We start from the raw sequence: 72,089 nt of genomic DNA, 5'->3' as shown, positions 1-72,089 counted from the left end.
CCAGAGCTCCGATCAGGTAGTTGCAGAAAATAAAATTATAAGCGGAGGACACAGTAAGGGCAAAACCCTGGGGCAGGAACACACTGCTGGAGCGCAATCCATGAGGGCGAGAGTGTACGAAAATGCTGTCAGGACCACGAGGTAAGGCTTTGGATTCTGCGTCAATCAGCTCTTGCTGCGTGGCAACGACAGATGTTCAGTGGCACACAGCAGCAAGCGTCTCGCTGCACATCACCGGCTCAGCCCGGACAGGCCTCCTCCACGTGTTTCATTCTGGGACCCAAGCTGCAAAAGGCAGGGGCAACTGCTCTTGTTCTTGTCCTGGCAGTGGTAGATATGAGGAGCATAAATCCAGCCACACAGGCTCATGACAAGCACCTGCTGGAGTCAGGACCACCACCGTCCCAGTGACAAAGCGCATGACATGACTAAGTCAAATCAAGGGACCAGAAATACACGAGGGCCATGGTGAGGCTGCGGTAGAGTATGAGTTATCGAGTATCATGAAAATGGGGACAGGAATTCATTCTATCACAGGGTAATGTGACGGGGGAGCCATTATGTGGGAGAGGAAGGCATTGGGCAGAGCAGTGGCATGACTGGATGTACATTTTTTGGCAGCCTCTCTGGCTGTTGCATGAACAATAAACCCATTCCAGGGGGCCACAGTGGAGGCAGAGAGACCCTGCTGAAATATATCCAATGATGAGCACCGAACATAGGCTCACTGAGGTCTTGCTGTGTGCCAAGAGGATGTTGACCTTGCCTTAGACACCCTGCATGAAACTAGGGGGGCGCCAGGAACCTCAGCCTTGAGGAAAGGGATGGCATGTTCGGTTTTTATTCCCATGATACTTCCAGCCCTAGCACAGACCAACTAGATGGGAGACCAAATAAGAAAGCAGGAGGGCCCTGCTCCAGTGCCGAGGTGGCTGATAAAGGCCGCTGTGGACATCATGGGAGTGGAAATAGCCACGCGGTCTGGATGGTAACAGAAAGACCCCTGGCAGTACTCATGGGTGTGCAGTGCTCAAAACGAAGGCTGAAAGTAAGAAGGATGGCGTTTGCCTCCTTTTCGCTGTAAAAATAAGACGACAGGATCGTGAGTGAAAAGAAGCCGGCTGGCTTCACACCCTCCAGAAAGATATGTAAGGGCTTCCCATCTCATCCCATCCCACTTCAACCCTGCATATGTCACGGCTCAGATCTCCCGATAGAGATGGCAAAGTGAAATGCTCTGAGAAAGCAGCCTTTTGGAAAGCAGACCGTTTTTATAAAAGGAACACACTGTAACCAGGAATTTTTATCTGTGGAGAAATAAACAAGTTCTCTGTGAGAGGGTGGCGACAAGCAGAAGCTGTAGCAAATGTCAAGGCAGAGAGATTCCTGAACCGGGCAGGATTGAGCAGAGGGGGTTGCTACCTTAGGCTCCTCTGGATCCTGGATAGCAGAATCAAGCTGATCAGCAGCCAGGTGGACAGGCAACAGAGCTGATGAGATAGCCTCTTTGTAGCACCACAGAGACTTGCAAAAGAAGGACAGCATTTTAAGGTCCAAAAGGAAAGCCATGTTATTCAAAATTTCAAATTAACAGAAATATCAAAAAAATAAGCACGCACAACCAAAATGGAAACAGAAGCCATTCAATGTGTCAGATCGAGTCACAGAACTTCTTTCAACTTCAGCTTTTTTCATCTTTAGAATGGGATGTTTGGACCAAACTACCTTTTAACATTTCTTTTACTTCTGAAATTCTATGATCTATTAAAGGGCACCTTGTAAGAAACTCCAAAGAATGTCAAAAACAAAAACAAGAAACTGAGGGCATTCATGGAATGCACAAAGGAGTGAAAGAAAAGATAGAAGCGACAATGCATTAATGCTTTGCCTTGCCCTTTACCAAGGAAGATGCATGCCCTTGAAATGGACAGGTTGGAGCATTCAATAAAATTATAGTAAATGCACAGAATGTTCTAGTCTTCTCTGACAAAACAGATATCAATAAATCACCCAGACAGGATGTGATCCACCTAGGAATTTCAAATGAATTCATGAGCAGAACTGTGGAGCTGTCGACTGTGATGTGAGACCAGTTGTTGCAACAGCTGCGGTGCTGCAGGACAGTCGGGTTGCCAATGTTAGCCTCAGCCTGCATTTCCAGAGGGGACCCTGGGAAACCACCAACTGTTAGTTTCTCCCTTCCATACCAGCCAGGCTGCTGGAATAAAGTACAAATTTATCTTCAAATAAAGTACAAAATTGCAGAAAGCTTGAATCAACACACCCATGGAGGCAAACGCAGGATGGGTTCTACATGGAGGAATCAGGTCTGATTTTCAAAGTTCCTTGGGGGAACACAGGGTGAGGGGAGTGAGTCATTTTGCAGGCTTTGAAAATGTCTTTGACAAGTGTCTACACTAAAACCTGATCATGGGTGAGTAAAGAATGAATGGATCACCATAGGAGTAACAGACTATTCGAAGTGGACAAATAATTAAATTTCAGCAAGGAAAACTGGGTAATAAAAAAGATTCATTTCTTTGTAAAAGGTAAGAGCTCTCAGAGGTCAAGAGGTGCCAATCTTTGGTGAATAATTTTATTAAGAGATTTGAAGAACTAGGTGTGCAGTGAAACTCTCAGAGTGGTAGATGACCCCAAGATATTCTAAGTGAAATGGTAAGTCAATAGGAGAGAGACTTTTCGAGGCTCAACAGAAAGTGGTACAGAAATTTCAACTTCAGGGCAAGTTCAAGTTAAAACACTTTAAGAATAAGCAGTTGTAGAACAATAGCCTAGAAATGACCTATAATGCCAAGAGAAGACCCTGGGAATTATTTGCTCTCCTGAGAACATTAAGCCTAACACAGGACAGTAGCATCCAAAACAAAAAAATGCCAGGCACTCCATAAATATTTGTTAAATGAATGAAATGCTGAGCCATCAGAATGGCACACAGTAGAAAATATGTCCCAAACTTGAACAAAACTATTTGTAACAGGATGTTAAAATGGAAACCTTCTTGCCTCCCCTTCGACTGACGCACGAAAACAATAGATGTTACCTTCCAAAGTGAGACCATTATTTTTTATGGGACTTGGAAAAAGGAGATGGCTGACAATCTCAAAAAGATACGTACTGAATGACTCCATAAAATAACAATTATAGAGATGGAGAACAGATCAGTGATCACCAGGTTAGGGATGAGAGGAGAAGGGAGTACACTATAAAGCGGTAGCGTGAGGTCCTTGTGGTGATGGTACAGTTATGTATCTTGAATGTGGTGGTGTTTACATGAAACTACACGTGTGAAATAATTGCACAGATTTGCAAACCACACACAATTGACTGCATGCATAACGTGGAATCTGAATAAGCTCTGTGGATTGTAACAATGTCAGTTTCCTGGTTCTGATATTGCTCTACAGTTATGCAAGATGTTAACATTGGAGGTGAAAATTGCATGGGATGTCCCTGGATATTTCTTTGCAATGCAGCTTCCTATAAGCCCATAATTATGTTAAAATACAACATTTCTTAAAAAGAGGTGGGGGATGAAAAACCAGTTTCAACCCTGAGCTGACCACCCACCTCTAGCCCATATAAGAGACTACAGAAGTGAAGAAAGGAGAAAGCAGAGGTTGAGAGAACATTTTTAGAGAATGCTCTATGTATATTATGATTCCGATCCTGTCCTTGGAGTAAGGACTAGAGTGCTGGTCCCTCGTGTTAAAATTAGTGAAGAGCCTTCAACAGGAACACTCTGAAAGCATGGTCTGTGTCCCCTGCAGTTGAGGGACACATTAAACTGCGCCTAACCCCTAGCTGAGAAATTTCAAGAGCAAGAGTTGGTCTGGTCCTCTGCTGACATACAATCCAAGGAGAAGGGGTTGTGTTGGGGGCCTGCTCTCACAGTGTAAAAAAAATACACTGTTGCTTTCCTTGAGCCAGATGTGGACCATAGTCTTATCCAAGAGGGCTGCCTGAGAGATGAAGAGAGAGTAGCAGAGATAAGACAGAGATAATGCCAAATGCCAGGAAGCAAGGATAGAGTGTGCAATGAGCTGGAGAAGAGTAGAGTGTCTTGCCCATGTCAATGGACTGCAGGTAAGAGAAAGGTCTCTGGTGATGGGAATGTCCTAAAACCCCACAGGATACAGATGAGAACGAGTCAGCTTAAAACACTTCCTAAGCCCAGAGAGGGCAACACCAAGCTCACAATAGTACCAGGCAAGATAAAACTTTTCTGGCCAATGTTATCTTTTCTCCCTTCCCATGATCCGCTGAATAGGGGCCAGAAATCACAGTTAATGAGATGGAGGAGGAAGATGGGAAGCACGAGGTGAAGAAAAGTGAAAGTGAGGGTATATTCCCACTCCCAGCTGCCAGACTCCACTCGCAACGGGTCATGATCAGGAAAGGAAGGGAAAACAACATTGAACCAAGTCCAAAGTATTATCTGTTACATGAGACTGGATTTTTAAATTATTGATTGGAGAATGCTGTGACTAGAAAAAACCTGCCTGAGTTTTTCTCCAGACACAACAGAAGAACTAGGCCCACATAGCAGATTTAAAGGGACAATGGGAGGCAAAACGTTAGTTCATGGTTATATTCCATAGTCTTGCCTGTTCAATGTGATTGTTGCACAGAGTGCGTACCGAGGACTGTGTGCATTCCTATTTCATCAAGAAAGATGTCACAGAACTGGAGGGGGCAATGAAAAACACCATAGCGTGAGGGGAGGGAGGAGGGCATACACGAAGAGATTTAAAAAGATGATGACTTCAACATAAAGGCAAAGGTTGAAATGGAAAGTTTATTGAAATCAATACAATCATAAATGATATGAATAAGATCAATAAAAATCTTTGCCAGACCCCAGAATACAGTAACAGGAGGGCATCACTCAAGATAAGAAAAAGACCCAGCAAGGACAAATATTCTTAGGGAAAACATCGCTTCTCAAGAAATGATATAGGTTAAACACACAAATGGATACCTTTAAACTTAAATTCAATTGAACAGTACTTTTAGAGAGAAGGAATAATCCAAAATTATATAAAGAAGATGAAAAGTACTGAAATGCAACTAGAAGTACCCATACTATACTGATATTTAGTGTACTTTAATAATAAGCATTAATTTTAAAAATATATCCTGTTCAACTCTTTCATGGAACAAGAGATATCTATGAATTATAACCACACCAACAAGGTTCATAGTAATAACCTAAAGTATCAATAACTACCATATTGATAAGAACATTTATTTCATGAATACATAAAACCACCAATGGAATGTCACTAACATTGTTCCTTTCATTGATGTGACCCAGATCATATTTCACCCCATCTGAACAGGCTACGGGAGACTTTTAAAGGTTTGGGATCAGTGGTTCTCCACCAGAGTGCACATTGCATCAATCTGCCCCAAGGTCCTAGTGGGTACATCCTCTTTTCCTAGAATGCTTGTTCCCAACCTCGTGCATCATCATGTTTCTGCTCAAATGTCCCCTGCTCAGAGGGATCCTCCCCTTTTTCAACCTATTTACAATTACTACCATTACCCATCACCACCTGAAATTCTATTATTTATTTTTTGCTTATTTATTGTCTGTCTCCTTGCTGGAACATAAGTGCCAGGAGGGCAGCAGCCTCGCCTTTTCATCACTGTATCCCCAGGGCAGTGACTGACACCTAGCAGGCTGTGGCAAAGGCTGCCAGTTTCCCACCTAACGTCCATGCTCCCTTTCTTCCTTAGTAATGGAGTCCCTATATTGTCAGGTTCAGCAGTTGTGCCCAGCTGTGCAATTACATCTACAGCCTCTCTTGTCAATAGAAGTGGTCAAAACAGAAGACATGGAGTGGAGCTTCTTGGAAAACACATTGAAGGAGGCTTACTGTTTAAAGAAAGCACACCCCTTTCACCTTACTCCTTTCTCCTTCCTACTGCCTAAAACATGAATGTAATGGCTGGAGCTGCAGCAGCCATAGTTGTAACCATGAGGTAAGCTTACTTAACAAGAACCATTCTAAGAGGGGTACAAGTCTTCGATGACCATACCAGGCCTAGGCTGCATACTTCTTGACTTCTTTCCCATGGTAAAATAAATCTCTACCTGTTTAAACCACATGATTAGTGTTAATTGTTATATGTAGCCAAACCTAATTCTGATATAAGAATGCTTAGTAAATATTTGTAGGATAAATGAATGTGCTTTTTCTTTCTTTTTTTTTTTTTCCCTGATGGAGTTTTGTTCCTGTCACCCAGGCTGGAGTGCAGTGGCGCAATCTCAGCCTACTGCAACTTCCACCTCCCGGGTTCAAGCAATTCTCCTGCCTCAGCCTCTGGAGTAGCTGGGATTACAGGTGCCTGCCACCATGCCCAGGTAATTTTTTGTATTTTTTGTAGAGACAGAGTTTCACCATGTTGGCCAGTCTGATCTCGAACTCCTGACCTCAGGTGTTCCACCTGCCTCAGCCTCCCAAAGTGCTGGGATTACAGGCATGAGTCACAGCACATGGCAGTACTTTTTCTTTTAAGCTCTTAAAAACTTTTTTTAAAAATATACATTGCTACATTCCCCACTCCAGATCTCTGATTAAGCAGTTCTGGAGGTGGGAACTGGGTGATTGTGGTTACCAAATTAGTTTGCAAACCACTAGCTGGATGACCCTTCCATTAGGCTAGATCTACACAGAGGAGAATCAGAAAGAGTTCTGGGATCCTGGTGCAGTCACTTACCTGCTAGCTGTGTGACCTGAGGCCATCGCCTCTCACTAAACCTGTTTTGCCGTCAATAAATCAGGTCAATGTTGTAAGTAGATGCTTCATAAATATTTACTGTTGTTGTTATACGAGCTCTAAGGCAAATGAGGATGTTATAAGAAAATGTCATGGCTTTCCCCAGATGGCTCTCTTTGAGACAATGCTGGGAAAACCACATAGGGAATCTAATCTATCATGACAATTCCCCTGCTCTAATGCTTGAAGGAAAAGAAGGTGAGTCATATATACAGAACTGTTTTACATGCAAGCTACAGAGACCCATTGGGACTAGCTAAGTGGGGAAATTTTGCTGAGCCTTAGGAGCAAATGAACTAGGGATTGAACATCCTCAGCCTCTCTCCAACTCTGTTTTGTATCCATAGGTCCTCTCTTTGTTTCTGCTTCATTCTTCTCTTCCTCTCTGTAATCTTTCATCCTCTGCTTTTCTGGTTCATATAAAAATATAGCTACGGAGAACCAAATTCACACCATCCACGAGGAGACTCAGTCATCTACATTTCAGGTGTCCAGGGAAGAGACCCTGCTTGGCTCAGCTCAGTGATATGACCCCCCACCACCATGCCTCATATCCTATTGTGTGGGTGGGGGATGCACTGAGGGAAGTGGCTGGTCCTAATAACATAGATGGAGACAGGCGCAAGGCTGTGAGCTGGAAGGTGAACGTGACAGAAATACAGGAAGTTAATTATGAGAAGTGAAGTCAAGTTTAGTTTGGGTAAGCAGAGAACCTGAGCCAGAATCAGTGAAGAAGTAAGGATAGGGAGATGCTAACTCTTCAAAATGCTGGCCCACCTCAACTGGTTCCATCAAACTAGGGGCTCAAAACAGGGGGTAATTCAGAGATTGACCTGAATTAAGGCATCCTGGACACTGCATAGACAATTGAAGGAAAGGTGACTGGTGAATAGAGGGCTTGCAGTGCTCAAATGTTTGGTTTGATAAATATTCAACCATGGTTTCCCTCAAACACCAAAGGCCTGTAATGGACTGAACATAACAAAAAAAAGGATGTTTCAGATCAGCCACTTTTAGCCTATCTTATCTTTGGAAATAAAAAGACTATTTATAGATTGTTCATCCTTTTCTGCAAGGGCTGCTTTGAAGATGATGTGCAGGCAGTCTCTGTGCCCCTCCTCTAATGCAGCTCCCACTGGGCAGATGTCCTTCCCCACTGAGCTCCAGAACCCCGGCCCCTCCCCCTGGCCCCATCAGGTCCAGGATTAGTAAGAGCACACCTGTCACTAGTCTCTGAGTCCTCAGTGTTTTTTGCTGGTTCCTCTAACTCTGCCCACACCTCCGTAAGTCTCTTCCTTTGAGAACGAAAAAGATGATGTGTAAATTGTCCCTAGGCTATCAATGGACAAATGGCTTTCTTGTTTTCCATTTCACTGATGGTTTACTTTATGTGTCTATCAGTGATATCTGGCTTGCATCCACAATTCTGCCTCTCAAGGAAGGTTCCTTGGCAACAGTGCTCTGATGCCTGTACCAGGGTCTGGAGCTTTTTCAGTGGCCAGGAGCATCATCACCCATGAGTTCTCTGGGCCACATGGAAATAGCTGTTCCAGAAAAGACATTCTGTAAAGGTGCCTTAATCTCTTTCTAGATAGACCCCTCCAGGACTTTTTATTTAAACATTGATAGAAGCTTATAAGATCTAAATAGCCTAATTAAAATCAGGAGTAAGTCTCCCTGTGACATCCGCTTCCGAGGGAGTAGAATAGGAAACACTTTTGAAGTTAATGCCATTGACTCTGAGAGATGTTAGAGGCCTGAAATGCAGGTAAAAGGAAGAAGAAGTCCTGTCTGGCTTTGCTTTTGTTGAAACATCTGTTGATTCTCTTGCAGCTCATGAATATGCTTGGTTTTGAGGTTGCAGGCACCGGGACTTGCACTCTGGCTCTAACTCTTAGCACTTGCAAGTCCTGAGGAAAATTTCATAATTTCTCTGGGTTTCTGCTTCCTCTTCTGTGAAATAGGATTAGTGTGAGGATTAAACGAGATATCACGTGAAGACTTGATACTGGGCCCAGCACAAAGTAGCATATCAAATAAATCACATCTATAGTTGAGAATACAGTTGAAATAGCAAAAATACATCAGACTTTCAGAAGACCTTAAAGATCTTCTCCATCTCTGTGTTTCTTAAAATTTTCTCTTGCATATTAATAATGCCCATGATTCCTTGTCTCAGAGGGACGTTGCACTCACATCTGCGGCTGAGTTTGTCTGATCATGGTGCTCATAGCTCTGACATCTGTTAGGCTTGTAAGACTGCAGAATCTGGGGTCCCACCCCAAGTCTGAAGAATGTGGGGTCCAAGACTCTGCAATTTAACAAACACTGTAGGTGAGTATAACATGAAAGCTTGAGGACTTCTGCGCTATATGCAATGGGTTTTTTAATTAGTGATTTTTTTCTAAAGGCAGAATCAAAGAAGTGGCGGGCGGGGGCATGGTGCTTTTAGCTGGTGAGGATTATCTTATGACGGCTGGAGGAGGTCCCCCAGGCCCTAGTCCCTGGCTGCTGGTTGGAGTGCTAACCATCCTCGCATTCCCCAGAAAAGATGCTCTCCTCCCTAGAAAATGTGTCCAAACCGCCAGGAGCCCACCCCAGATCGGACTGTACTGTCAAAATTTCATAACATTTTGGAATTTTTTTAATTCAATACTACTTTCTCCTTAGTAAATTTCAAGGTTTATACTACATCAGCAAATTCTTATCAATAAGAGAAACAAGGCTGAGGACTCAGTAAAAGTGAGTCCCACTCCAAATGATCGGTCTAAAACTTTTAGATGCATGATAGGTTAAAAAGTACCCCTGACTGTTCCTTATCGAAAGGCAAAGTGCCAGGAGACCTCCTGACTTACATTTGGGTACCAGTCAGGAAGCACAATAGTTTTGGTATTTTGTGGAGTTCCTTTTCCTTCTTTCCTTCCTTATTTTTTTCTTTATTTCCATTCAACCAAAAATGCTGTGTGCCGTGGTCTAAATATTAGGAAGCAAAAGCTGTCTGAGGCCATTTCAAACTAGCACGCCCGTGCACCCCCAGCTTCTGTGCATCTCCTCAGCCTTGATACCTGTTTGCTGATCTCTTGCTTCTAACTAATGAGGAACAAGCAGTTTTCTCTTCCAGATCTCTGTTGAACTGTCCTTGTCAAACAGATTGGATCACACTCAATACAAGAGGGTCTTTGTGATCAGAGCCACCAGGAATTAAGGACCCTATTTTTTTTTAAAGGATCAAATCTACAATTAACATAAATAAAAATAAAAATATTTTTTACTGATAGTCCTGTTGCTGTTTGCCAAAGTAGCTATGTAAACAATTAACCTTTATGTTATTTCCTAATGGCTGTCTAGGAATAACATTGTGAGGGAAGATGAGGATTATCTTGGGGCTTCTAGGATGCAGAACAGCATGAAGAGTACCCCAAGTTGGTCCTTGAGCAATATTACTCTACTGGTTCATAAAGTCTTCTTTTTGGGTGACTGCAGAACAATTGCTCCTTAATCAGCCCTCCTTTGTTGCCTCTAAAAAAGAAAAACTGAATGTGGTTAGGTCATAGGGGAGCCATGTCTTCATCTAGTGATGAGCTTTGTAACACAGCTGATTATGCCAAAGTTTTCCATCTCACAAGAGCTTGTGAGAAGGAGGCAGATCCATTTATCTCAGGGATTTGTTCTCACCACATGTATTTATCTGATGACAAAAGGGACCAGGAGAGAAGGATGGATAACTTATTCAATATTCAATAACTCATTCAACAAATATTCACTCTATTCTAAGACAGGCTCTGCACAAGGCACAGGGGTTAGAATGATGGACAAGGTATATTTCTGCCCTCAAGAAGCTCACAGGCTAAGGGGGAGATGGGCCAACTATCACAGTGAAGTATGAGTACAGAGTGATCAAGATGCGATAGGAGTGAAGGAAGGGAACACCCAGCCCTGCCTGAGGCAGCTCAGAGGATCAGCCAACTACTGAACACAGAGCTCCAGACTCAGATCCATGGCAGGTCAGTAGGGTTACTTTGTAGTCAAAGAAGGGCATCCTTAGCATAGTCATTTGAGTGGCAGGGGAAGAAAGGGTTGCCTGTTGCTCCTGTAAGCCCTGACTCTGCTCAACATTATGGAAAATTACAGCCTACTTGGTGGAGATCATTTCTCCCTGATATGGGAAATCATGTTCCTGTGAATCACTCCACACCCCACAGCCACTATTTTTCATCACATATGAGCTATTATTTCCAGCTGGGTGTTGACAAGACAAAACTGTTCCCTAATGCTTTAGTAATAGAGTGGAAAATAGTTGACAACATATGAAAATGTTGATTTTGATTATACATACAATCTCTTCTTTAAGAACAAAATGTACTTGAGCAAGCATGAATCATTCCTTACAGGGCTGTGAAGTGATTTATATATATTTGGATAGTTATTTAATTGGTTAGTTTTAAAATAACAACTTTATTGGTTTTTTGCATACATATTATAAAAACTCAAGATATATACAAAAAATCAATGCATTACTCAAATCCCACTACCAACAATTCTAGTGTTAATATATGATGAGCGCCGATTCAGACATAATTCTATCTATAATTGGGTGAAGGAATGGATGAATGGACAAAAATAATTTTATAAGAATGTCATCATGTTATGTTTCTCTTCAAAATAAAAATACTAAATTTAGTTTTGCATGAACTTATTAGGAGAAAAAAGAAACTAAAATGAAAATAAAGGAAATGCTAAAATTCACAGAATTAACTCATATAATTCATTGAATCCACACACAAAAAAACCCCAATGAAATATTGATTATTATTATCCCCATTTTACAGATGAGGAGACTGAGGCACAAAAAATGTTACTTAAGTAACTTGCCTAAATTACAGAGCTAGTTAAGTGGCAAAGCCAGGATTCAAATTCAGGCAGTCTGACTTTAGAGTCTGTGGCCTTGAAAGCTTTCTTCAAGAAGGTTCTGGGTGCTGTATTCCCTGAGCACTATTACATTTGCAAATGCTCTCCTTGTTGCCTTCACACATGGATAAAAATCTGACCAAATAAAAATATTCCAGGTCACGGTTCTTTTCCTGTGTTAGCTATTTTCCTAGTGTTCTCTGGTGCTGGGAGGTGATGGGGAGGAATCTGCAGCCCTCTTAATATTTTTCCCCTTTTACTTTTTCTGTTGGATGGCCAAAGAATTCTTTATCTTAGAGGCTGATTATCTTAATCACTGTATGACTCAATGTTGTTCATTCTGCATCAATTGTGCCTAGGATACAGTTTCATCTTTCAAGTGTGTATTAGTCTGTTCTTGCACTGCTATAAAGAACTATCTGAGACTAGGTAATTTATAATTTGTAAAGAAAAGAGGTTTAATTGGCTCACAGTTCTGCAGGCTGTACAGGAAGCATGGCTGGGGCAGCCTCAGGAAACTTACAATCGTGGCAGAAGGCAAAGGGGAAGCAGGCTCATCTTTCAAGGCCAGAGCAGGAAAAACAGAGACGGAAGGTGCCACACAATTTTAAACAACCAAATCTCATGAGAACTCTATCACTTCTCATGAAAACAGCACTAGGGAGATGGTGCTAAACCATTAGAAACCTCCTCTGTAATCCAATCACCTCCCACCAGGCCCCACCTCCTTGTAGTGGAGATTACATTTCAACATGAGATTTGGGCAGGGACACAGATTCAAACCATATCAAAGTGCTGATTCAGTCCTGCCATCACTTCAGGAAAAGTTTCCTGCATTATGTTTTTCAATATTTTTCCTGTTTTATTTGTTGGGTTCTTATCATGAATATCAAAAATACTTACATTGAATTATTCTTTGAGCTTCTTAATTAGTAGCTAATTCTTTTTCCTCTGTATTTGCTGTGACCCCAAGTGCTATAATAACAGGTTTTTAGTTATATCTACTACCTCTTTCTATTTCTAAGTTACTCAGAATTTTATTTTGTTCCTTTAGTTCTTTGGTATCCTGTTCCATCTCATTTTGTTGTTTTATCATCTTTGTTTTGATATTTTGTTTTATTTAACTTGTGTTCTTATTAAGTTCTTATATAGCCCAGTGCACTCACAAGGAATCTTCTTGCTGTTTTGATTTTGGGTTCCTCCCAGACAGGATTTTTCATATGTTTTTTAACATACATTATTTTCTTAGAATATTTTATTGAGATTGTGTGATTTATTTTCATCTTGCTTATGCCTAATATGGACAATTCTGAGTGATTGTGTATTGCTTCAGTGGAATACAGTGTGGGTGAATTTCCCTTGTCATCCCCCTGCCTTATATAGACTCTTTATCTTCCCCACCCTGACCCCATTTTCAAGTGTCCCTCTGGAGGCATTTAGTACATTCACATTATTGTGTGACCATCACCTCTATTTAGTTCCAAAGTGTTTTCATCAACCGAGAGAAAGCCCTGTACCCACTGAGTAGTCACTCCCCATTCCCTGCCTCCCCACCAATCTGCTTTCCATTTCTATTGGGTCTTATTTCCAATCCCCTTCTCTGTAGCCTGAAAAGGTGGGGATAAACAAGAACAGTTCAGCCGGGCCTGAGCACAGTCCTCGCTTAGAGTCCAGTTCCACTCCTTTTTGAGATGAAGCTAACTTTTTACTGGTGCCCAATTGATCTAGCCGAGAGTACAGTCCACTCCTCTAGATCTCAGCTTGTTCCTGCAGCTCAACATATTGACCTGATAGCCCTTTCTGCCTCTAACAAAGCCCCCAGGGTCAATCACAGAGAGTTCCTTTCTCAAGGACTTTTCCTGGAATTTTCCCAGAATTGTTTACTCACTCCTTCAATCTGTTTCTCTTGAAGCTGGAGCGCATTGGTGAGAGTCATCCAGTTTCCATTAATTGGCCATCCTTCCTGTAAAGGGCTTGGCTTTGGGGAAAGGGAGGGATAGGGGTTGTGAGGACAGGAGCCCTGTTCAGCTCCAACAGCATCTTCTGTTTCTTTGTGTGGCTGCTACTTCTTGACAGTTATGGCATAAAGTTGTTCCTCCTTCCTTGTTTACTTGGTGTTGGGAAATCAATCAATTAATCTCTCACTCACTCATGCTACTTTCTGAGCATTTTATTAGATGGTAGGGAAAAGAGATTCTATGATTACTACTACATTTTGTCATCCTTGTTCAGATTTTTGAAACAGAGAAATTTTCTGCCCAGTTTACTTTATTTCTTAAAAGTAAGGTAAAATTCACATAGTGGTCATCATTTTAAACATTTTCAAGCATCCATCTGGCGGCATTTAGTACATTCACATTGTTGTGTGACCATCACCTCTATCTAGTTCCAAAGCGTTTCCATCAACCGAGAGAAAGCCCTGTACCCACTGAGCAGTCACTCTCCATTCCCCTCCTCCCCACCAATCTGCTTCCCATTTCTATTGATTTGACTATTCTGGCTATTTCATACAAATGGAACCATGCAGTATGTGATTTTTTTTTTTGTTTTGGTCTGGCTTCTTCTGTTTAGCATAATGTTTTCAAGGTCTTCAATGTTGTAGCATGTCTCAAAACTTCATTCCTTCTGTGGCCCAATAATAAAAACTAATTATATGAATATAACACATTTTGTTTATTTAGACATCTATTGATGGACATTTGTATTGTTTTCATCTTTTGGTTATTTTGAACAGTGCTACTATAAACATGTGTGTACAACTTTTTGTTTGAATATCTGTTTTCAGTTGCTTTGGATATATACCCAGGGGTGGAATTACTGGGTATACAAAATTGCATGTGGTAATTCTCTGTTTAACTTTTTGAGAAACTATCAAATATTTGTCCATGGCATTGGCACCATTTTACATTTCTACCAGTAATGTACAAGGGCTCCAATTTCTCTACATCTTTGTCAGCATTTGTTATTTTCCTCTTTTATTATTGTTATTATATTATCCAGTAAACTTTTTAATAATTTTGTTTTTAATATTATTAGACTAACATCCTGGTAAGGATTTATCAAACCTTGGTCCCCTATTTACCTCAGTATTTCCCATATTGGTCCCTCGGTTAGCCTGAGCAAAGCCTTTTGTCATGCCTTACACAGATATTTGTTAACTAAATCACCAAGTATTTATTGAGTACCTACTGCATGCCAGAATCTGACTAGACACTGGGGATAAAGGAGTGAGGGACGCAAGGTCACCTTCAAGTTGCTCATTAAAGAACAGAAGAGACAGACATTTATTAGTTTCCTGTCACTGCCATAACATATTACCACAAACCTAGTGACTTAAAACAACACAAATGTATTATCTTGAAGTCCTCTAGATTAGTCCAACATAGGTCTCAAGGGGCTAAAAATCGGCATGTCAGCAGGACCGTTTTCCTTTCCAGACACCTTGGAAAAGAATCTCTTTCCTTGGCTTTTCCAGCTTCCAGAGGTTGCCTACTTCCCTCGACTCATGGGCCCTTTCTTCACCTGCAAAGTCAGCATTGAAGCTCCTTTCCATTGTCACGTCTCTTTCCCTTACCACAGCTAAGGAAAGTTCTCCCCTTTCAAGGATTCATGTGATTAGGTTAAGACTATTTGGAAAATCTGGGATAATCTCCCCTTCTAAAGGCCTTTAAAAATCCCTTTTGCCGGATTCGCTATTTAATAAATAGTGTTGGGAAAACTGTCTAGCCATATGCAGAAAACTGAAACTGGACTCCTTCCTTACACCTTACACAAAAATTAACTCAAAATGGATTAAAGACTTAAACATAAGACCTAATACCATTAAAACCCTAGAAGAAAACCTAGGCAATACCATTCAGGACATAGGCATGGGCAAAGACTTCATGACTAAAACACCAAAAGCAATGGCAACAAAAGCCAAAATTGACAAATGGGATCTAATTAAACTAACAAGCTTCTGCACAGTAAAAGAAACTACCATCAGAGTGAACAGGCAACCTACAGAATGGGAGAAAATTTTTCCAATCTATCCATCTGACAAAGGACTAATATCCAGAATCTACAAAGAACTTAAACAAATTTACAAGAAGAAAACAACTCCATCAAAAAGTGGGCAAAGGATATGAACAGACACTTCTCAAAAGAAGACATTTATGTGGCCAAAAAACATATGAAAAAAAAAAAAGCTCATCATCACTGGTCATTAGAGAAATGCAAATCAAAACCACAATGAGATACCATCTCACGTCAGTTAGAATGGTGATCATTAAAAAGTCAGGAAACAACAGATGCTGGAGAGGATGTGGAGAAATAGGAACGCTTTTACATTGTTGGTGGGAGTCTAAATTAGCTCAACCATTGTGGAAGACAGTGTGGCAATTCCTTAAGGATCTAGAACCAGAAATACCATTTGACCCAGCCATCCCAGTACTGGGTATATACCCAAAGGATTATAAATCATTCTACTATAAAGAAACATGCACAAGTATGTTTACTGCACTCTGTTCACAATAGCAAAGACTTGGAACCAACCCAAATGCCCATCAGTGATAGACAGGGTAAAGAAAATGTGGCACATATACACCATGGAATACTATGCAGCCATAAAAAAGGATGAGTTCATGTCCTTTGCAGGGATATGGATGAAGCTGGAAACCATCTTTCTCAGCAAACTAACACAGGAACAGAAAACCAAACACTGCATGTTCTTACTCATAAGTGGGAGTCAAACAATGAGAACACATGGACACAGGGAAGGGAACATCACACACCCATGCCTGTTATGGGGTGGGAAGATAGGGGAGGGATAGCAATAGGAGAAATATCGAAAGCAGATGATGGGTTGATAGGTGCAGCAAAGCAAACCACCATGACATGTGTATACCCATGTAACAAACCTGCACGTTCTGCACATGTATCCCAGGTATAAAAGTATAATTTTTTTAAAAAAAGTCCCTTTTGCCATGTATGCTAACATATTCTGGAGTTTGTTTCAGAATATTCTATTACAGGTTCCAGCGATTAGTGACTAGGGTGTGCACATCTTTCTGGGGCATTATTCTGCCTACCATAGACATGTAAACAAATAATAACAATAAAAACAGCCGACATTTACTAAGAGATTACTGTATGCCTGACACCCCTCTAAGAGTTTTACCTGTATTAACTCATTTAGTCCCTACAATATTTCTATGAAATAGAAATTGTTACTGCTTGGATTCATAACTGAGGAGGATGCTGAAGTACAAAGAGGTAAAATGACTTGTCTGAGGCCCCACAACTGGTCAACAGCAGAGCGAGAATTTTAACCCAGCAATCTAGCTCCAGAGCCTGTGCAACTGAAAAGAGGTCCTCTACCTAATAACATTGGGAACGCTTGTCCTACAGTGTGGAGTCTTTCCTAATCAGGCTCCCGCCTTAGGTCCTGGCTGGCCCTCCCACTCCCTCAGGTGTGGCTATGCACCAGTCAGGGAGGTGGACCCCTGAGCCAGGCTCCAGAGCCAAGCTAGGCTTGGGGCTCCCACCAAGGACAGCCAGGAGCCCTTAGAGTTTTGGGAATTCTGACATATTTGTTGTCTTTATGTCTAGCCATTGATTGTGAAAATATATAATGGCAAAAAGACACATTAAGTATTGACACTCATTTATTAATGTATCTCTTATTGATCAGTATATTCATACTATTAAAATAAGATGATATAGGTCTACAGTCTCTTATCCACAGTCTCGAACTCCACAAGGCACTGAAAACAGGATTTTTTTTTTTTGGTAACTTTGTCACAAACTAATTTTTTGGGACAAAACCTGACCTGAACTAACATGAAGCTATTTATAGTCTTTCTTTATCCCATTAGTAGTGAACATTCCCATATTTAACTGCAGAACTATTCATGTGTTGGATTATAGGGTACTGCTCAGACTGTGCTGGGAATATTATTAATATATGGTGTATATATATTTATATATCCTATTACCTTTCTACAACTTGAACTGACTTCCAAAACACATTTGGTCTCCAAGGTTTGAAATAAATACTTGTGGACCTGTAGGAGGTATATGTGTAAAATGTGTTATTTGTTTAGTCTATAATCAGTGCTTAGTGTACACACGAATCCATTGACACCTTGCAATAAGTTCCCTCACGGGCACAACAAGCTTCCTGGCCTACTTTGCAGTTTTACCTAGGGTCTTTTGTCCTAATTTAAAATGCCTGACTACCTAATCCAGGAACTACCTCATCTCCTAAAGGCTAGTACCCGTCCATTTAAAATAAATACTATATGACTCCAATGCATTTAAAGGAAACATTTCAATATAATAAGAAGCTACCATGCTGCAACTACAGAATAACATAGAATGGCTTATGATCACCATGTGGAATTATAGAGAAGAGTAGGTCACTGCAGATTATTTATTATAGCATGACTTAAACAGCGACAAAGAGTCAAACTCCCTGGCATGGAAGGCTCTGATCCTCTGATCCTATGGAGCACGGCAGAGAGAAGGAGCACTGGCTTGAGGAACACGGATCCTGGATTCTAATTCTGCCTCTGTCATCTCATGCTGAGTAATTGGTTCAAGGGTTGCTTTTCCATTCTGGGACTCTATTTCCTCGCTTATGAAAGGAAAGGAAATGGATTGGATTAAGGCTGCAATGCTAGATCCTGTGATTCTTAGGAGCACCCTTTGGAGGGCATATGTGCATTCAGGAGCACAAATTCCAACAGCATTCCAGACCCTCATTTTTAACCCAAGTCAGCTGCCTGTAGAATGAAATGTATGTTTTACATAGATAAAGTTTAAAATTTCTACCAACTAATACAACGTGTTCATTTATATGCATAACTCATAAATAACCAAAGGAATCAACAGTTTATCAAATGTTTATCTGAGGTCAGTGAGTGGACAACTCCTTCTTACTTTTTCTGAGACTGTTGTTGAGAAGTCATCCCAGCTCAGAGTTGCCCCCAGTGATGAGCTCATTAATTCATTACTTGCTGTGCATTGAACGCTGTGCTTGGGAGAGGAGAAGGAACAGAGGTTTTGCATTTATTGGCTTGGGGTACTGAGTAGCTATGCAGATATTACAGACTAATAGTAGCTGCTGTCCCCCTAGGTCTGATAATGATGGAAGGAGTTGTTGATTGGCATGTCAGTTGATTCCCACCCCTTTTTGACGTATCACAAATAATTAAGGTATAATATTGATGGTAAGGGGATTATTCTGGAATCAGGTTTTGTTTGTTTGTTTTTAGATCAGAATACTGATTTTAAACTGACCATCTAAATGTAGAAAAGCATCTCATTATAATTGCCTCTACCTAAAGCAGTGGGCTTCACTCAGGGGTGGCAGCACTAACCATCAGACCCAATTGGTCATGCACCTGGCAGCAAGCTCAGGGCCTCTCAGCAAGCTGGGGGTGGCTGGGCTGTGACCTCCTTGGCACTGTCTGTGCCCTGCCTAGAATGAGCAGAGGACATCAGCTGCCCCAGAACATGATTCATGGCCAACTCCAGCGCCCTCTGCACCCACTCCACAGCTGCAGAGGGGCAATCGGGCACTAGTTTCAGCCACATCTGGCCAACAGACCTCCCTATGAGATTTGCCCATTCAGAGAAGCAGATGGCAGGTGAGACAGGCTGAGTTTTTGAGGCACATGGCTCTCTTGGCTCTCTGAACCTTATGATGGCTGGCAAATGGGGACCTGGGCGTGCTTTGGGGAGTGAGAACCTACTGAGCAGAAGAGCTGCCTGCCATGGCCCTCGCTGGGAGCCCTGGCTGCTGCCTCACCTACTCTCATCATCCCACGTTCTGATTTCCCAGGTAGATGGACAGCACTGGTACCAGCCTTTTCTTGCTAAAAATCCATTCCTGGGATCTGTGCTAGAATTACCCATGAAGGTCAGGGACTGAGTGGATTTGAGAAACTGGCACAGGGTACATCCAAAGCTTGCTTGTATGCTTGTTAAGAAACACTTTCAGTCCTCACTCCTAGGGCCTGGTTCCTTTCTGCTCCTTGGGGCAGAGGCAGTTCTCTGGTCTATGCTGTAAAGCTCCACTGTAGGCCTGGTTAATCCTCTACCTGTTACTATCACCCAAGACTGTTAACTTCCCTCTCCTTTTCTTTTCCTTGTTTCAGGCTCCCTCCTCCCTCAGATACCCAAGATTCTCTTTCCATTCTCTTCTTTTTCTGCCCCATGGGTGAGGAATTTGCTGGAGGACTCAGTCATTTCCTGGGAGGTTTGGGTGATTTGAGATGTTCTTCATCTGAGGAAGATTTACATTTGAAAAGAGACCCAGGAAGAAGGGCACCACTTACCTCTGAGGAATAAACCAAAACCAGTGACATTTCAGCCTCCAGAGATGGGCCAAAGAGAAATTACTTTCAGATTGGAGCTGCCATATCTTAAATCAAACCACAGAGACAGATCCTCCTTCTCTGCACATAAGCCTGTACTGGTTCATCTGCAAAGTGGACTTGAAAAACTGGGAATGAAGCCCAGGCTCTTTATGCTCTGAGGCTGAAGCTGGATTGCAGTGGCTGGCGGAAGGCTTGGAGGGCAGGTGTCCTTGTGGACCTTTGCCCCCTCTTTTTTCCCAGACATTCTCCTCCACTGGTTCCCTCTAAGAGGAGTGTAGGAGTACGTTTGCCTTCTGCCATGGCCACTGCAAACCTGGCTCCTTGCTCATGCTGGGCTGCAGTGGGGAGAGGGAGTGACAGGCTGCTGTGGGGATGCTGCATAGGAGGCTGTGGCAGGAGAAAGAAAGGCGATGGAAATGGTGATCAATAAACTCCATTCATCCCCTACCCTTGCCCACCGGCCCAGATGTTGAACTAAGTGGATAATCAAAGAAAAACCCAAAAGGGGGAAGGAGTCTCCTGAGCTGCTTTTAAAGCTGAATCTGCCCCCTCCCCTTCCTCCCATGTAACATAGACCCCTCTGGGTGATCTGCTTTGACTGGAGAGGGAGCCATGGGCAATCCGGGGAGGCAGTGCGGCCACGTGGAACTGTCTTAATATTGCCGCATGCAGAGCAAGGAGGAGGACCTGAGGCCATCTGCCTTATCCTCCAGAAGCCCACTGACTGTGTCTGTACCCAGCTTGTTACAGAAACAGCAGGTCATTTTCCTCACCCAGCATCCCACAGGGGCTGGAGCTAGAGGAGGAGCTGAGGGGAAGGGGCAGGCAGTGCCCTCCCGCGGGCTGTCAGGAGCAGAGGGCAGACTTCCTCGGGGTGCTTTTGATGGTTTGTTTTCTACATGATTCTTCCCCCTCTATCAGCCATTCTCTTTGTTAAAGGGAGTGACTTTCTGGGCTGGATTTATTGGCTATATCTAGAATCTATTTTCTCCAAAGGTGTTGTGGCAGATTCCCACTCTTACATTCTATCCTGGGGTGTAAAGAGATTTGAAACGGACAAGGAACTGGAAGAAATTTAAAACCTAAGAGAAAACTAAACAGAATGATACAGGACAGCCAGGTTCTCCCTGAGTCAGATCATTCCCACTACTGGTGCGGCTCTTTGGCAGAAAGAAGGATTTCTCAAATCCATTCCCCTCACAATCCTGCAGAAAACCTGATGAGCGAGGCTCTCTTATGGGTTAAAAAAGTTTTTTTTTTTTTTTTTGAATCTTCTCCATTTCCTTAATGTAACAGATTCAGCCCATTTGTGGGAAATCCCAGCCATGTGTATATCCAAGAGGCAAACTCTAGATTTGTGGGATCCCACTCACTTATGCAGTAAACACGTTTATGTTTGGCCCTGGAGATATGATGTGTTGACGGATTGGATATGAGGGATTTTTGTTCAGTCACCCCCATTGAATTGTGAACATCCCAAAAGTAGCAAAAAAAAAAAAAACAACAAAAACAAACAACCAAAAAAACCCTTCAAATCTGTCCATTTCTCTCCATCTTTACTGATACCATCTCCGTCAAAGCCACCATTATCTCTTAATTGAGTTACAATATGACATCCTGTTGTACGTTAGTTAGTACATAGAAATCGTTCCATGGATTTCCATGGCATCTAAAATGCAATCTGAGCTCCCTGACATGACTCCTGTTTGGGCCCTTGTTTTTTCCCTATCCTCCTCTCATGTCACTAGTTGTGTACCAGTTTCCTGGAAGACAATTTTTCCACAGACTGGGGTTGGGGAGGATGGTTTAGGGATGATTCAAGCACAATTCATTTATTGTGCACCTTATTTCTATTATTATTGCATGGTAATAGATATAATATTACATTGCAGTAGAAATAATTGTACAATTCACCATAATGTAGAAACAGTGGGAACCCTGAGCTTGTTTTCCTACAACTAGACGGTCCCATTTGGGGGTGATGGGAGACAGTGACAGATCATCAGGCATTAGATTCTCGTAAGGAGTGTGCAGCCTAGATCCCTCACATGCGCAGTTCACAATAGGATTCATGCTCCTATGAAAATCTAATGCGGCCACTGATCTGACAGGAGGCAGAGCTCAGGCAGTAATGCGAGCAATGGGGAGTGGCTATAAATACAGATAAAGCTTCACTCGTTTGCCCACTGCTCACCTACTGCTGTGTAGCCTGGTTCCTAACAGGCCATGGACCAGTACTAGTCCCTGGGGTTGGGTTCCCCTGCCCTATTGCAGTGGTTTTTTTTCTTCTTTCTTTCTCAAATATCCCCTAATAGAATTTTGAAAAACTAATGTGTCCCTTATCTTAGTTCACTTTGTGCTGCTGTAACAGAATACCCTGGACTGGGTAATTTATAAAGAACAGAAATGTATTCTCTCACAGCTCTGGAGGCTGGGAAGCCCAAGACCAAGGCAGGAGCATCTGATGAATAGAAGGATGAATGTTGTGTCCTCACATGGCAGAAGAGTGAAAGAGAGCAACCCCCTCCCAAAAGCTCTTTTTATAGCAGCCATAATCTATCTATAAAGTCAGAGCCCTCAGGACCTAAACAGCTCCCAAAAGGCAACACCTCCCAACACTGCTGCACTGAGGAGTAAGTTTCCAACACATGAATTGTGGGGGTGCATTCAGACCATAACACCCTTCAACACATTTATAACTTAGTATTTAAATTCATTTGTAAGTTTAAATATTTGCAAAGGATGTACTTTTTTGCATTATTATTTTAAATGCAGGCTTAAAAAATCATATCACTCTTACATTTATCTAATTGAACTAAAATAGTATTTTGGTGTCCATCATTTTTTAAAGTATGTAGATGTGATCTTCCCTTACAGTTCCAAGTTTTACATCATTCTTATTTCTCTTTGAATTCATATTTTTATTCTATTTTGCCCACAGAATTTTATACTAGTATAAACTTCTTGGCAATAAAATATCAATATATTATAAATCTTGGTAAGTAATTGTTAAGAGGCAAATTTTATCCAAAATGCAGCTTGCAATGAGATAAGTGAGGCTTCTTTTTTCAATTATTGATGAACCTATGGATTCATATTACTTTTTGCTAGAAAAAGACAGTTTCAGAAACAATTTTACTTCTACTTACTTTGTTTTAAAATATAATTGCTGAGATACTTTCTGCATATAAATATAGATATTTATATATTTATGGAAGGTATGTATGGAAGGCAAATATGCATGTTTTAGAGATACTAGTCAATTCTTTAAACCCTTTCTGATTTCCATTCCATGAATAACAAAGTTATTCTTTCATCATAAATTATTTTAATGTCTGAGAGCTGACAACTCCATTAAGTCCTCCTTTAATGTTATTGAAAGCAAAGAGTTGAAACCCACCCAACTAACCAAAGAATTTGGTACCCATTTACTAGAATTATCTACTTTCTTAAATGCTGAGACATATACTAAAAAGTTTCTACCAAAACTTATCAAATTACTATCTTTTTTTTAACTGTGTAATTCCATTTACATAAATGACAAAAAAGAAGGGAGAACTAATCTGTACTGGTACTGATAAGGATCGTGGTACACCTTGGAGGGTGGGTAGTTATTGGAAAGGATCACAAGGAAGGCTTCTGAACTGCTGACCTTGTTCTGTTTTCTGACCTGGGTGTTGTTACACAGGTGTGTTCAGGTTGTGGGAATTCACTGAGCTGTATGCTTGCAATCTGTGCACTTTTTTAAGCTTTTATTTCAAGTTCAGAAGTACATGTGCAGGTTTGTTACATAGGTAAATGTGTGTCATGGGAGTTCGTTGTACAGATTATTTTGTCACCCAGGTATCAAACCCAGTACCCATGAGTTATTTTTTCCAATCCTCTTCCTCCTCCCACCCTCTACCCTCTGATAAGCCCCAGTGTGTGTTGTTCCCCTCTTTGTGTCCATGTGCTCCCATCATTTAGCTCCCACTTGTAAGTGAGAACATGCGGTATTTGGTTTTCTGTTCCTGCCTTAGTTTGCTAAGAATAATGGCCTCCAGCTCGTTCATGTCTCTGCAAAGGACATGATCTCGTTCTTTTTTACGGCTGCATAGTATTCTTTGGTGTATATGTACCGCAGTTTCTTTATCCAGTCTATCACTGATGGAATCTATCATTAGGTTGATTCCATGTTTTTGCTATTGTGAACAGTGCTGCAATGAACACATGTGTGCATGAGTCTTTATAATAGAATGATTTATATTCCTTTGGGTATATACCCAGTAATGGGATTGCTGGGTCAAATGGTATTTCTGTCTTTAGGTCTTTCAGGAATCTCCACACTGTCTTCCTCAATGGTTGAACTAATTTACACTCCCACCAATAGTGTATAAGCATTCCTTTTTCTCCACAACCTCGCCAGCACCTGTCATTTTTTGACTTTTTCATAATAGTCATTGTCACTGGTGTGAGATGGTATCTCATTGTGGTTTTGACTTCCATTTCTCTAATGATCAGTGACATTGAATTTTTTTTCATATGATCGTTTGCCACATGTATGAAATGACTGTCATTTGTACAGTCTACTCATTCACTGAGGAGTACCTTGTTTAACCTGATACACACAAAAGGGATTGGGAAAACCAAATTATTGCTTATTTCACTAGGCCTTTTCTAATATTTATATTTCTTATTAAATGCCTTAGTATTATCACATGTTTTAAATATTTTTAATTCAACTTAAGAGATACACGTTGATTAATGGAAAATGTCTGCCATATAAAAGGTACTCATTGTCAAAGCAGTTGTCCAAATCAGGCTTACTTTTTGTCACACATATCTAGCTTCATTTATTAATCCAAATAAATGTGTTGAAACATACCTCTGTAACAGCCACCTCTACAGATAGACAGGTAACACTCCCAGCCTTACCATTGAAAAACATCGTGCCCCTGTTATTCCTTTTCGGAGTCACAGGGATCTCCTTCAGCGGGAAATGTTTCTTCAGCAATATGTGGATTATGGAAAATTCAAAGTCCTTTAAAAAAAATAGTGTACTCTATGCACCCATAAAAAAAGGAATGAGATTATGTGCTTTACAGGAACGTGGATGGAACTGGAGGCCATTATCCTTAGCAAACTAACGCAGGAACAGAAAACCAAATACTGCATGTTCTCACTTATAAGTGGGAGCTAAATGATGAGAATACATGGACACAAAGAGGGGAACAACAGACACTGCGGCTTTTCACAGGATGGAGGGTGGGAGGAGGGAGAGGATCAGACAAAAATAACTAATGGGTACTAGGCTTAGTACCTGGGTGATGAAATAATCTGTACAACAAACCCCTATGACATGAGTTAACCTATACAAACCTGCACATGTATCCCTGAACTTAAGATAAAAGTTAAAAAAAAAAGTAGAGGCCCAGCTGAGGTGGGCAGATCACATGAGCTCTGGAGTTAGAGACCAGTCTGGGTAACATGGAGAAACCCCATCTCTACAAAAAATACAAAAATTAGCCAGGCATGGTGGCGCACACCTGTAATCCCAGCTACTCAAGAAGCTGAGGTGAGAGAATTACTTGAGCCTGGGAGATTGAGGCTGCAGTGAGCTGAGATCGCACCACTACACTCCAGCCTGGGCAACAGAGTAAGTCCCTGTCAAAAAACAAAAACAAAAACAAAAAACAAACAACAAACAAAAGGTAGTACCAAAAAAGTAATGTATTTCTGCTTGCCCCTTTGTTTGGAGTCACAGAGTTTTTGACGTCCTGGGCAATTCACTGTGGTATGCTTTGAAATAGGTGAGAGACACTTGCTTTTCTCTAGTGAAGTAGAAGGGAGACTATTAAAGGGAATATGTAAGAGAGAAACAGTCTTGTTTTCAGGTCACCTCTACTTAGTTTAGAAGAAGTACATATGAAAGTTGAGGAACTGGAAATAGAGTCCCTTAAATCTAAACACGCCTGTGTATCTCTTGGAAAGTCTTCATGGACCTCCAGATTTGAAGACCAGGGCCCTGTCGCTTCCCAGAGTGGTCTACCTTGGGCTTCAGACTGAGCCAAATCCTCCCCTACGATAGATCCAGACAGCCTCGGATGATGAGGAACCACCAAAGGTTGCCCCCATCCATCCTGCTCTGGACCTGCCTTTCTTCTCACCATGTCCAGAATATGAGCAGTGGCCACAGGAGGGGGACTGCTGTGGGACCAATTACTGCTGGATACTTTGGGTTTAGGAGCAGCCGTTCTGTTCACTGAGATGGCTCCATCTTCTTGGAATGGGTAAAATGGGGAATGTGCTGACCTCCTGGCATCTGTATTTTCAGCTCAATATCAACCCAAGGGACTTGCTAATTTTACATTCAATGACTAAGTCTAAATGAGTCAAAGCAGTTGGTTTCAGTAAATGAAAACTTTACCCAGAAATTAAGTCAAAGTAGGATACAAAATAGAAATGAGATTTTGCATTTATTATCCATTGGCTTGTTAATAGTACAGTTTCAAGATGCCAAACATTTTGCATAATTATACTTAATCCTCTCAGTGACCCTGCAAGGAAGCTGTTATTACTTCTATCTTATAACTGAGGAAACGGAGGCTCTGTGAGGATGGTTATCTTGCCCTGTGTCTCATGGCTAGCCAAGGGCAGACTCAGAGCCACAAAGCCTTGCAGGCTCCACCAGGCTCTGCTGCCCCTGCATCCTTTGCCCACCATGGCCACCACACACAGGAAATGCAGCTGCATCAATAATAAGCAGTTCATGCATCTTTCTCTTTGGCATTCTATGCCAATTATTTAGACTTATGAGTCATGTCCCAATTAACGATAGAAATTGAATAGCATGGAGAAATTCAAATCGCATGTAATCCCCAAATCTCATTTTGGCCAACAATCTCAGCTTCCTATTCCATAAGGACTTTTAAAAGAGTTTCTAACAAGTGACAGTATTTGACAGATTCTATTTTCACCACCTTGCTTTTCCATCCCTACCCTTGGGTAGAGATGGTAGCATGCAAAAGGGATATTTGAAAGTTAAACAAGAAGAAGAAAGAGAGAGGAGAATCCAAGGATTTAAATTACATCTGTATAAGATGTAAGATGGCTATTGTGATGTTAGTCCTCACTTTGTTAACTTTAGGTTAATACCAATTTTAAATTGTCTCCTTAGTTAAAAATGTACAATCAAATGCATTGATGGGCCAGGCACGGTGGCTCACGCCTGTAGTCCCAGCACTTTGGGAGGCCAAGGCGGGCGGATCATGAGGTCAAGAGATTGAGACCATCCTGGCCAACATGGTGAAACCCTGTCTCTAATAAAAATACAAAACTTAGCTGGGTATGGTGGTGCACGCCTATGGTCCCAGCTACTCAGGAGGCTGAGGCAGGAGAATCGCTTGAACCCAGGAGGTGGAGGTTGCAGTGAGCTGAGATCGCGCCACTGTACTCCAGCCTGGCAACAGAGCGAGACTCCATCTCAAAAAAAAAAAAAAATGCATTAATGATAGCCATGAGGCCTAAATCAAACTGCTGAGCATTAGCTGAGTTCCAGTTCACAGTCAGAGACTGCAGCAGACACCTCTGGTACCCACCTTCTCCCTCCCCATCATTCCACCTCAATCCACCTCTGACTTTAGCTGTAGCTGCAGCAGACAGCCCCAAGTAAATGCCAGACTCACCTTGTTCTGTCATTGTCCATCTCAAACCAATGTCTCATGAGCCTTTCTGCAAGCCAGTAATGAGCAGGGTTCTCTGATGCCAGAGAGTACTCTGTCCACACAAGTGCACAGCCCCGAAGTCGGGGGCCGCTGTATGCTAATGCCCCTGGGGCAATGCACAACCAATAGGAAGGGTGCCAGTGCAGAAATGCACCAAATTCCCATACTTCACAGTGACAATTCTGGGACATATTTGCACACTTTTCTGGGTCCTGGTATAATCAAGACCCTGTTGCCCATAGTGTGACCTCAATAACACACTCATATATTGGATTTTCCTCCTTCCCTGTCTTAATCTGTTTTCTCACTCCTCCTTCTGAGACCACCTCCCAGATAAACAATCTGCTTCCAAGACCCTTAAACTTTGTTTTTGAAAGAATCCAAACTAAGACCTGGAATTACCAGATATTATTTACAAATGGGCTATTCTCCATGGATGCAGCTAAACAAGACAAAAATTAAACAGCAATGCAGATCATTCCAATAAGGCAGTAATTCCTGACTCACAAGTGGGTAAGTCGTGAGAGAGAGGGACACGTGCCCCAAGGGAAGTGTATGAGTCTTTAAGGAGGCTTTTCAAACCATACTCTGAAAATTCCAGTTTATCTTTGTGGAGAGTTGCAGAATTCCCTCCCTCTGAAAGAATCACAGCCTCATCAAGTTACTGTCTTGTCACCAAGACTGATGAAATGTGTTGTGTGGGGCACAAAAAGAAGGTTGCTGCAATGACAGCTTTTTAAAGACATCATTTTTTAGATGCAATTTGGTGCTTTACTCAATAGTCTTAGCTATTTTTAATTGTAGTTTAATTTAACTCTGGCCTTTTTGTCCCCGTGCTTGGCTTGTTGGAGCTAAATAAAGAGAAAGCCTAAGCTTTACTTTCTAGCATTTGTGTTGAACTTGAAAAGTCCTTATCACTCCTCTAGCCCCCTCTTGCTTTCTAAATGAATCAGAAGATACACATGTCACAGAATTGCATCTCTGCTCTGACAGCATAAGACTCATGACGTGTTTTTTCATTTTATCTTTTAAAGAAAAGCAAAACTCTCTTTTCCCAGCAACTTTCTAGTAAGAATTTGCCAAATTAGAATTTGCACGTAATTCCTTTAGCAACACTCTGGAACCCTGCAAAATTTACAAATGCACAAGAGAGTTCCACATAAGAAAAAAAAACTTGCAGAGAATACTATCTTTAGTTAGAATAAAACACTGGACACAACAAATTTAAAGAAGGCCTTTTGGCATATAGATTTAAACTGGCTTTATGGTAGCCATACATTTCTCAGCATTTTAGTTGCAAGCTCGTGGTTGTAGAGAATGCTTAAGCCAGGAGTAGTAAAACCCGACACACATGGATGGACCACTGCAGAAAATATTAGTTGATCAAAGAACTCTTTCTCACTGAATCTGAATGCAGTGTCTGTATTCTTCTCAACACAGCCATCTGGTTGATGTTCTTAAACTACTGGAAAAAAAGTTAGAGAAGAGAAATATAAAATAATATTAAGGCTATAACCATGAAGAAAACAAAGTCTTTGCCCATGTGGGGCTAGTTTCCAGTGGGGGAAACACAAAATAAATTGATAAACACATACATATTTAATACTTGGAGCAGAGTTATCTAATGACATTCCTGTTCTCTGTTTCTCTCCCAAATTAACAGAATAATGATTTTTATCAGGGCACATGGCCTCCCAGCTAAAAGACCACATCTTCCAGCCTCTCCCATAGCTAGACATGACATAGAAATAAATTCTGATTAATGAGATGTAAGCAGATATACTTTGTAAAAGTATAACCTTTTGGAATTTCCTCTGACAAGTTTTTTCTAAAAAAAAAAACACATGGCAAACTCTTCTTTTTTTCCATCCTGCTGCTGGGAAACTGGATTTTATGGCTGGAGAGACCCAGCAGTTATCTTGAACGTAGAGGATGAGCACCACATTCTATACTCTGTGTTGAAAATCTGGAAGAATCTTTAGTTCTCAATAACCATGGAGGCACTCTACTGGCCCGGGGCTGTCCAACTCCATACATTATTTTTTATTAAGAAATAAAAACATTTCTACCTTATTTAAGCTACTACTTTTCAAGTTTCTGTTATAACTTAACCTAATTCTAATGGATAATTTAAAAATACGTATACATACCATACATTATATTGAACTAGACACATAAGAGTGAAACAGATGTCCAAGAGTGGATATCAATTGATTATAGAAGAGAAGCAGGCTTCAGTGTTTCAAGTGGAACAAACAATTGTAGATTTAGATTTTGAAATTTGGCAGGAGTAAAAGCACAATTTTCTTTTGTGTTTTTTCAATTTTTTGTGGTTGTAGATTGTATTTATGGGTAGCATCATTTCTGAAAGTTGCAGTGTTTGCACTGAGTAAATTAATGAATGGTTAAGCTGCTATATTAAATTGAGGTATTGTTTTATGTTTTAAAACAGTTTACAGAGCTATAAATTTCCCATTTGCATTGGGTAGTCCAAGGAAACATGTTTCATCTGCATTCTAGCCCTCTTTGTCTTCGTTCATCAAAGCATCAGCACCATTGAAATGCCAGTGCTGCAATCCTATTCTCTTGTTTTTAAAGCACCAAAGCCAACCTGATTTGCATATTAGCTGGCATAAATTTGAATATTAATTTCAATAGGCATTGTCTCTAAATCTAGAAAATAAACACAGCCTGCCGCAATTATACAGATAACTGGTATTTAGGGCTCATGAGTGCCTAAAAGTTTTAAACCTTCTACATTTATACTCAGATTATTCTTACAGATACTCACACAAGTTCACTCACACAGTGGTCAAATTATAGGTTGTGAACTTTATAATGAATTTATTCTCTTCATGTATTTCCAGGTTTCCAGATGTCAAAGTTTCTGGTTTGGAAGATCTGATGATCCAATTTCAGGAATATATTGGTCAGAACCACTTTTTTTTTAAGCTACAAATGACAAAAAACTAACCTAAAACTGCTTTAAGCTAAACTGAATTTATTGGCTCACTCAACTTGGAAGTCCCAGGGTTGTCTGCCTTTGGGCACAACTGGTCTCAGGTGCTGAAATAATTTCTCTCTCTCTACCTTTCTGCTCTGCCTGGCTCCTCTGGCTTCCTTCTCAAGCAGATTTTCTCTACATATGGTAGCCAAGATATCCCTGCCAGTCCCAGTCCCAAGCCTATATTTCTCCTGCACCTTAGGATTTCAGAAGAATAAAGACCTTCTTCTCCAGATCAATCCCCAGGAGAAAAAAAAAAAATTGTTTCTAGCCAACCTCAATCACATGCCCAGCCTATATGGCTGACAGTCTTGCCAGAATCACATGTAGTGAGAAATTGTTCCCAAAAGGAAACAATGGGAGTGGTCAAAAAATTTAAAAAAAAATGTAATGAAGGAAAGCATAGTCATTCATTGGCTATTACTGAAATGAGAATGAGATCAACTTTTCACTGGGCTAGAAAATCTGTGTCCCTTCTTAGCAAGTTCAGGCTTCTACCATGGGAAAACCACTAGGGAAATGGTGGTGTATACCAGTGCTTCTCAAATCTTCATGTGCAAACAAATCACCTGGAGTTTTGAAAAACGCATATTTCCGATTCAGTAAGTTTGAGGTAGGGCTCAAGATTCTGTAGGTGGCACAAGTTTCCAGGTCATGCTGATTCTTCTTGTGTGGGGGCCACACTTTGAGTGGCAAAGGTGGACCTTGATCACTACTGAAATTCTGTCCGACCCCAAGAGTGCAGCTCCCTGGCTTCTTTTCTTCAGAATTGTTTCACCATCTTCACTTTGCCAGAGCCCATTGATAAAACTGTCTTTACTGCCACCAGCTGAGGGTTAACATGGCTAAGGTCCCTGCCTTTTTTAACCTCCTCGAGCAGTTTTACTGGCTTCTGCTTTGGGTATAAAAGAATCCTTAGTGGGCAAGAGCCTTCTCTGTGACTGGCACCTGTCGAAGCTGATACACTGTGCTGTGCAATCAGGCCTTGTGGCTGTTTGACTGCCTTTCAGTTTGCATTCTCCTAAATTATGGAGAGTTTAGAAAAACTGTACTACTGAGAGCGCTACTTTCTGGATATACAAAATTACTTTTTGCATAATTTACACCAAATTCGTAAGTCTTACTCAGCATCTGGGTGTTCTTGCTCATTTAGCATGCAGGTGTATAAAAGATATATAAGACCTTCACTGGGATGCTCTCCAGACATAATACCCATCAGCCGCATCCTGAACAACAAGAATTTCATCTAGGCTTTCACACAGGGACATGAGAATGTGAACAACAAGTGAAACAAAGCATTATTTGGCTGAACGTTACACTTCTGCGCCTCCCTCGCTGCTGTTTTGCAGGCATAACCTGACTTCCTCCCCCACCACTTCCCCACAACTGAGCCCACATCAAACTTTCTGCCTGTTATCTCCGTGAAGGAGCAAGGGGTGAAGAAACAACCTAGCAGGATTGAGGAAAATCACATCATGTACTTTTCTCCAACATCTTTAATAGGTGAGTGACAATGAACTTCAAGGATGGTCTCAATGGGGGAGGAGAATTCTTGAATGGTACATGATGAAGCAGAGAGGCAATCCTACCCTGATCTGGGAGATCTCAGGAGTTTATGGGCTAACTGTATGTAGAAAAGTGTATGTAAATTTTACTTGGAGAAGCCATCTCCTCCTTCTCTGCTTTTCTCCCTTTCTGAGTCACTGCCCAAAAAGCAGCCATGCTGAGGAAGAAGGGAGGACATGTGGAGTTCAGGCAACACCAGCAGACTCCCTCACCGCACCCCACTCCCAGCCCTCCGGTTCAGAGTTGCATGCACCACCCTCTCACAAATATCTGTCCCGGAGTCATAGCTCAGTACACAGTGCCTAAGAAGACGAAAATGTCAGGCTAGTCAAGTGTTTGATTGCAGCCACTTGCTTGAGGTACAGGATTCAATTTCCTTTACGCAAAATAAGCCATTCTTGGGAATCAAAAATTCATACCACATTTTGTGTAAATCTGATGGGAAATTTTGTCCGGGGAAATTCTTGCAACTTAAGATATGCAAATTCTCTATTTGATTGTAATGCCAACCCATGATCCAGTGCTACTACCCTGCCTCTTATAAGATGAGAGGCTATAAACACCAGTATATTAAAAATGTATCCACCAAAGTAAAATTAGTGCTCAGCAGACGCTTATTTTTCTAGAATTTTATTTCTCAGATGGATTGGTATAATTTTTAGTGGTATGTATTGCCAGCCTATAATAAATATGTAAGCCCATCAAAACCTGATAAAAACTCCATCAGATAATACACTGGGAACTGGGGATTAATTCTATACTAGCCCCAGGGGATGCACCTCGTGACCTAATAGAATGTTTCTAATTCTAATTTCTCTGGTTCTGTGAAATCAATTTTTCTACAAACTATAACCAGTACAGGAGTGTTTTGCAAAAACTAATCATATTGGCATAATAAGCATGTCAAGTTACGGTGAAATGGACATTCTGTTGTTCTTTTATTGAAACTAATGGGCTAGCATTAGAAGGAATAAAATACTGGAAATGATAACAGTTTACAGCTTTGATTTTTTTCGCTTTTTAAATTTGGTGGTATAGCATATTGGCTCTCAATCTCCTTTTATGAGTATTTGAGTTTGACCCTGTTAAAAATGACAAAGAAATTGCTACGAAAAAGCGTTTTCTCACTATCTTACCCTCAGCAGTGCAGTCGAGAAATAGCCATGCTATGGCATCTTCATCTGTGAGGTTCATATGTCAGCAGCTGCTGCTGGGAAGGTTCAATGAGGGAGAAGAGTTACGAAGATAAGTCTCCTGCTTTGTAATGTTGACAAATTAGCCGATCTCAGCTCTTCGTCTCAAAAATAATTCTACCCAAGGAGAATCAGATGAAATTGAAGTTGGTCATGCCAACCCAGGATGACCTTGAATGAAATAGATCTCTCTGTTTACCAGGCATAGAGATTACAGTGGATTCATCAATCAGGAGGCCACCAGTGTCATAGATTTACCTTACTCATTTGAACTTCCCAGGCATTGGAAGCTAAATCCTGAATGTTAATTATGATTGTTGTTGTTATTTAATGGGATTCAGAAGCCTCTCCCAAAACGGATGGGCTTTCATGCTTGATACTTTCACAACTGTGGCTGATAAATAATTTGGGGATTATATATTTAATGTTTGACTCCCCCATGAGCCTATAAGTTCTATGAAGGTAGAACTACATTTGGCCTTTCTAACCATACAGCTCCAGTTGCTAGCCAGGTGCTCAGTAAGCAGAGGGTCCAGTTTGTTCAATAACAGTTTTCACATGTTGTCCTGACATAAAATATTATAACACATGTTGTCCTGACATTAAAATATACGGTCACATTAAAATATCATATGTTGTCCTGACATTAAAATATACAGTCACTCTCTCAGTAAGTATGTGTTAGATGGATGAATGGATGAGCCAACACTTGGCCATGCTTGGAAATGACACTGGGCTTGGATCAAAAGAAACTGGATTGAGTCGTAGCTCTGCCCCGTATCAGTTATATGACTTGGACAGGTGACTTAAGCTCTTTTCTTCACAGTGAAATAGGAAAAAGAGAAATACGATATCTATCACATGGTAACTTCTCAATAAATATTTATTTTCTTCTTTAATTAAGGCAGCACTATCCAATACAGGAATATTCCATTGTATTGCACTTCCCTTTATTGCATATTGCAGATATTGCTTTTTTTCTTTTTAACAAATTGTATGTTTATGGCAACACTGAGTCAAGCATCTTTCAAGCATTTTTCCAGCAATGAGTACTCTCCTCATGTCTCTGTGTCACATTTTAGTAATTCTCATAATATTTCAAACTTTTTCATTATTATTAAATTGGTTATAATGATCTGTGATCAGTCTTTGATGTTACTATTATAATTGTATTGGGGTGCCATGAAACATGCTCACATGAGATGGCAAAAATTCGTAAATGTGTGTGCTCTGACTGCTCCAACTGACTATTTCCCATCTCACTCCCTTGCCTCAGGCCTCTCTATTCCCTGAGACACAACAATATTGAAATTAGGTCAGTTAATAACCCTACAACAGCCTCTAAGTGCTCAAGTGAAAAGAACAGTTGCATGTCTCTCACCTGAAATCAAAATCTAGAAATGATTAAGCTTAGGGAGGAAGACATATTGAAAGCTGAGACAGGCCAAAAGCTAGGCCTTTTGTGCCAAACAGTTAGCCAAGTTGTGAATGCAAAGGAAATTAAAAGTGCTACTCCAGTGAATACATGAATGATAAGAAGGTGAAACAGACTCTTTGCCAATATGGAGAAAGTTTCAGTGGTCTGGATAGAAGATCAAACCTTACAACATTCTTTTTAGCCAAAGTCTAATCCAGATCAAGGCCCTAACTCTCTTTAACTCTATGAAGGCTGAGAGAGGTTAGGAAGCCACAGAAGAAAAGTGGGAAGCTAGCAGAGGTTGGTTCATGAGGTTTAAGAAAAGAAACCATCTCTATAACATAAAAGTGCAAGGTGAAACAGCAAGTGCTGATATACAAGCTGCAGCAAGTTATCCAGAATATCTAGGTAAGATAATTGATGAAGGTGGCTACACTAAATAATAGATCTTCAATGTAAAGGAAGTAGCCTTTTATTGCAAGAAGATGTCATCTAGGACTTTCCTAGCTAGAGAGGAGAAATCAATGCCTGGTTTCAAAGCTTCAAAGGACAGGCTGACTCTCTTGTTAGGGGCTAATGCAGCTGGTGACTTAAAGTAGAACAGTGCTCATTTACTATTCCGAAAGTCCTAGGGCCCTTAAGAATTATGCTAAATCTACTCTGTCTGTGCTCTCTCAAAAGAACAACACAAGAGCACATCTGTTTACACCAAGATTTATTGAATATTTTAAGCCCACTGTTGAGACCTACTGCTCAGAAAAAAATATATCTTTCAAAATATTACTGCTCATTGACAATGTTACTGATCAACCAAGAGCTCAGCATAGGTCTAAGGGACTCCACAGGTTTTAGAAGCTCCTTGTTGGGAAATTACAGAAATGGCAAGTTATATAGAACTTTCAGTAACTGTTCTGGGATCTTCAGCCTCTAGGATTAATGAGTATATTTCAGTTCCTTTTGTGAATCATGTATTCTGGGGCTGACCAGCATGCATTATTTTAGTAAGTTATCACAATTTGGATGATTCTTAACTTCTTTAGAACCCAGAACAGTTATCTAAATAGCACACATCTGATATGAAATGACTTTGCCTTTTTGCCCACGAGAGACAGACCCCTGGAGAACCTTCACCTTGTCAGAAGAACCATAATTTTACAACACCACTTGGCTACATTAAACATTACGAAGCCACCAAATGCTTTTTTTCTTATGACATAAGTAACTCATAGTTGCTTGGATTTTTTCCTCGTTTTGGTGAACAATATTTTAAGCAATTTTGGTCAACCTTTTTAAATTTTGGATTTACATTTAAATTTGGGGGAGATAAATATGTTTTGTTCAATTAAGATTACAGACTCTCACATTAGTCTTTGAGCAATGGATAATTGTTCCCTTAAGGTGGGAGAAAAATGGCATGGTACATTTTCACTGGAGTTTAGAAAAAATTAAGAGGAATAATTATTTCTGACACTTTACCTGGAAAGGGGTCATCATTTAAAAACTCAGATGACTTTTCTCTGTATCTACCTACCATTTAAACTTGTAGTCATGAATCATTCACTCAAACCACAGTAGAAAACTGCACTGTGAGCTGATTTCTAAAGCATTTTGTATACTTAGTAATATCAGAGCTCATGATCACTAGAGGAATCAAATGCGTACTGGTTACCAAATACTCAGTATTGGACATTTCAAAAAACTGAAAGGAGACCAAATCTGTGTTTTTCACTTGTTTGAATCAGTAGTAAAACTAAGTTTCTCTAAAGATAAAGCAAGTTCTTTTTTCACTACAATAGGTGTGAGAGGACCAATAATACCTAATTGGGCAGGCTGGCAGACTGCTGTTCAACGACAGTCGAATTACAGCAGCTATCGTTTTGTCCCTTTTAGGTTACCTTACAAGTTTTCTTCTTTATGGATGCCCAGAACCGGCCTTTCAGAATGTGCCTAGATGAGAAATTCATTTCTAGTCATTATCACCACAACTTTACCTAGGAAACCAGCTCTGTTCCAAATCAGGACAAAGTAAAAGCATAGGTTTTCTATAGGCAAATGCAATTTTTGACTGGCTGTCCTCAGAAGCCATTGCCCCTGGTTGCCAGGTCTTTGCTGATGGAAAGCCAAGCCAGGCCACATTATTAGGTAGCTCAGTAACAGTTAATTATTAACTCCAGTGGAGAGTGGTTCACGAGATTACTGTATATGCTGTTACAACATGATGAACTCTCTGCTCATCAATTCAATTTTTTATCGGAAGTGTTGCTGCAAATATGGCATAAATTTCCTGGGCACAGCATTCAGTTCCACCTTATTATGCAGCACAGCTTCAAAGATATGAGGTTCCATGTCTAATCTTAATTTAATTTTAGAAGTTAGCTCTCTGGCTTGCTACAAGCTGCATTCCATTTCTGATGTTATCCACAATTCTGAGACCGACTAGAAATACCTGTGTGGATTGTGGTAGAAAAGAATAACCCTGGATCTGGAATAAAAGTGTAGCCTCAGAAATTTCCTGGCATTGGATCACAAGGTCAGGAAATCGAGACCATCCTGGCTAACACGGTGAAACCCCATCTCTACTAAAAAATACAAAAAATTAGCCAGGCATGGTGGCGGGCACCTGTAGTCCCAGCTACTCGGGAGGCTGAGGCAGGAGAATGGCAGGAACCCAGGAGGCGGAGCTTGCAGTGAGCGGAGATCGCGCCACTGCACTCCAGCCTGGGCGACAGAGCGAGACTCCGTCTCAAAAAAAAAAAAAAAATTTCCTGGCATTGTTGAGTCTGTGCTGCAACAAAGGCAGCTGGATTCCACAGCACAGTTTACATGTGGGTATCAGCATTTGTACACCCTCAGAATCTCCTATGAAGAGCATCACGCCAATTGCTAGCATCTCGCAATTCCCAGAACCAAGCCACTGGCCTTTCAGGAGAGAATTCTGTGTTCAGAGAAGTCCCTCTCTATTAGAGGAAATAAATAAGTTGATGCCTTTTTAATCTGAGCAGATGCATAGAATTTCCTATGGGGGATTCTCACAAGGATGTTTGTACTTGAATGTTTTTCTGCAAGAGAGAAGGAAGAGCCTGGTGTCCTCCTGGATCAAAAGTAGCGGCTTTTCATTAATTCGTGATGAACAGCTATGTATCAAATCTATATCCACTTAAAGAGGTGGAAATTACTCTCTTGGTTTATTGGACCAGACAAGGACTGTGGGTCTCATTGGTTCTTAACAGGGCCTCAACAAAGCCATAATTACGGAAATTCTTCCAGGACCATGGACATTATTTAGGTTTTCTATTACCTAGAATCCGCACAAGGAAAATTATGTGCAAACGCAAATCAGATATTTTCCTGGGATTTATTTGTCGAGTGTTGCTTGGAAAGAATTCCCACAGCATAAAAATTATGCTTGGAGAAAAGAATGGAAGAATCAAAGTGAACCATGCTGCTTTTTGCAGGAACAAAGCAATATAAAAAATAAAGCCTGCGAAGAACTATTTTCCTCCCCACTGCTACTCTCCTATCAAGGCATCTTCTTTCCATTTGTTGACCAGCCTCAATGTCCAACAGCTTCTTGGACCAATACTGCCACACTTTCTGCCTCTACAGAATTTGAAAATATGCTGAAGCTAACAAACAAGGAGTCTTTATATAAGTACCAAAAGTCTTTATATAGGTACATATTTGTGAGCGTGTGCGTGAATGTGTGCACACACACACATGTGGGAGCGATGAAGTTTACCTCATGTAACGCTGTTAAGTGAAAATAACATTAAGCACTTCAAATTCAAGCTGCTAATTTGTTCCTCCATGATTTGGGGAAATCTTTGCAAAATTATCCAATTGCTCACCTAGAAAAAGAAACATTCAAGAAGAGGCAAGAAAAGGATTTAAAAGAATAAAGGGGAACTTGCTATCCTCAACTTTAAAACTTGTTATAAAGGTGCAATAAATCAAACAGTGTGATGGCAGCACCAGGCTATACCAATGGAGCATAACGAAAGCATACACCAAAAAATTACGTATAGTTTCTGCCTTGAGAGAGAGAGAAAGAGCACTCACGTGTGTGTGTGTGTGTGTGTGTGTGTGTGTGTGTATGTCATAGTTTATGATAATGTTGGAATTGTGTGATAGAGTAGAAAGAGTATGAACTTCAGAATCAGATAAATTCAAACCTGGATTTGAATTCCAGTCCATGCACTCTTGAGCAAGTTAATACTCTTACTGAATATTAATTACCTAAAATGGAATGGGGATGGTGATATGTACCTTTAAGGTGTGAGGATTTGAGAATCAAATGATATCCTACATGTATTAGTCAAGGTTTTTAGTTACAAGTGGCAGAGACATACTCTGGCTAATCTGGGCAGATGAGGAATTTATTCAAGGCTCTTGTGTTGCTTACAAAATTTCTGAGAAGGGCAGAGAAACAGTCTTGGGAAAAGGGAAGAACAAGGAAGGCTAGGCAGCAACCAGGACCACAGAAATTCATGCCCCCAAAGAACATGTGAGGACTGCCAGCCCTACCACTAAATCCTAGGTGTCACTGCTGGCATGGCCACATATGCTTCTAGACAGCAGTTGCTGCTGGATCTCTCATCAGAATGGCGTTGGCTTGGTCCATCCTCTTTGAATCAATAGATCCAGTTGTAAATTCCAGAGAGGGTCTGTTGATTGGTTGCTCCTAACCTAAGTGCAGAGGAGTCTGGGAAAATAAGTTCTGGCATTTTCAAGTTTTATAGTGAAGGCAAGCTCTCCTTCCCTAGCAAGATTCATAAGGTAGACAATTTATCAAATGCAGGAAGGAATTTCAGATTCTGGGTCACCTAGAAAAGGCACAAATCCATTACAAAACATATCAAAGCACCTGATACATAATAGATATTCAGGAAATGGTGACAATTGACATTTTCACAAATCAGTGGGGAAAAGGAACAATTCATTATTCAACAAATGGTGCTGGGACCATTTGTTATTTGGGAAAAAAATCTAAAATTCACCAAAATGAACTCCAATTGGATCAAAGATTAAAAAGAGATTTTTTAATCAAAGATTTAAATCTGTAAAAAATAACTTGACCCACTGTGCCCATCAATTCAGCCCCCAGATCCACCTGGAAAGGATGTTAATTTAAGCTCAGTGGGTTTTCTAATGGTGTCTCTTCCAGTTCTGGAAACACAGGAGAGGCCTACAGCCCATCACTTAGAACAGATTCACATGCCCCACTCTTAATTTTGCATCTGACCTCCAGTTGAAATCCTTCTCTTTTATTTACTGAAAATAAAATGTTAAAATAGTTTCTCACATGCTTAACTTCTACAAGTCTTTCTTTGGGTCATTCAACCAGCGTTGTGGATAATGTTACCAAGAGTGCTTGGTGGCTTGGATTCTACGTCTCCACTAAACTATAGGTTTCAAATGCAAGGGGCTGGTTTTACATATCTTTTTTTTTTTCTATTACGCCTGGTACAATGCTTTCAACATAGGAGGCGCTCAATCTATGATTAAAGAAGAAAATGGAATTGCTGGTTAGCTGTTTCAAAATGTCTGGTAATGGTTTCAGCTTTGAGCACTAACTCAGATAAAGTACTAACCTCTCTGATCCTCAATTCCCTTTTCTTTAGAACAAGAAGAACACTTACATTGCCTTTACTCCCCCAAAACTTCACATAACAAACATTGATCATTTTGGGCTTGATGAAACAATTCATAGGTGACAGCTCTTAAGATCATAGATGGACAGCTTTCCAGAAGGTATACTACTCTTTCTCTTCTCTTATCTATAATCTTTACTGTTCCCAATTTCCATCTGCCACTCTTATGTCCAGTTCTGAAAAGCTAGTCAAGGATGAGTGAGGCTGGCCAAAAATTTTTCTTTTCTAGCTATGTTTCTTGGCAGTTACATTTTTCCTCTTAATTTGTTGCTTTTCACTATTGTTAGAATAGATATGTGATCTGAAACATCAATTTCCTCATGACTTAGGTGCATCTTGCTTTCTTTTTTGCCATCTAAAAGATCCTAATATTATTTATTTAAAGTTGAGAGAGCATTTTATGTCTCTTGGATTCAAATAACTGTGAGTGTGTATATTATTATTGTTTCTATTGCCCAAAAGGAAAAACTTCATTTCTTATAGTACAATATTTTTATTTTTAAATGTTTATGGAGAAAAAAACCATTAACCATGATATATCCCTAAATAACACATGAGTAAGGGTTCACTGTGTCTGAAAAATTCTACTCAGCTCCAGATCTGAAAAAAGACCATTTGTCTGGCCTCTCTGATTCATCCCCGAGAATGAAAAGGACCAAAAGTCAGTTCTCTTTGGTACAAACTCTCTTTCATATTTTATTTTCTAATGCACAGCTAATTTCTAAATTAAGACCATGCTTACAAGAAAGGTTAGGAAGTTATTCACTTCAATCCATTAGTAGGTCTGTTTTTGATTGAACTTTTAAATAACTTTTGATAATTAGTACATCTTGTCTTTTGGATTTCAAATAAGATAAAATAATCAGTTTTCTTTTTGATTTAAAATTATGCCAGATTTAGCCCAGTCAAAAGATGCCAGAATTTCTCCCAGCAAGACAAACACTTTGGAGAATGTTTTAATTCCCCACATGCGTGCTGACCATATACTCCCATTACCAAACTTTAAGTGATCTAAGTGTTGAACTATATTTGCGATTAGGTCAGGGGTCAGCGAACTTTTCCTCTAAAAAGGCAGAGGGTAAATATTTCCAGCTTTGCAGCCATTCGGTCTCTGTCCCAACACCTCATCTCTGCCATAATCATGCAAAAGCAGCCATTGATAATACGTAAGTGACCGAGTGTGGCTGTGTTCCAATAAAACTTTATTTATAAACACTGAAATTTGAATTTCATATAATTTTTACATTACATGGTATACTATTCTTCTTTTGCCTTTTAAGGTATAAATGCCATAGTTCGTGAGTCATATAAAAATAGGCAGTGGGCCAGATTTAGCTGGGGTGACAGTTTGCTGACCCCTGCTTTAGGTGAACTGGGGATAGGCTTCTTGAAAAGTTTTCACTAAATAGCATATAACATTTATTTCAGAAAAACTTAATTGTGCTTTTTCTCTGCTCTCACACCACAAAAACCAATCAACATAGAAGACTTCTGTGACCAAATGTGTGAGTTTTTTTCCCCACCACCAAGCAGTGGACACCAGCTGGGTGTCCTCCAAGTCAACTCTGACACTACCTGGAGATAGCTTCAGATTCCACAAATTGAAGGCTCAGTCACTAAAACTGGCCCCCACCTTTCAGACACCAGTTGAACTTCTGACCCACTGGCTTCAACTTGGGGTTCCCATGACCCCTTCTTAGATTAATTTGCTGGAGGGGCTCACAGAACTCAGGGAAACACGTTCACCAATATACTATAAAGGATATTACAAAGGATACAGATGAAGAGGTGCACAGGACAGGCATGAGGGAAGTGGGTGGAGCTTCCATGCCCTCCCTGTGAGCACCACCCTCCGGGAACCTCCATGTGTTTGGCTATCCGGAAGCTCTCCAGACCCAGTCCTCATGAATTTTTATGGAAGCTTCATGATGTCAGCCTTCCTTCCCCAGGGTATGGGGCTGGACCCTCTCTAGAATGAGGGGCTTATAACTGGCAATCATAAAGGCAGGGAAGATTAGAGTCCTGCCTTGGGGAAAGTGAAAGGAGAGCAGGAGAAGTTCAGATAGATTCTGTCTTCTGAGGCTTAACACACCCATCATTATAACAAAAGCCTGTAACAGGGTTTATGGGAGTTATGAGCCAGAAACCATGGACAAAAACAGATAGATAGATGATAGATAGATAGATAGATAGATAGATAGATAGAAGATATATATGTAATATATAATATAGGTAATAACACCACAATATTGAATTCCAAACTTTATCATATTTTCCATAATTCAAGCCCAAATTTCTTCCATTTATGCCACGTACTCATTAAAAAGAAAGATGTGGCTGGGTACGTACTGACATTGAATGTTCCCAAGTTACATGTGTGCAGTAGACCTTTGTTTGTGTTTATAAAGGAAAACTTTATATACATATATGCCTCTATATCAGAAATGTGTAACAGTAGTTGCATCCAAGGGGGCAATTAGAGGACAAGAGTGGGCAGGTGACTTACTTTTCACCATACACTATTTTGTACCTTTAGACTACTGCAACACTTAAATGAAGCTATTTTTTCTATAATATATGCATTTTTAAATGTTTAAATGCTGAAAGAAATGACTAGAGAGGTCCTGAAATCAGTGCTTAATATTCTCCAAATTAAAAGAATTGCCAAATCTGAACATATTTTATCAGATGACCTCTAGCTGATGAAAGGAGCTTGAACCAACAGCAGAATAACAGCCTGGACTAAAAAGGTGAGCATCTTCGTAAGTGCAGGGGTATATGGACAAGAAACCATTTTAAATGCAGAGGAAATTTTGACCTTTTTACAACTTTGCCTTAAATTTTTAAAATCACCTCACAACCTAAAGATTTTTCAAAAGAGAAAATAAACAGGTGAACACGAAACCAGGCCCAGCGACACTTCCTAAATTTTGTCATTAATTAGTGTTTCTATACCCAAGAACCACCAGATCAGCAGAGCATAGCATTACCTGCATGCACTTAGAATTGGGGTCATCCTAAACATCTGTGGGACCCAGCAAGGGTGCAAACAGAGGCCTCAGCCTATGGCTCACACACTTGTCTTCCTACCCCCACTCCCTGCAGCACCAGGAGAGCTGGCATGCCTGCATGTGGACACCACAGCCTGGGTGTTCAAACTCTGTCCGCCCTATTACCATCCTGTACAAAGAGCTGCCCCCAGCCACCTCATAAGACTGGGATATGCACACTAGGTGCAGTTCAGGACAACAAATTCTGGATGCTCAAAGCCCAAGAATCTGGAGCTTGGTCTATAAGGAGAGACACTGGACTCCAGTTGGGCGATTATCTTTGGTGGGACAGTTTTCTCTAAATAAGAGGACCCTGTGGATTGTACTGCTTCTTATAACAAAACTGCTGCAAGCAAGACAGGAGGCCAAAAAGACTACGTAAAACTCTAGCACCTGTGCAGTGGCTCATGCCTATAATCCCAGCACTTTGGGAGGCCGAGTGCCACATTTAAGTGTTGCAGTAGTCTAAAGGTACAGTCTAAAGGTGAAGCCAACATGGTAAAACCTCATCTCTACTAAAAATACAAAAATTAGCCTGGCATGGTGCCTGTAATCCCAGCTACTCGGGAGACTGAGGCAGGAGAATCACTTGAACCTGAGAGGAAGAGGTTGCAGTGAGCCAAGATCGCGCCACTGCACTCCAGCCTACGCGACAGCATGAGACTCGTTCTAAAAAAAAAAAAAGGAAGAAGAAGAAGAAGGAAAAACGAGCTAGGTTTATTCACGAGACTCCATGAAAAAAGAGCTCTGTAGACAATAAACTTGGATGCTATATTATAGATCAGCACTGGACAACAAAAATATAATACGCACCACAAATGCAAGCCATGCATATGATTTTAAATTTGCTAGAGTGGTCACATGAAAAAGAAGTAAAGAGAAATAAGTAAAATTAACTTTAATAATACATTTTATTTCACTCAGTATATCTAAAATATTCATTCAACATGTAATCAAATAAAAAATGTATTGAGCTCTTAAAAAAAAAAAAACAAACTCTAACACCTGTGCTTTTGCCAAAAAAAAAAAAAAAGAAAGAGAAAAGGAAGAAAGGAAGGAAGAGAGGGAGGGAGGAAAGGAGGGAGATGTTTCTCTAACTTTCCTAACAATTTCCTAACAAAGTCTCTTAATAACAAAAAAGGGTTAAAAGATAGTAATAGAGGCTTGGGCATGAGTCCAAAGCTAAAAATTCAAAATGTCTTTAAGTCTTATATTATCTTGAAACTTCACGTGATTTCCCCCCATTCTTTTAATAATGTCCTTTCATATTTTAAAACATGACTTAACACTTATGTTAATTAAACTTTTTGCCAAAAACCTTTCATTAAAAGTGGTGACCCAGGAAGACACATCCTGTTTACCCTTTCTTTTCAAGTGCTGCAAGCACCCTACTGAGTAGCCCAGCTTACAAATCACAATGTGACCAGCTTTATAGTCCAAAGTGAAAGTCAACAGAACCTCAAATCTGCCTCTGATTCCAGGGTCAGTCTCACCTATAAAAGTGAGACACAGGTAACAACTGAAGCACAGGCTATAGGTTCTTTGGTGGGAGAAAAAAATTAGCTTGTGTCTGCCAAAATTTTATTGAAGCCCCTTGTGCTTATTTCCTTGATGGGAAAGTAATCTTCATACCATAAAATAAGACAATGAATTTTAAAGTGCCTGGAAGAGTCCTGGCTTATAGTAGGCCCTCAATAAATAGATGGAATTCTGATTTGAATCTGAAGTCTAGATAAAAACCTTTACCAATGAGTATGTTTCTGGTGGTTTAGAATGGGAGTGTATAAATTGTAATTCATGGGCCAAATCCAAACCAAAGCCTGGGGAGAAAAAAGAGAGAGAACAAGCATGACAGAATGCAACAGAAACTGTATGTGGCCCACAAAACCTAGAATATTTGCTGTCTGAGCCTTTACAAAGTCTGCCAACCCTTGGTTTTGGAGCAACCATGAAGGCAAATAATGACTTAGAGATCCAGTCCCAGAAAGAAATCAGGTAGCAAACTGAGACAGTATCAATGAGCTATTTTCACAGCAATGCTGCATAATAAACCATCCCAATTCTCCACGTCTTAAAATAACAATGTTCATACATCTGTGGGTCAGCTGGGCTCAGCTGAAGCGGCTCTGCTGATCTTGGCTGACTCGCTCCTGCATCTGTGGGTTGGATGAGGGAGTTAACATAGGCTACACTAGGCTGGGGAAGTTGGCTCTACACTGCAAGTTTGTGGGTCTGGCTAGCCAAGACATGCTCTTCTTGTGGCAGTGACAGAGGCCAAAAAAGAGTGGAAATACGTGACAGCTGTTAGGGACCTACCTAGACTTGGAACTAATAGATTGTCACGTACTTCCCCTGGATGCCACTGGTCAAAGCAAGCCACACATGGGAGCCCAAAGTGGAGCAGTGGGGAGGTATTCTCCTCCAGTAGAGGAGCTAAGATGGCAAAGATGTGAATAAGGGAGGGTGGAGAACCTGGGTCAATAATGTAAATTTAAACTCAATTCAATGCTTACTGAGCACCACACAGGCCAAGCATTCTTCTAGGTCCTGGGGATTTGTCAGCAAGCAAGACTGTTTATCGTCCTTGCCGTAGGAGCTTAATTCTAATGGGATGTGGAGGGGGTTTAATATTCCATGCTACCCCTTCTTGCTCATTTGGCTCTGGTTCACGGGGGGGGTTAGTTGTTGGCATATCTGTTGCTGGCCAGGAGGAATCATCTGGCCTTGACCAGCTTTCTGTCCCCCAGTATTCAGCACTGGGCTTTGGGCAAGGTAAGTGCTCAGTAATAAATGAATGAGTGAGTGAATGAAGTATTTTTTTTAATCTCCCTTTTTCAGGAATCACTGAATCCCTGTCAACTCATCTACTGGTGGAAAGGAGGAAAACAACAGAAATTCAGATCTCCAGATTAGCAGACAACGCAAGGCTGAGATGCAGAGCAAATGACAAGTGACAGTGAAACTGGATTTAAGAGAATTTGAATCATTTGGGCGAGAGAGCCCGCAGATGGCGCATGCTGTTCGGTGTGGAAAAATGGGTCATTGCTCCCAGAGCAATTACCATAGCCTAAAAGACCTGTGAGAAGAGCAGAGCATTTGTGCTGCAGGCTGATCAGGGAAGAATTAGGGGAGATTTGTAGGGACTCCAACGCTGTTACGACAGCACCCACGTGGCTCATGCTCACACAGGGTAATAAACCAAGCTCAAGAGAGAGTGCCGTGCCCAATGAGGTCTGTGGCCATGGCCTTCCCTGGATAAAATGAGGGCAGCCCCACCGCACAGCAGAGAACATTTGTTAAGGCTGGCCCGTGAGCACAGTGCTGCTGTCATCATGGTGCCGGAAAGCTAGAGTCTGTGGAAAACGCAGTGTGCTGAGGTGGCCCTGGGGTGGCCACAATTGCTCTGTACAGGAAGGTGGATATCTTCATTCTGGTCCCCGCTCTACTCCCTGAAAAAGGCTTCCTGACCTTAGTTTCTCTATCTGTGAAATAGGTACTGAGATACTTGCTCTGTTTAGGTTACAGGATTTTAGTGAGGATTGAGAGAACCAGCAAGTGCAAAAACAAACCAGAAACTGTCAGCCTTCAACCAAAATAAGGATGACTCAGGGAAGATGAGTAGGATTTGGTCTCATCTCAAGCAAGACAATGATGCTCTGGGTTTGGGGAAGGGATGGAATGTGTGAGGATAAAGAAATCTTCCGGATCATGAAAGAGACTGTTTTCAAAGGAGGATAAGTGTGGAAAATAAGTTACTCTTGAGGGTAATTAATTGAAACAGAGGGTGAATGAGTCCAAAATGCACCTACATCCCTTTCAAATTGAAAGGAACAGAGAGCTTAAGAAAAGAGGGAAGGGGCAAGGAAGCAAAGATCAATGTTAAAGAGGCAAACATACTCTTCTCTTTAAATGAGTGTGACCTCAGACATGGGGTTAGCACAGACAGGCGTGTCCCAGCCCCATAATTCTCTTTCTAACCTACTAGCTGTGTTTGCGCAGGCGCCTGCCATTGGGAAGTGCTCTGCGAGCTTTCCTGGGATTGCGCCTCATGAGCCATCTCCTGTCACTGCTTGTATTTCAAGCCTACCTCTTCCTCTCCCTGACCTGTGAGATGCTAAGAGGAGGAGGGATGGGGTGTCATGCAATATGGAAACCACTTTAAACATCCTCTGGGCTGATGGCAATAACAAAATTTATGTAATCCATGAAAGCACAGAATTGGGTAATAAAACTGGATAAATCATTTCTCTTTGTGAAGCAAATTCTCACCAACTGCCACCCAGATCATAACATATGAGGAGCACTGCTCTTCACCTGAATGCACCTGCCCCCACCAAAAATGAAGTGCCTTGATGCCTCTGAGGATTATGCAGATGTGGGCATTATTTATACATCTGCGTGATGCATCAAGTATCAGAAGGTGTCTCCAGGCATGAGTCACAAGGCCTCTAGAAGCAATGACTCTTCTATAGGGTTTTACATTATGGTGATTTTCCGTAAATCCTGCCAGAGCCACACAACAGGCCAAGAGCAATTAACATTAATTAAATGATCCCCATAAAGAGGTTGCCTCACTGACACATTGATAACCTCTAAATGCACTTAGCCTGCTACATTCTTCAGGGTGTTCCTTCAGCTGCTCCGGGGGCACTGGGCAGGCTCCTGCTGCCCTGGGCGGCTGCACACACACGTGGAACACCACTGTTCCTGCTGCGATGTGTGCATAAGAACTACCTGGAGATCATGCTAAAATGAGATTCTGATTCAGGAGGTCACAGATGGCACCTGGGATTCTGCATTTCTAACAAGCTCCTTGATGATGTTGACGCTGCTCATCCCCAGACCACACTTTGAGAAACAACATTGTACAAAGCCCCGGACACAGACCCGGGGAGTGCGGGAAGGGGGTGGCCTGGGTTGGGTACAGGAGAGCAACTCTAAACATCCAGTGTGTTGCTAATGTGCTGGCCTTTCCAGCCTGCTTTTGTTATCCCCTGGGAACTACCAGCGAAGAGAACTAAGCAAGCAGGACATTGTGCAGATGCTAGGGTTAACATCAAAGCTGATCAAAACCAGCTTCTGAGAAAAAAAAAGGAGTCCAGGAATAGCTCCACCCTCATCCCCTCTGCATTTTGCACCTGTCTTTTAGAGAAATCACCTGGGATTTTCTAGAGAAAGCCACACCCCACCATTATGAAGGACTTGGAGTTGGAGCTTTTTCCAAGATGGAAGGGTGGGCACCAGAAGACAACCTCTTTAGTGGCGCCAAGAACCCCTGTCCCTAGGCAGAGAGACACTTCTCTGTCTTTACACCGCAGGGCACGATGATGAAACTGGATCTAAAGGCTGGCACACGGCCAGTAATGAGGGCCTGGGTAGGGAGCTGGGAACTATAAAGGCCAAGAAATCAGTGTGTAGAGAGAGGAGGCAGGAAGAATGTGAGTAGTGGGTGCATCGGGAATGGGCAAAGGTCAAACATTTGAAAAATAGCCCGAGAAGCTTTGGCAGGGACTTCCTGACTGTGGAGTGGTGACAGCCGTGAGGAGGTGACCCAAGTGTGGCAGCCAGCAGAAGGAAAGAGCACTCGGTCAGGGCCGGGATGGGAAATTTACAGAAAATAGTACAGAGAGAAGTTAGGAAGCTACCAGGGCCCATCTCGGGGAGCAGATGTGAGTTTGTGGCAGCCCTATAAAATTGTAGGCCAATCAGTTGTAAAATTATATCACAATGTTATAAAGGTGTGGCTGCAAAAAGCATCAGTAACAACTGGGAGTGGAAGGTTTCCATTTTAATTCAGTAATGACATGGATGAAGTTAGAAATGTCTCATGAGTCCACAGAAAGGGGTTTGGATACTTTTCTTAAAGTAACCTTGTAGCATTTCCTGATCAAAAATAAATTCAAGCATGAAAATATTGGGGAAGGAAAAGGGGAACGTTCACTTTGGTGGATGAGATCTTAGAAAAAGAAGTCACAGGAGAAGCAGAGGAGAAGGCCCAGGGATTTTACACAGAGAATTCTTGGGATTCCTCAGAGGCTGGAGTCATCTGACCAAGAAATGTGCCCTTGGGTCTGTAGCCTTTTTCTTCTCTCTGACACCCTTCCTCCGTGGATTTTCAGTGCAACACAAGCCAAGTTGACTATTAATAGAGCAAGAACAATTTTACCAAGGGAGGTGGTGTTTAATTTAAAGAGACGTCAAAGAGTGAGGGGCAGATGGCTGGGCAGGCAGTGCTTCCCAATGACCTTGGTGAGCCCCTGACTCATCCCAAATTTTACAGATCCAGAAATGTGCTCTGATGAATGAGCCCTGAGTTGATCAAGCTTTAGTGAAAAAATGAGAAATGGATAAGCCAGGCGCCTGCTTATTAATTTCTAGTAGATCTATGGGTAGCTTGAGAAATGAGAACAGTTATCAGTTCAGGTGATAATTTCTGGAAAGGTGTTCAACTCAAGGGACTCAATTATATATCTCAAGATCACCAGCATGTGGAAGATCCCAAACCTTAAAGCTCGAACAGAAAAATAAACAAGTAATTCTCAAAACACTCCTTCCTCACGCCATAGTGAATGACCAATTCTTGTTTATCCCACTCTACCTTCCCATAAATTTAGTGCACCCCCCTCTCCTGCAAGCACAGCTTCACTCTTACTGGTTATTTGATTGATTTCCTAGGGCTGCCTTAACAAGGTACTACGATTCAGCGGCTTAAACCCAGAAGTGTAGGGCTGGGTGCGGTGGCTCATGACTGTAATCCCAGCACTTTGGGAGGCCGAGGCGGGCGGATCACGAGGTCAGGAGATGGAGACCATCCTAGCTAACACGGTGAAACCCCATCTCTACCAAAAATACAAAAAAATTAGCTGGGCCTGGTGGCGGGCGCCTGTAGTCCCAGCTACTCGGGAGGCTGAGGCAGGAGAATGGCGTGAACCCGGGAGATGGAGCTGGCAGTGAGCCGAAATCGCGCCACTGCATTCCAGCCTGGGTGACAGAGCGAGACTCCGTCTCAGAAAAACAAAACAAAACAAAACAAAACAAAACAAAACAAAAACACCAGAAGTGTATTCTTTTCTCACAGTCTGGAGGCCAGAAGTCCTAGGTCAAGGTGCCAGCAGGGCTGTGCTCCCTCCGAAACCCATAGGGTGTCACCCTTGCCTCTTCCTATCTTCTACTGGCTTGCTGTCAACCTTTGGCTTTCCTTGGCTTACAGCTACCAACTCCAATCTCTGCCTTCATTGTCACATGGCATTCTCCCTGTGTGTCTCAGTGTCTCTTCTCCTCTTATAAGGACATGAGAAGTCTATCCTACTCCAGTATTTCATCTTTTATCTATATCCATTATCCTCATCTTAACTAATTACATCTGCAACAACCTTATTTCCAAACAAGGTCACATTCTGAGGCACTGGGGGTTAGGACTTCAACTTTTTGGGGGGACATAATTCAACCCATAACATAACCATAACCATAACCATAACCGTAATGCCACAGTGTGGTTCAATTTCCAGGCTGGTGTTGAGATAACCATGGCTAAGTCCAGACCCTGGCTTTAAGGATTCCACACTCTATTGAAAGATATATATATGTGTGTGTGTGTGTGTGTGTATATATATATATATAATATATATAAAATATATATAGTAACATATACACATATATAGTAACATATATATACACACATACATATATACATATAATTATATTACACATAATGTGATATATGTAATGTAATCATTCATATACATATATATGAAAATTTAGTTGGCAATTTTCCCCTGGCTCCAGGAAAAATCCCCAGACCAATGAAACCACAAAAGCCCTGGTATGGATCCCAGCAGAATCAGTGTATATTTTAAGTTTCCCTGGTATAATGATTAATTGTATATCAACTTGACTGGGCCACAGGGTACTCAGCTACTTGGTCACACATTATTCTGAGTGTGTCTGTGTGGGTGTTTTGGGGTGAGATTAACACTCAAATCGATACACTGAGTGAAGCAGATTGCGCTCTCCAATATGAGTGGATTTCTTCCAGTTAGTGAAAAGCCTGAACAGAACAAAAAACCTGATCCTCCCCTGAATAAAGGGAATTCCTCCTGGCTGCCTATCGTCGAGCTGAGATGCTGGGTTTTTTTGTTTTTTTGTTTTTCCTGCCTTTGGACTTGAACTGAAACATTGGCTCTGTTTAGGGCTTGATCCTTCTGGCCTTTGGAATGGAACTACACCATCAGCTCTCCTGTGTCTCTAGCTTGCCTACTGCAGATTTTGGGACTTTTCAGCCTCCATAATTGCATGAGTCAATTCCTTATTATAAATATCTATCCTATATATTCTTTCATATATACATTCTGTTGGTTCTCTTTCTCTGGAGAAAACTCTTAACTAATACACCACGTGGTTCTAACATGCAACCAATGTTAAGAACCACTGACCCATAAATCACAGATAAGAGAATGATTAATTCTGTCTGCGGAGGTGACTTCACAAAAGCCATCGCATTTCAGGTGGGCCAGAAAAAACTTGAGTATCACATGCCTTGCCAAACAGATAGAGGCAGAGGAAAGGTATTAGCAAGAGAAACAAAGAAGACAGGGTGGGGACGAAGGAAGGAATAATTGGAGATGAAATGGATGGGTTGGGCCTGATTCTGCCTTGCTGCAAATGTCATGGTTAAATAATACAGGGAGCTACTGAAAAGTTACCCGAGGGAGAAATGTGCCATTACTGTATTTTAGAAAAAAAAAAATCTGAAAACTGTGTAGATGAGGGGAGAAAAGACTGAAAGTGAGAGGGAAATTTAGGACATCACTGTAAAAGCCTGTTATGGAATGAATGTTTGTATCTTCCCCAAACTCATATGTTGAAGCCCCAACCCCCAATGTGATGGGACTAGGAGGCAGGACTTTGAAAGATGACTAGGTTTAGCAGGGGTCAAGAAGGTGAATGGGGCCCTCATGATGGGATTAATGCCCCTATAAGAAGAGGAAGAGGTACCAGAACATCCTGTCTCCTCCATGTGAGGACACAGCTAGAAAGCAGCTGTCTGCAAGCCAGGAAGAAGGCCCTCACCAAGAACCAAGTCTTTCTGCGTCTTCGTCTTGGACCTCCCAGTCTCCAGAACTGTAGAAATAAATGTCTATTATTTAAACCTCCCATTCTATGGTATTTTGTTATAGTGACCTGAGCTAAGCAAAGCCCAAGCAAGAGATGGTGTGGTCCTGGACTAGCTAAAAGGTTTTTCTGTGTGTTTTAGAACTAGATTCAACAGGATTTTGGTGACTAGGCTTGGGAAATGAGGAGGAGAGGTCAAATGTATCTTCAAAGTTGTTAACATGAGTGACTGGGAAGATGGTTGTGTTAAGATTGGGAATACAGGAGGAGAAGCAGATTTTATGGAGAACATGATGAGTTCAGTTTTGGACACTTAACTCTGAGGTGCCGCCAAGTATTTGCTTAGACGTGTTCAGTCAGCTGATAAAAATAGATGAGTAAAAGCTCCCCAAGGCCCCCCCAGAAGCTGAGCAGATGCTGGCACATTCTTCCTGTACAGCCTGCAAAACTATGAGCAATTAAACCTCTTTTCTTATTAAATTACCCAGTCTCAGGTATTTCTTTATAGAAACACAAGAACGGCCTAGCACAAGTGTACTTACACAAAGCTAGATGGCATAGCCCACTACACTGGGGCTATATGAAATAGCCCATTGCTCCTAGGCTTCAAACCTATACAGCATGATACTGTACTGAATACTGTAGGCAGTGGCAACACCATGCTAAGTATTGGGTGTCTACATATACCTAAACATGGAAAAGCTACAGTAAGGGTACACTATAAAAAATTCAAAATGGTGCACCTGTATAGGGCATTTATACCATGAATGGAGCTTGCAGGACTGGAAGTTACTCTGAGTCAGTGAGTGAGTGGTGAGTGAATGTGAAGGCCTGGGACATTACTGCACACTACTGTAATCTTTATAAACTCTGTAGACGTAAGCTACATTACATTTATCTAGAAAATAATAAATTAACTTACAGCCTTCAATAATAAATTAACCTCAGCTTACTGTAACTTTTTTACTTTATAAATTTTAAAATTGTTAAAAACTTTTTGACTCTTTTGTAATAACACTTAAAACACGAACACATTGTACCAATGTCTGAGAAACATATTTTCTTTATATCCTATTTTAAAAGCATTTTTCTATTTTTAAAATTACGTAAATTTTTTACATTTTAAACTTTATTGTTAAAAACTAAGATACAAACACAGACTAGCTTAGGCCTACATAGAGTAAGGACAATGAATCTCACTGTCTTCCACCTCCACATCTTGTCCCACTGGAAGGTCTTCAGGGGCAGCATGGAGCTGTCATCACCTATGCTAACAATGCCTTCTTCTAGAATAGCTCCTGAAGTAACTGCCTGAGGCTATTTTGCAGCTAACTTTTTTCTAAGTAGAAGGAGTACACCCTAAAATAACAATTAAAAGTATAGTGTAGTAAATATATAAACCAGTAACATAGTTTATTATCATGATCAAGTATTGCATATGCTAGACTTTCATGTGGCTGGCAGCACAGCAGGTTTGTTTACACTAGCATCACCACAAACAGGTGATTAATGCGTTGTGCTATGACTTTCCCATGGCTACAACCTCTCTAGGTGATGGGAACGTTTTAGCTTCATTATAATCTTATGGGACCACCATTCTATATGTGGTCTGTTGACATAAACGTTGTTATGTAGTATATGACTGTATATTCGTCCCACGGAGGTCAAAGGGGAGGGACTTAAAATATTTGCCAAGAATAATATAATCTAAAATTTAAAAAATGATTGATTTTGTCAAGTGTTTCAAAGATGTCCAGTAATTAGAGGGAGGGGAAGGGAGGGGAAGGGAGGGTAGGGGAGGGGAGGGGGAAACGGGGATAGCCTTGACTATCCCTGGAGTAAGTGATGAATAATCTAAAACATTATATTTTATTTTAAAACAATTATAAATATATCATAGAGCAGAAGGAAAGGTTAACATAAATTTTAAAGATTAAGGGGAGAATTCAAGGAAAAGTATTTTCAGGTACATTTAGAACTAGAGCCCAGCAGCACGCATCCTTCTCTTCTGCCACTAGGGGCACTGTGCTGGGAAAGTCTGAGGCACCTTCCTGAGAAGATGCTCAGAAACAGCTGAAGAAACTACCCTGTGAGCCTGAGCCTAAATACCAACCCAGGAATTTACAACAATCTTGGTCATCCAGCGACTTTTTTTTTCTTTTTAGAAAAGGGAAATTGTTGAAGGAAATTTAGGATTTTGCAGGAGTCATGAATCTTACTGGTTCCCAGGATTTCTTTTATTTCTTTAGAGGGAAATTATTCGGTGGTACAAAACACCTTTTAACAATAAGCCTATAAAGGAAAAGAAACATCCTCCCATTTGGCTAACTGAGAATTCAGATAAGTGGCACTCTGTTCCTCTTGTCAAGTCATTCCAGTGATTGTTTGATCAGTAGTGACCTAGTATACTTTGTCTAAAAATAAAGCATATCCTCATTCCCTGGGATAGGCTATATTTTTGAAATTTTTGAAAATGGGCCACTACCATTTCAAGACCTTTTTCTCTACAAAATATATGTGGTTCCTTAACTTGTCACTTCTTTAAGAGAAAACCCAGAGCATCCACACGGCCCCTGTGGACAGTAGTCATCAGGACCTCCGTTTCCTCAATGAATTGGGCTAGATGATCTCTACAGTTCTGTCTCCAAAGGTCTCAGAGTCTCTAAAAGAATTGCCAGAACCAATGCTCTGCCTCACTTGCTATAATAGTTCATTACATTGATGGCCCCCAGTGAAACACCCCTCCTGATATACACACCTCCTGGAAGTCAGGACCTCATGTACTCCAGTCTGGGTTGGGAATGTGACTTGCTTTAACCAAGAGAGTGCAGTGGAAGTGATGTTGCACCTGTTTCAGGACTCAGCCTTAATAAGACCTGGCAACTCCTACTTCTGCATTCTTAGGAGCCCTGAGGTGCTATAGAAGATGTCCAGCCTGTCTGCTGGAGAGATCATTTGGAGAAGTCCAGGCCCCTGAGTTCTCAAGACGAGAGAGAGAGAGAAAGAGAGAGAGTGAGGTCCAGCCATGCCAGCATTCCCGCTGAGTCTAGGCCACAGCTGTCCAGCTAGCTAAATGCAGTCATATGAGTGACCATTGGCAAGGCCAGCAAAAGAACCACCAAGTTGAGCTCAGCTCTAATTGCAGAATCATGAGCAAATAAACTGGTTATTGTTTTAGGTCACTAAGTTTTGGGATGGTTTGTTACACAGAAAATAGATAGCCAAAAAAGAAATACAAGTATGATTCTATAAAACAGAAGTTGCAAGGATTGTACTATATGTCAAAGTCTGACCCTTTTCCTTGTGGGGATGATAAAAGGTGGTATAGCTAATTTACTCCCAACCTATAACTGTATTAATCATCTTTTTATTCTGTATTTTTGATGTTTTGATATCTCGGGGCCTTGCTGACCCTGGAGGGACTGCTCCTCCCAGGGACAGCCATGCCTAGAGAGAGTAAATATGGGAACTTCCTTTTCAAATGCAGATCAACCAATCGGAGCCTACACCCCCAACCACCCCCTTTATTAGGCTCTCACACTCTGGGTCACTGTCCACCTGCCCTAATCACCCCAGAGCCAGGAGCCAAGCAACTAGAGACAGCTCCTGTGCCCCGGAGCCACTAAAACGGTTCAAACCAGCTAGTCCTAAGCCTGCTTACCCTGCGTGCCTGTTCCTTAACGGAAACTACAATAAATACTCTCGCCCACATCTTCCCCTCTCCCTCTGCCTCCTGACTGATCCCAGTGCTTCTCCAGGTGGCCCTCCATGGTGTGGTGTGCCCTTCCCCTTGGGATCTGTAAGTGTAACAAACTATCTTTTCAATGGCCAGTTCTTCCCTCATATGTTAGCCTTGTCATTCCTGAATTATAATAGAATCTACATTTTTAAAAAATAACCTTTGATTATAATTAAGTGGGCAAATCCATAGCCAATGTGACTCTCACAGGTAACTAAGATGGTCTAGGCGGAGGTGACTGGGAAGAACCAGAACATTGTGCCACTAAAAATAACAACTATTATTTTTTAACGTTCCCCATTGATCCTCTAGATAACTCCAGGAGGTGGATTTTATTGTCCCCAATCATCCAGAAGGGAAAATTAGGGCTTAGATTAAATAATATGCCACTAGCAAGTGGCAGAACTAGGATTCCAACCCAGTTTTCCTCTGATCCAAAACCAGAACTCTTTTCCTAAGCTGTCCCAAGGAATGAGTTTTCTATTTTTAATCACCTTTTTCTGATTATAAAAGTAATAATTCTCATTGACAATTTGAAATATAAAGAAGAAATGTAAAATCACTCATTTAAGTACTCAGAGATAACCACTGTCAACATTTTGGTGTGTGTCTTTCCAGTCTTTCTTCCATGCATATTGTACAGATTTTACAAAACTTAGATTAAACTCACAATCTCTTATCACCTACTTTTAAATCTATCAGTAGATTGTGAGCATTTTACCATGCCATTAAATGTTCTCCTAAGATAGGAACTTTAATGGCTAAATTTTAGTTTCCCTGTTTATAAATACAAGAGCCATTTATTAATCCTCCATTTGTTATCATGTAAATTATTTATAATATTTTGCTACTGAAAGTGCTTTGATGAGCATCATCATCTGTCCTGATACATAATATTTTGTGAGCATCTCTGATTAAAACTTTAGGATAAATTCCTCAATGTAGAATTGCTAAGTCAAAGGATATGCATTTTTGTTTGTTTTTTGTTTGTTTTTTTGTTTTAACTGAGACAGAGTCTCACTCTATTGCCCAGGCTGGAGTGCAGTGGTGTGATCTCAGCTCACTGCAGCCTCCGCCTCCCAGGTTCAAGCGATTCTCATGCCTCAGCCTCCTGAGTAGCTGGGATTACAGGTGCTCACCACCACACCCAGCTAATTTTTGGATGTTTGGTAGAGGCAGGGTTTCACCATGCTGGCCAGGCTGATCGTGAACTCCTGACCTCAAGTGATCCACCCGCCTCAGCCTCCCAAAGTGCTGGGATTACAGGTGTGAGCCACCACACCTGGCCCTGGATATGCACGTTTTTAAGACTTCTGTTACTTGTTTGTCAAATTTCCCTCCAAATATGTGGTACCTGTTTCCACTTATCCCAGAGTTCTTTGTTTTTAACATAATATGACTTCCTTCTAGGGACTGCTCTGTGTATAGTTTTGCATGTGTGTATGATTGAAACACACACAGGGTCCTTTCCACACTCAGTTCAAGCAGAGTGTAGTCTTTGATTAATATCTATAGTTGGTAAATAGAGAGGCCCCTTAGACTTGAAATCTCTATTCCAAAAGAGAACTCGGTTTCCCAAAAGGGCTCACTAGCCTGGCAGTGGAGTAACTATTGTTATTCAGTCATACAGAATTATGACACATGACTGCCTATATTGCTTAAATAACAGTTGTATGTGCACTCCTCCAAGTATATTCAGATTATGTGTACTGTAGCTGTGTACAGTAAGTTCGGAGGGAAGGCCAGTAAGCAATGCATCCCATTTCCACAAAGGAAGGGTGTCTGGAAGAGGTGGCATTTTAACTGATTCTAAAGAACTGAAGAGATTCACAGAGTCCCAGAATGCAAATAGAAGGCTGTATCACTCCCCCTACATCTATAGGCAAAGGAATATGCTACTTACCTGGTATGACCTAAAGTGTCTCCCAAACAGACTCGTTCTCCCAAATATCACTGCCGACACACACCAGGCCTTCTGTGCCCTAAATTCTAAGTAGTAACACCTTGGCCTTCAAACTGAAAGTTGCCTGTTAAGATTCAAATAGATGAGTCAGAAGGGCACACCTTACACCATTAGCTGCATTAACAAGTTAACTCAAATGAGCTTATCAAACAGCTGGAGTTCCCTACAGAAGCCCCAAGAAAATGAGATCAGAGTATGCGGTATTACTACTCAGTGTCCAAAGTCAAGGTAGAGTGAGAAAGAAGTTTCCTGGATGACCATGGAGAGAAGGACAGCTCTGGTGCAAAAGAGACAACATAGAGTGTTTTTGAGGACCCTGAAGAGAGTTTTCAGTGTGGTTCGGGCAATTAGTTGGACTTGTTGGACTGAAACTTTGATCCCATTCCCTGCTGATAACCACACTAGTTTGTAGCTTCCATTTTCTGCCAACGACAGAACTTCCAGCAAACAAATTATTCTAGGTGGACACACCTTTTTCTTCTTCCTCCCACAGGTATATACAGGTAAGTATCTGAGGCAGGCTCTGCAAAGATCAGGTCACATCTGTTAACAAGGCACTGGTTATATCAATGGCAACTCTGAGACGATTTCTCTGTGCTGAAGTAAGGCACTAAATATAATAGCTTCTTAACTGGCACATTGTTATCAGTATTATTATGGCTTCTCTTCATGCCTGTCACTGGATTATGGTAATTTTTTTTAGTCATAGGTTTTAATCGGAGTTGAAGTCTCTGAGTTACTGACAGCTTGGGAGAGCTGTAAATGCTCTAAGATTGACTTCCCACTGTCACAAAATCATAACACAAGCAAAAAGTAGAGGTTCTCTCAAGCCTCCTCATGCCAATTAGAAACAAAGCAACTTTCTAAACAGCAGGCTTCTTTTCCAGCAGGCTTCACAGCAAAGGAGAGGGAGGCAGAAGGCACCTACCTCTCTCCTCGTCCTTCCTCTGAGGTTCAGTGCAAGAAACAATGACCCTGGCAAAGACAATAAGAGAAGCAGATACTGCAATTTAGCTAATGGTGTCTACAGGAAGCTAGAAATCATTCCTTTGACATGCTGTGATACTGAAACAGCATCAGGCCTTGGTGAGTTCTCCTAGCCTTGCAGCAGCTGCTCACAGACATTGACTATGGTCACTTATTTGAATAACCACAATAGAGCTGGGAAAATGAGTCATGTTAACTATCCCCTTTGGAGGTTATGAAACAGAGGCAGTGGCACCTCTGGCCTTGTCTTCTTGTCACCATGGAAGTTCCTTCCTGACCAAATGCGAACCCCAGCTGGGAGGCATCTAGGATTAGGCCAAGTGTTAGAGATTACTAAATCTCTTTTCTGTCACCATGGAGAAGTTGTATGAGACCACAGTACCAATCTCAGATAAACCCCAGCTATTTTTTCATTTTGCCTTCGGGGTCCTTCTACTTCTTCCATTTGCAAGCCTTTCCCGCTTTCTAGTACCATCATCCTTAGGCCTCCCATGACCAGAATAGACCATTCTGGCATCTAACTTAAGTTAGTCCTTTACATCCATCCAAATCCTTATTTGCCTGAGGTCCTGTTCTCAATTTAACAGGATTGAAAACTCAAGTAATTATCACAGAATGAGATGACCTGAATATATCAGCCAGGATAGGCTAGGTTATGCTGCAGTGATAAACAACCCTAAAATATCAGTGGCAAAAATGAGGGTTTCTCATTCATACTGCATATCCACCAGAGGTTGTCAAAAGACTCTGCTCCCCAGAGTAACTCAGTAACCCAGGCCACCATCAGTGATCCAGATCACCATCTTAGAAGTCACCACCATCATCCCCAAGAGAGGAAAGGAACTAGAGTCTTATTCTGGCAATTAAATGCACTGGCTGAGAAATTATATTTCTTCCACTCACAAGTCATTAGCCAGAATTCATCACATGACTTCATCCAACCAAAAAGGAGCCAGGAAGTACAATCCTCCTTTGTGCATCAGAAGGCACACAGCCAGAAATATTTGATTGGTTGCATAAATGATGAACATGACAATTATTTTGCACTAAGGAAAAAATGAAGATTTGCAGGGTAAAGAGTTACCCCTCCTAGTGCTGCTTGCTGTTACAGTAAAGCTTACTGTGTTCAGTTCTCTTGCGTTAGGCGGGATTGACCAGACAATGGAAAAAAAGAAAAAACTCTCCCCAGTTCAGATCCTATGCTTGCTTTATTTGCTCACAGTTCTCAAAGTGGTTTCCCAGAGTGAATCCAAAATTATACAAATATGCGCTGAAGATGAAAATAATAAGGATGAGAATATATGCTAATCAACTTAAATTTGGTGGGGAGGAGGGAGGTACAGTGGAAGGAGAGTGAATTGGAAGCCTAGACAGAAAACTGAAAGGGATTTTGTACTTATCTGAGATGATAAAAACAAAGATGGATAAGGGTAATTTTTGCTACTAGCTGCTAGCTTTCTGGAAGCATGAAAAAAAAAAAAAAAGCCAGGATGAAGATTGCATCAGTCTAAACACGAAGCAGTTCAGGCTTGGGCAGAGTTTGAAGGAAAGAGACATCTGAGATGATGGTGGAGGAATAACGAATGCAAGGAGGTGATGGTGTATGGAAGAATGGAGACGTTTGTTGTTCTTGTATCCAGGAGAACTGCTGAGCTTTAGTGGGAACGCCCTGCAGTGGCAGCACAAAGTTCAGTTTCAGAAAACAGAATTGGCAGCAGAATCATGTTCTTGTGCCCTAGCAAATGCTAAATATGTGCTCAGGGCAAAAACAAGCAAAGGAAGATGCAAACCCCAAATATGACCAATATTTCAGCACCTATCGTCAAGGCCAAAGCAGGAGGGAGGAGAAATCTCAAAGATCTTTGTGTACCTTGTAGCAATTCCAGGGAAATGAGACTGTGAAGTGATCCCACATCCAATCTGTCAGCAAATTCTGTTGGCTTTACCTTCAGCATATGACCAAAAGTAGAATCCACCCTAACACCTCCACCTGCCACCTTCTTCCAAGCCGCTCTAATCTATTGCCTTGATTTGTACAGTAGCCTAACTACTCTCCTATTTAAACCCTTGCCTCCCAATTGTGTGTTTTCTATGAAGCAGCCGAATGATCCTCTCGAAATGTAATTTCTCTGCTTGAAACTCTCTGATGGCTTCCCATTCTTCTCAGAGGATCCCAAAGCCTTCCCTTGACCTAGAAAGCCAATCTAAGAGCCAGTCCTCCAAATATTCTGGGACCTCATGCCCCGTCACTCCCTTTCCACCTACTTGACTTTGGCCACATTAGCCCTGCTGCCCCCTCCGCCAAGCCTTCTGTCTCAGGGTTTTTGCATAGGCTGCCCTCTGTGCCTGGGGGGCTCTTCCCCCAGAGACCTGCATCAAGACTGTTCCCATGCTTCCTTGGAGTCTCTGCCCAAATACCGGTTGATCAGTGAAATCTTTCTTAACCATTCTATTTAAAAGAACACACTCCCACCCCCACCCTGAAGGCCCTCCTAAACTATCTTTCCTTAGCTGGTTTTGTGTGAAATGGGTTGTCACATGCACTGATTTAGTTGTAGTTATAAGTACTCCAAAAGGGCAGGAAGGATTTTCCTTCATTTGTTCACTGCTGTAACCCCAGCATCTAGAACAAGACCTGCCAACAGTGTGAGCTCAATAACTACAAGTTGATTGAACAGATTGAAATTCATCCCAACCCTCCCATTGTAGGGATCTAGTGTCAAAGAGATATTCAAGGAACAAGGCATCTCTCTCTCTCTTTTATAATACCCTATGAGGATTCCTCCTACCTGATATCAGCTGCCATGGATACAGGTTTCTTAAAGGGGTCAAGGATATGACAGATGCTTCATATTAGCTTTTATGTCCTCAATAAAATTAACAACAAGCAAACCTTGAGTAACAAAACTATAATTCTGTCTTGCAATTCTGATTTGATACAGAATGTAAGAGCTTGGCTCTTGAGGCTAAAAGCTGTTTCCAGAACCCTCAATGGAATTATACCTCTGTAATTCATTTACTGTTATTCATTTTATGTATGCTTACAGATAGAGCCAAAACAATCATACAGCCAGCAAAACCAAAGCAAAGAAGAAAAAGATACCTAGTGGTTTTCATTTTTAAATTACAATCATTATGTAAGTTACAATATTTTGCCACACTACAGCACTTCTAGGCTAAATAAGAAATACACTTAACAGCAAGGTAAACATAATAAGATAGCTTTTTAAAAAATGAATATTACCTTGCTCTGTCTTCAGGGATGTTATTTTCAATAGCAATATCGATTCACAAAGAAAAGTCAAGAGAATAATTATGGATGTTTAGCCAATAGGGCTGGTACATGTAAACAAGATCAGAAAAAGTACTGGATAATACCCTTGAAAAGCCTCTAAAGCTATTGTCCCACCACAGCCATTTTCAACTACACGACCAAAAACAATCCAATAAGCTTTCATTGTTTATGTCCAAATTTCTAATGAAAGAAGCCTCTTGAAAAATAAACAAGTACACAGATGGGCTTGGATAGATCTGGCATCAAATCTACATTTTATGTTTCTTTATCTTATTTCATTTTAAAATAATTTAGGATATTCAAAAGTGGTCTGTTAGAAAGATTATTGGAGGGACAATAACATTTTTCTAGCACCAGACACAAACTAGATAATGATAAGATGTATATACTTTCCTCACCCAATGAGCTAAAACTCCATTTAAGAAGGAACATCAAGGACTTAGAAGGTTCTCTTGTGTAGATCTTTTTCTTCTTGAGACAGGGTCTCTCCTGTCACCCAGGTTGGAGTGTATTGGTGCGATCATAGCTCACTACTACAGGTTTAAACTCCTGGGCTCAAGTGATCCTCCTACCTCAGCCTCCTAAGTAGTTAGGTTTACAGGTGCATGCCACCATGCCTGGCTAATTTTTTCTTTTATTTTTGTAGAGACAGTCTTGCTATATTGCCCAGGCTGGTCTCAAACTCCTGGCCTCAAGCAATCTTCTCGTCAGCCTCCCAAATCACCGACATTACAGGCATGAGCCACCGTGGGTCACCTTGTGTGGACTTCTGTTTACAGGACACTTGGCTGCCACTTATAGCCTATTTCATATATAGACTGCTGAACAGCTTCCAGACAGTATGTGTAAAATTTTACAAAGGTTTTTCTTGTTTCAATCAGGCATGACCTTTAAATATATAAAACTGTACGTAAGAAAGGTGCCCACAAGACTTCTGGAAGAAATGAGCAAATTCATTTCACAAATATTTTTGAGCACCTACTAAATGTGAAGCACCTTTCTAGGTACTGAGGATACAATTGTGAACAACATAGACCTAAAACTCTTCAAGAGGCCGGGCGCGGTGGCTCACGCTTGTAATCCCAGCACTTTGGGAGGCCGAGGCGCGCGGATCACGAGGTCAGGAGATCGAGACCACGGTGAAACCCCGTCTCTACTAAAAATACAAAAAAATTGGCCGGGCGTAGTGGCGGGCGCCTGCAGTCCCAGCTACTCGGAGAGGCTGAGGCAGGAGAATGGCGTGAACCCGGGAGGCGGAGCTTGCAGTGAGCCGAGATTGCGCCACTGCACTCCAGCCTGGGCGACAGAGCGAGACTCCGTCTCAAAAAAGAAAAACAAAAACAAAAACAAAAACTCTTCAAGAAGCTTCTATTCTAGTGTATTGGGGGACATAGAGAGGAAGCAAAATAAGTAAATGATGTATTTTTCAAGTGAGAACTGCTAGGTGCTCTAGAGAAAAATCAAGTGGAGAAGAACCGGGGAAGGTGGAGCAGGGGTGCAATTCTGAAGATAATTAGGGGATACCTTACTGGAAAGGAGACATTAAGCAAAGACTTGATGGGTGCCAATATCTAGATGAGAAACCGCAAATGCAAAGATCCTGAGGTGGAAATGCGCCTGGCTGTGACTGAGTGGAGAGCAGTGGATGAGGTCAGAGAGGTTGGGGGCCATATCCTACAATGACGCAGGGCACAGGTGACTTGACATGACCACTGTTTTCAAAGCATTACTGGCTGCTTTGTCTGGAATAGTTGGAGTGGGCTAGAGGGCAAAAGTAAAAGTGGGGAGACCAGTTAGAAGGCTTTAGAGTGAATGCAGGTGGGAAAGTTTGGCTGCTACCCATGGATCGAGGTGGTAGCCAGTGAGTGGTTGATATGATATAGTCAGATTCTGGATATCTCTTGCAAGTATACAAAATAGGATGGGGACAACAGGATTAGGACACTTCCAAAGATTCATATGGCCAGTTTAGGTAGCTATGATCCTCACCCTACTAGGGCCAGAGCAGCGTTATTTACAACATCACTCACACACCAAAACTTAATGGGCATCAATGAAAATCTTTTTTTTAAGAGACAGAGTCTAGCTCTGTTGCCCAGGCTGGAATGCAGTGGCATGATGCTAGCTCATTGGGCTCAAGCAATCCTTTCACCTCAGCCTCCTAAATAGCTGGGACAATAGGCACCTGCCACCACACCCAGCTATTTTTTATTTTTTTTATATTTTTGTAGATACAGGGGCTTTGCTTTGTTGCCCAGGCTGGTCTTGAACTCCTAGGCTCAAGCAATGCTCCCACCTCAGCCTCCCAAAGGGCTGGGATTACAGGCATGAGCCACCATGCCTGGTCTATCAGTGAAAATCTTAAAAGATAGCTCAGAAATACGGGTACTTTGGGAAGATTAAGAACCCATGTTAGAATGAAAGTGTTCCTGAGTCAACACAATGTGTAATGTGTCTGCTGCTCAATGTGTACACATTGTTAGGGGGAAGCGTGTCACTCTGTCTCTCCTCTTATCACCCTTCCCCTCGCTGACCCACCATCATTCTGGGAGGTGTGAGCAGTAGAACCATAGAGCACTATTACTGCACTCAACAATTCCCAGTTTACTTGGAGAGGCCTGTGAAATCCCCTCCTCCTTCCTTCTTCGATCCGCTTCCTCTGTTTTTCTTTTCCTCTTCTGCCTTTGTCAGATTTCCCCGGGAAGCTCAAGGCACCAAGATGCTGTCTCAGGCTGTTGGCGAGACTGACCTCCACGGAGACTGTGCTTGGGGTTTTTCCTGTGCTCTTGTCTGCAGTCTGACATCAGTTTCAGTAGTGTCCCTCTCAGGAGGGGCACAGCCCTGCCTTGCACTTTCCTGTATTTCTTCTCTTGGCCCTTGGTTAAGGTAAAGCCCCAAACCAAACAGGACCTGGCCTTAAAAACTCCAGGATCAACTCAAGACTATTGACAGTGTGGCCTTCCGCATGGCGTTTAACTTAGATGCTCAGCGTGCCATGGGCCTGCTCCTACCGGGGAGGAGGGAGAAGTCCGGCATGCCCTTTCCAGCAGCCGGGTTCCATCTTCCAGGTTGCTTGGACCTTTTAGTGAACAAACCCTCCTGGTGCCACAGACCTGCAAAAAGTCGTCATTATTTTGGCTCCTGATGGCTTTAAAAATACAGCTAAGATTTTATACTGCAGATCATGTGGGCCACGGAAACCTGAATTTTACTATTTAGTTTGTAAACCGTGCCTTTTAAGCATATGCTGCGGCAGATGGTAGGTGATATTGTGGTGTGTTTAGTTAGATGGGATCCTTGCTAAAGCTCACCCGTCCCATCTGCATTCTCTAAAGGCCAGGATATTCTGTTACCTGAACTAAGAAATCCATCAGAACCAAGAAGACGTTTAAAATGGTAAATAATAATAATGGATCTGTGCTGGGTGTGTGCTAATAAAAATGCAGAGTTTCTTCACCCTGAGTGGAAAAAACCAACATAAACCCAGTATCAGCGATTCTTCCAGAAAGGCTGTCACTGTGATCTGTGAGGTACTATCAAGATGAAATTGGAACCAAGTGTACTTTATTCAGGACATCTTTGAGATAAAAAATATAATGCTCCTTTTCTATCTTTGTGACATTGTTCGCAAAGATGTGATTTGGCTGTTAAAGCCACTTGCACTATATCTCAAGGCTAAGGCTGACAATTCAAATAAAAGCCTCTCTCTCTCTCTCTCTGGTTTGTTATCTGAGCCGCAGCCGGCTGTCATGGCCATCTACACAGTGGGGCACCTGGGAAGGGGTGAGGCGTGTGCCTGGCCTGCCATCACATCCCACCTGACTCCATGCTTCTGAGCTCCATTTAACTTTCCAGAGTTCTGGGAAATTTTTATTTTGTTTTGTTGGATGACCTCAAAACCAGGTGCAGTGTTAAAAGATAAACGATGGTGTTTAATTTTTAATAATTTTGTTGTACATGACTTGTAGGAAATTTAGAATATATATTTGTACAAAAAAGAAGATAGGATCCCATCATTTTAGATTAGCACTGTGAATATTTTAATGTATTTCCTTCTGATCTTTTCTTGATTCAATATGTGTGTGTTGTGTTGGTTTGTTTTTGTTCATAAAAGGGGTGGGGTGTTTGAATGAACAATTTTGTGAATTCCTCATTAACAATTTATGACAAACATTTTCCAACAGCGTTTAATTCTCAACAGATGTGGGCACATTACTTTTTCCCACCATCATTAATCTGCAGAGAATACCATTCCAGATGAGTATCTCTGAATTATCATAAATCACTTTAGAATCTTCATTAAAAGAAACACTGTGAAATGTCTCTCCCTACAAAGATGCAGTGTCACAAAGGCAGAATCTGATCTGAAATATTCAAATCCACTGGCCCTTCTGACTAGCTGCAGCAAGCACTGTATTCTTATTTGCCCAACCTCAAGTCCCCTCAGAACCTCGAGTCTGCCTGGCAGTGGGGCCATCCTGGCCTGCAAAGGATCCCTCTCAAGATGCCCTACTTATTACCCCTTCTCACCTAAGGGTGCCTCTGGCTTTCTGCAAAGTGAGTCATCCTTACAACTAAATTCAAAAAGACTATTTCCCTACACAAAGGCCACTTTCAGATAAATAAGTGTGTACGTTTCTCTTGGAGACACTAAGTTGTTGAATTGGTATTGAAAGGTATTGAGAACCCATTAAAGACCTGTGGCACTAAGAGGGCGGGAAAGAGGAATAGGTTAAATGTGAGAAAAGGAGCACTCTAAAGTCACTCATTGGGATCTAGATTTGGCTCATAGCTATTCAGTCAGCCCCAGTGTTTGATATTCACTGGCTTGTGACATTGTCTTTTAACTATGGCATATTCCCAGTAAGACACTCTCAGGGAAAACTGTAGTGGATTGCGGTGGTTTGAGGAGGAGCAGTTTGGCCTCCTTGAAAGAAATTTCACTTTTGGAATAAAAAAAAAAATAGTGTGCGGTGCACTCACTTGTCTTTTGTCCTCTGAGCTGCCTTGCATTAAATTCAGGCCAACTGGAGCACTTGGCTGAGATTTCCATCTAGGAGGTGGAGTGGTTAGGACCAGCCAGGAGCTGCCAGGGTAGATGTAGGTGTCTGAGACCAATGTTCTCACTGAAATTTTAGGCAGAAAGGTGCCTGCTTATTTTCTTTTGTTCATAGTCAACATAGACATTCATTTTCAATCACATACAAATTTTTCACTATTTTGACAGGTGGAGTCAGAGAAATGAAGGCATCCGCATCAGGAGGAGATGAAGAAAACCTGTTGTATTAAGTTGTTTTCTTCACCTTTCCTGGGTTGAGGAAAGGGAGGGAAAAGAGGAGTTCTCAACTTTCACTGGGACGTTGACAAAAAATCTGGTCTAAGATGCAGCTCAGTGATTGCTAATAGAAAAAGTCACAATGTGTCAGATCTATAATAGATTTCTTATTTTAGGCTGTCGGCAACCGGCTATGGCTCTTCCCTCTCTATCTCTGATTGTTTGCCTCATTCCTTTCATCACTTTCAGCTATTCCGATGGGCAAATCCCAGGCTTCTAAACAACAGAGTTAATATATTACACTGGGACATGTGACCTGTACTAAACTCATTGATTGTATGGTTAAAAATCCACAATCCCTAACAGCAATCTCTTAGCCAATTGATTATACTTTGTTATCCTAGTTTTCATGCTAAAGACAATGGACAATCGAAGTAAAAAAAACTCTTGAAATGAGTTAGGGAAAAAAACTGTCAAACATAGCTTTCAAAATAAATAAAATTGAGCTGAAGACCCAGCACAAAAATTAGAGAAAATAAAACAAAATTTTATTTTTACAGAACAGGTCAGGGTCAAGGGCACTTCCATTAAAAATAATATATAAGCAAGGAAATCAGCCAGTTGTTCTCAGGAAATGTTGCCAGAGCTAGGAAGAAACTTACAGGTGTTGACATTTTCACGGGGTAACAAATTCTGACCACCAAGGAAATACATCAATAAATGCCTAACCTAGAAAAGAAAAAAAGGGAAATTTAGAAGAGAAAGACTCATCTTCAGAGAAAAACCTGAGCAGTTCTTAGAAACCAAGCAAGGGGGAGATGGTTGGGAAACTTTAGAAGAGAAGGAAATCTCAGATTAATCATGCCCATTTGGTGGTATGAGAACAGAAGAACTGTAAGAAATGGATAAGCTGATGAAACAGAACTCCCAACTAATGTATGTAATCAAAGTTGTTTAAAGGACAATTCACTGAGGGGAATTTCCTGAGTCAATAATGTAGGTGCCTCTGCCATTGCCTTGGGAAGAAGGCAGATTTTAAGCTACAGCTTGGAACAGCTGTTTTCATTTCATAAAGCCCGTATCACTGGAAAAGTGGGTTCCTCAAATTGAGATTCCCTTGGTTACATTAAGCTTTACCACCAACTTTCCTGTAATTTTAGAGGGGTAATTTATTTGAACCATTCAGAAGTCAAGGACAAGCTTGCAAGATAAAAATGAGTCAAAAGTTTGAAAATTAATTGAATAAATCAATTTGATAAGTAGTCAAACAGTCAAAAAAAACCACTGATTTTGTTTTCAGGAAAAGTAAATGGTTTATCAATTAATAGATTTGAGATTAAATGCAGTCAGTTTTCAATTATCAATGCTAATGGAGAACAGGCAGGAATCAGAAACAAGATCCACAGAGAAGCCCGAAGCCTCATTTCCATTTCAATCCTTTCCCCCATTTCCATTTCAGTCTTTTTATTGAACTTATTTGAGAGTTAAAAGCCTCTCTGTTTCCATGCGAGTAATTAAATAAACATGTATCAAGGGCCTACTGTGTGCCAGCCCCTCGACAAGGCATCCAGGAGAAAGTAACCTGGCCAAGAAGCCGACTAGGATCCTAACAATAACCGAGCTGGCTTCAGTTGTTTCCTTTTATCATCTCAGCAAAATGCAGCGCATAAATTAGAATTAATGAAAAGAAAAAAATGCCCTTACTAAATAAGGATATCTTTATCTCAATTCTTCTGTAAAATAAAGTTTTTCGCTAGCTCTTATTTGTGTGTGTGTGTGTGTTTAATTTCAGCTCCCTCATTCTTAATCCTGATCTATGTATGAAGAAGAAAGTGGTAACTAGGGAAAAATGGAGAAAGGACAGAAACTAAGCAAAAAGCAAAAGAAAAATATATAGAAAATAAGACAAAAAATAGAAAAGTAGAGTATAATTTATGAACAACATTAAAGTTGACCCCAATTTTTCCTAGTAGACAAAAAAAAAGATAAAAATGGATTTATACATGTGAATGTTATGATTGACAAGCCAGAGGATAATGTGGAGATAACGTAGAAATGAGACAGAAATAATGTCCATTCCAGCAAATAGGAAGAAAGGCAGCTGCAGAGACCAGTAAGCAGGAGAATTTGGTCTGTATTTATTACAGAAGTGACTGGACAAGAATGTCTAGGAAATGAGAAGTCAATCAGGGCAATTAATGATGAGCTCCTTCTAGAAATTATTTTCCTATTTCATTCCACAAATACTGGAGGTGCACCTACTGTGAGACAGGCACCCACAGACCCTTTCCAACTCAATGGTGTACAATAAATGTGGTTTTTTTTTGAACCAAGAAATAAAAGAAGAAAATAATGAATGAATAAGCCAATAAAATAATGAATGAATAAGCCAATACTTCAGAAAGTCCACACATTCTTTTTCACCTGGAGCCTTCTGCTAGGTGCCTTTCCTTGGCTCCTGTTGGACTCTGTCTCACCTACTCATTAATAAGGAATCTGAAATCCCAGTTATCATGATTTGAAACTCATGGGCCATGCCAACCAAGTGAACCGAAGTGAATCTGGTCTACTCATTTTGAGGAATCTGAATAAAGGGAGGCTGCAGAATTTCAAGAAATAAGATTAATGACTTTATGCTTAATTCTATCAGTCATGGGCGAAATGAAAATAGAAGCATTAGGTTACCAAATACCACAGAGACAGCAGACGTCTTTGTTAGATAGTGCTAATCCCTTGTAAAGAGATGTGCCCTCCCTTGAGCCCTCACCCTCAGTACCCCACATTCTGCTGTAATAAGAAGGCATTATCCATGATACGATCTTGGGCAATGCATTAGTGCTCACTCAGACATCGTGACAATGGGCGAGACGACATTGCAGGTTTTATGGTAACTCAGTTATCCCAAGCTGTCTGATGATGTAGCACATCCTCAGGCTAAAGTCAAATCTGTGATGCCAAGGGCTGAGACGAGAGAATAGGGAGGACCACAGGCTGAAGAATATCTCTCAAATGCAGGCCAGTGCCAACACTAGGAACAGTATTAGCATGGACTCAATTTGATGACAGAAATCCAAAAGGAATCCTTGCAGAATTCAGCACCTGATCAGTGCTTTCCCAGAAACTAGGGCTTAAGTAATAATAAACTCTTACATACTGAATGTATATATGCCTTTAAAATGCCCCCAAGTGTGTATATGTATATATATATGTATATGTATATATATATGTATATGTATATATGTATATGTATATATATGTATATGTATATATATATACACATGTATATATATATGTATATGTATATATATATACACACATGTATATATGCCTTTAAAATATATATGCCTTTAAAATGCCCCCAAGAGATTCTAATGTACAGCCAAGCTTGAGAACCACTGCCATGGTATGGAAGAGAAAAGTAATCTTTTCCTCACCCGTCACAAGGGTCATGGCTGACAACCCTATAACAAAAGACAGGTTGACAAGAGAAAAGCGTAACAAATTTATTTAACCAAAGTTTTATGTGACACAGGAGCCTCCAGAAATAAAGACCCAAAGACCTAAAGAAAACTGTGTATTTTTATGCTACATCTGATGAAAAAAGTGACTAGTTATGGAGAGACATGAGTGGAAAAAAAGGAAGTATGGGCCGGGCATAGTGGCTCACGCCTGTAATCCCAGCACTGTGGGAGGCCGAGGCGGGCAGATCACGAGGTCAGGAGATGGAGACCATCCTGGCTAACACGGTGAAACCCCGTCTCTACTAAAAAATACAAAAAAATTAGCCAGGCGTGGTAGCGGGAACCTGTAGTCCCAGCTACTCGGGAGGCTGAGGCAGGAGAATGGTGTGAACCCGGGAGGCAGAGCTTGCAGTGAGCCAAGATCATGCCATTGCACTCCAGCCTGGGCAACAGAGCGAGACTCCGTCTCAAAAAAAAAAAAAAAAAAAGGAAGTATGACCTAATGGTAATAAACTTAGGGGAATACAGAAAGCCCTGTTTGTTCAGATTGTTTGCTGTGTGTCTATAAGACATGCCTTCCTCCCAACCCCTGGTGTGGG

General features: G+C 41.2%; 1 long non-coding RNA gene across 1 annotated transcript; it reads right to left on the bottom strand.

Annotated features, from left to right (window-relative positions):
- Nucleotides 1-29,001: 29,001 nt before the first annotated feature.
- Nucleotides 29,002-59,082, bottom strand: LOC131383005 (uncharacterized). The gene is made up of 4 exons (XR_009212656.1): nucleotides 58,944-59,082; nucleotides 58,413-58,536; nucleotides 33,485-33,558; nucleotides 29,002-29,240 (listed from the first exon to the last, which is right to left on the bottom strand). It is a non-coding gene; the product is annotated as an uncharacterized LOC131383005 (long non-coding RNA).
- Nucleotides 59,083-72,089: the final 13,007 nt, after the last annotated feature.

Source organism: Hylobates moloch, unplaced genomic scaffold (assembly GCF_009828535.3).
Source record: "Hylobates moloch isolate HMO894 unplaced genomic scaffold, HMol_V3 SCAFFOLD_3, whole genome shotgun sequence".
NCBI lineage: Eukaryota > Metazoa > Chordata > Mammalia > Primates > Hylobatidae > Hylobates > Hylobates moloch.
The sequence above is the reverse complement of the archived record's forward strand: the minus strand, read 5'-3'. Positions and strand labels throughout refer to the sequence as shown.